The sequence below is a fragment of the Stenella coeruleoalba genome (assembly GCF_951394435.1).
Source record: "Stenella coeruleoalba genome assembly, chromosome: 1".
Classification (NCBI taxonomy): domain Eukaryota; kingdom Metazoa; phylum Chordata; class Mammalia; order Artiodactyla; family Delphinidae; genus Stenella; species Stenella coeruleoalba.
This window is the reverse complement of record NC_137169.1, coordinates 161,669,415-161,726,534: the sequence shown is the minus strand read 5'-3', so window position 1 is coordinate 161,726,534 and position 57,120 is coordinate 161,669,415. Positions and strand designations below refer to the sequence as shown.

The window sequence follows — 57,120 nt, the reverse complement described above, 5'->3', positions numbered from 1 at the left end:
GTTGTTCCTTCTGTAGAATGGGACAGCAATGCCTTCTCTGTGGGGCTGTTGAGCACACAGAAGTTTCAATAAACAGAAGCTCTTATTATTATTATACAATGTTGATTAAAACGAGAAGAGAAATACTCAGAATATAGAGTTTGGGATGATATGAAGGAACTAGTGAATTGAGAAGTTAATAGACCCGGACCCACCCTGGATTCTGCTCATTAGTGCCGTGGGTGCAGTTGAAGTTGGACAAAGTTGTGCAGTGTGGCAGACCAGCCAGGTTCATAGGTCTCTGTTGGGTAAGTGCACTGTGACCCTGACCCGGCTTCATCTTCAGTGGCCCGAAAACTCAATCCCATCCAGAAGTCATCTCAGGGAGGCTGACTTAGGCCCACAAACTCACAGAGGCCTGTGCATAAGACAAGATGGTCAGTGGGCCTGACACACATGTAAGCCTGACCAGCACATTCCCTCCCTGGAAGGAAACTACCCAGGAAAAAGGTGATCAGAAGGTACTCAGAGAGTTGGGAATCTTAACAGAGAAGTTTGTTTTATAACTTGAAAATATAATGGTGTCAGGCCTTGTTAGTCAGCTGCAGAGTCTCCACAATAGGGACACCTGACAGACAGCCAGATATTCCCTTAAGACTAAGGTGTCTGCCAGACAGAAGCCAGAGATGTGTAGCCACTCTTCTCCTCTCAATGTCTCCTTTCTTTACTTCTAAGACTGACCAACTTCCCTTCAGATCAACACATTTCTTCTTTAGATATGTTCATACTCCAATCAGTCTAGTCTTCTGCCTAGGAACCTCTCATTACATGTTGATTTTAGAGTTTAACACAGTATTTCCAAGTTCTTGGTGGAGGGGTGGGGGGTTGTCAGTGGGTAACTAAGGGTGGCCTATGGGTACAATAGTCTCTGGCTTGCTCCCCTCTTACAGAGTTGAAAGGTCATAGAAAATTAGAATCATCTGTGTTAGAAGGGAATGCCTTCATTATACAGATGCAACTTTCTCAGTGACACGTTGACAGTTGGGGCCACACACTCAGCTCTTTAAACCAAAAATTCTCCTCTACCCCTTTTCCTATCTTCTTTCCCTGGTTTTATTTGGGGTGGATGGGAGGGTATCCATGGAAGAAGGCAAATGTGGCAACAAAAGCAGTAAAAACTAGGTTATAATGTTTTCCCTGGATACTTCCAGGCTCAAAGCTAGCTGCAGACTCTTGGGTACAAGTCCGCAGAGGAGTGATTGACACGTTGCCCTTTGAGCCCACCAGCCTCTCTCCAGAGGGTTTCCTAGGGTACCTTGCTGCAGAAACTTCTGGCTGAATGCTTAGCTGGGTCACAGGCATTCCTGTGCTTCTGCTTCCTGTGCCCAAAGCAATCACCACAAAGTTATGATTACTTAAGTGAATCTGGAGTTTGGGGCTTAGGGACAGCTGCAGCCCCATGGCCTGACCCTTCTCTGGGTCCATCCCTCCCATCCGTGCTCCTGGGCCACTTGCTGTATCATTTCAGTCTCCATTTCATGTTACAAAGCATTTTTCCACTTTCTTCCTAGCACAGGGGTGGAGGCTATGGAGATTATATAAACTTTCTCTTCTTTTTTTTTTTTTTTTTTTTTGCCACACAGTGCAGCTTGCAGGATCTCTTAGTTCCCCAACCAGGGACTGAACACAGGCCACAGCAGTGAGAGTGCCAAGTCCTAACCACTGGATCACCAGGGAATTCCCTAAACTCTTTCTCTTCTATTTGAAGTCAAGCTCCCAAGTTCTTAGGCGATTTCCTAGTGCTGGGTCACTTCTTTAATAAATATTTATTGAAATCATATGGTAGTCATCACCAACCTGAAATTAGTGATGTAATAAGCTATACACCACCTCCTCTAGGTAGGGCTCTTGCCAAAAACGTTTTTCCAGAATCTAATCTTGAGAAAACAATCAGACAACCCAGAACATGGGTTGACAACCCAGACTCTCTACAATACAACTCTTTAAAAAGAAAGTCAGTGTTATGAAAAGCAAAAAAAATGGCAAGGGATTACTGTAGATTAAAGCTCTCCAATAGAACCGTCAGTGATAAGGAAAACAGTCCACGTCTGAGCTGTTCAATATAGTGGCCACTATTACATGTGGCAACTGAGCACTTGAAACGTGGCCAGTGTGACTGATGAGCCAATTTTAAATTTATTTAATTTCCATTAATTTGAATATAAATAACCACATATGGCTACTGGCTCCTGTATTGGACACAGCATAGTTCTACATTAAAAAAAGACTAAAGAAACAAAATGACCAAATGCAATGCATGAACTTTTATTGGATCCTGGATCAGAGGAAGGGAAGTGAGAAAAAAATATTTCAAGGGATATAGATAAATGTAAATTTTTTATGATATTATTGAGCTAAAGTTAATTTTTTTAGGTGTGATAAGGGTAACGGTATTGTTACCGAGTCCGAGCTCCTACTGCTTGCCGCACAACAGGCCAATAAATGGAGAGCTGAGTTCTTGGGGCACGGAATAGCGACTATATTTGGAAAGCCAGATGACCAAGAAGATGACGAACTAGTGTTCCAAAGAACCATCTTACCCTAGTTAGAATTCAGGCTTCTTTTATACTAACAGAGAAAGTGGTGTGGTTGGTTGTTGAAATGTCTTGGTGTTGGTGATGTAATCCTTTGTGCTTGCAGCTGTCCACATAGGTCAGATCACCATGTTTCTATAAACCTCCAACAGGACAAATGTTATTCTCTGTTCTGCAAATTTTTATCTCTATATGAACGGAAAAGTATTATACTTACTTTTAAAGGTCAGAGCCTGGACTTCCCTGGTGGCAGAAGTGGTTAAGAATCTGCCTGCCAATGCAGGGGACACGGGTTCAAGCTCTGGTCCGGGAAGATCCCACATGTCGCGGAGCAACTAAGCCCGTGCGCCACAACTACAGAGCCTGTGTGTGCTCTAGAGCCCGCGAGCCACAACTATTGAGCCCACGTGCCACAACTACTAAAGCCCATGTGCCTAGAGCCCGTGCCGTGCAACAAGAGAAGCCACTGCAATGAGAAGCCCACGTACCACAACTAGAGAAAGCCCGCGCACAGCAACGAAGACCCAATGCAGCCAAAAATAAATAAATAAATTTATTTTAAAAATAAATAAATAAAGGTCTGAGCCTTGAGAATGCACTATCCTGTATATTTCAGGTGATAGGCAACATTCTTAACTTACAGCAAAAGTAATAGAATACAAAGGTTAAAGTAAAAGAAACAGATCTAATATGGAGTCAGATTTGTTCTTCCTTATACAGTATTTTGGTTTTATAGGAGAATTTAATTATTAGGGCCTATGTACTAAAGTATTTAGGGATGAAGTGTGTGCTACTTACTTTCAAAAGGTTTGATATGTATACACAAAGAGACAAAGCAGATGAGGCAAAATGTCAGTAATTGAAAATCCAGCTTTAGGACATACCGATATACATTATACTCTTCTTTTAACATTTCTATGGGTTTGAAATTTAAAAAAAAAAAGTGGGAAGTAAAAAGGAGAGAGGCAGGCACCAATTGGAAGTGTGATAGTAACAGAGCAAGGCTGACCACTTCCCCAGCTTCCAAAAAGCTGTGTTCCAAACATGTACATGTAAATCTGCTGTTGGCACTCTGAATGTGCTTTCCCTCTCTCTTATTTATGACTGTCTATCTGGGAGACTGAAGCTTACTATCGAAGAAATACAATACCCCTACCCCCACCAAAGGAATTGTCACTCCTTTAATAGAAACTCTGTGACTTGGGGGGATACCAGGAACTTGCTAATCTTCCCTCTTAAATCCTCACTCTTCACACTTCTGATTTGGCAAACTTAAAGTAGCTCCTCTTACAGACAACCGGGGCCAAAGCCAAAATTTTGTATTTGAAATGCTTGTTTACTTTGCAATGTATTATTTTGCATATAAGTTAAATAATTTTAAATTGGTCACACAGTTAAAGGAACACAGATCAAACCGATTGTAAATGCTCCAGGGGATGAATAAGGGCTGCAATAATAAGGGAAATATTCCTAAATCGGTTGATGCATAAGTCAGGCTTTAAAGCAGCATTTCTCAAAGTGGAATCTGGTCTGGGTATCACCTCAGTACTCGACAAAAAGGCAGATTCCCCTGGGTTCTACCACAGCCCTGCAGAGTCAGAATGTTCATATTTAACAAGCATCCCCAAGTAATTCTTATGCACACTAAAGTTTGAGAACCCAAAGTATGGTAAGATTTAGGTGTGTGAAAAGAAGCCTGAAGGGTATTCTGATAGGTGAAGCACCCTGAGCGAAGATACAAAGTAAAAAATGAAATTGGGCTTTTAAAGAGCAGAAGGAACATCACCGTTTGGAGGGGGAAGATTCCCGTTTGAGATCAGGTGAGATAGAGTTGTTAGGTAGGGTGGGGCTTTGGACACCAATTCAGGAAGGTTGGACAATTTTTGGATAATTGGTAGACAATGAAGGAACAATGATGTTTTAGGAAAATCATCCTGGCTGGTTGTACAGGATGCACTGAAGATTTTAAAACACTAAAATCAGGGAGATCAATAAACAGGTTTCTGAAGATGATCCAGGTGCGAATAATGAAAGCTTGAACATGAAAGTGGCACTGGATACAAAGCATAAAGGATGGGTGGGAGAAATGTCTTTGAAGGAAGGATCAGTAGGATGTGGTGACTGACTTTTTAAAACGGAGGGGCTGTAGAGGAATGTGTGTAAGAGGAAATATTAATAATGCTCACTACTACACACTACTATATATAAAATAGATAACTAATAAGGACCTACTGTATAGCACAGGGAACTCTGCTCAATACTCTGTAATGACCTATATGGGAAAAGAATCTAAAAAAGAGTAGATATGTGTATATGTATAACTGATTCACTTTGCTGTGCACCTGAAACTAACACAACACTGTAAAGCAACCATACTCGAATAAAATTTTTTTTAAATGCTCAAGGTCTACAAGCAAAAACAAAAACCTAATAACATAGTTTTAAAATTGGCTAAGGAGTTGAATAGATTTTTCGCCAAAGAAGACATACAAATGGCCAAAAAATACATGAAAAATCGTTGAATGTCACTAATCATCAGGGAAATACAAATCAAAACCACAATGAGATATCACTTCACACCTATCAGGATGGCTATTATTAAAAAAAAAAAAAAGACAACAAGTGTTGGTGAGGATGTGGAGAAATTGGAACCCTTGTACACTGTTGGTTGGAGTGCAAAATGTTGCAGCCACTATGGAAAACAGTATGAAGTTTCCTCAAAAAACTAAAAATAGAACTATCATATGATCCAACAATCCTATTTCTGGGAATTTATCCAAGAGAATTGAAATCAGGATCTCAAAGAGATGTTGGCACTTCCATGTTCATTGCAGCACTATTTACAATAGCCAGGATAAGGAAGCAACCTAAATGTCTATCAAATGATGAGTTTAAAAAGTAGTATATGCATACAATAGAATATTATTCAGCCATTACAAAGAAGGAAATTCTGCAATAAGCGACAACATAGATGAACCTTAAAAACATTATGCTAAGTGTAATACCCAAGTCACAGAAAGACAACTACTGCATGATTCCACTCATACGAGGTATCTAAAATAGTCAAATTTATAGAGTCAAAGAGTGGAAGAAATAGTGGTTGCTAAGAGCTGGGGGGAGGGGGAAATGGGGAGTTACTAATCAGTGGGCTTAAGGTTCAGTTAAGCAAGATGAATAAATTCTAGAGATCTGCTGTACAACACTGTACCTCTCTTGCACACTTAAAATTTTGTATTTTTTGTATTGTATTGAATACTTTAAAACTTAAGAGGTAGATCTCATGTTAAGTGTTCCTACCACAATAAAATAAAAATGTTCAGGTCTGAAGCCTGAGTGAAAGGAAGAAATGATGAGGCCAGTGACAGAAATAGCTGTTTTTGTGGTGATGCAGTGAGAGGGAGGCTCTGGCACGACAGCCAAATGGAGGCACCTTTATAGCAGTTGAACAGAACTGACTGGAGATAAAGATATAAATAAAATTTAGACAAAGAGAAATTTGAAGCCAAGGCAATTCACTAAAGAAAAAAGTTTAAAGAATGATCAGCTCAAGGACCAAGACTGAAGCCTTAGGAAATTCTTAGGGAGTGATGGGATGGAAGGAAACCATGAAAGAAAAAGGCGATCATCACAGAAGTAGGAGGATAAACAAGAAAAAGTGTCACAGAAGCCGCGTGAGAAACAAATTTCAAGGAGTTGTCAACTATGTTAAAGCCAATGGGAATTGAGAAAAGACCATTGGAAAGGGAACTGAGACATTCGGAAAAGATGAGTAGCCTAGCCTGAACTTCCTTACCTGGGTAACAAATATTTTGGGCTAAATACATTCATTGTGAACCGTGCTGATGTTCTCTCCTCACAGAACGTAAGAGGTAGCCTATCAAGAGATCTAACCAGGGCTGTTTTCCCATTGCCCTGTTGCTTTTACTTCTATTCCTGGGAAAAGTATAGAAAATGGAACTTATTTTCTTTGCCGTGAAGCTCATGTCCCCTTAACTGCTACCTAAAGGGCAGGCAGGTCAGAAAAGTTACAGGCTAAAAAATTAAAAGTATTTGCAAAACTGTAGTTTAATCGTTATTCATGAGCAACAGCAACAACTGGAGGAGGGCTGCCAGTGTACTCCAATTAGCTTCCAGCCCAAATGATGTGATGACTAGAGATTGTGGAAGTGAGGATGAGGAACCGTCTGTTGTTTTCTGTCTTTACTGCAGTAGCTAGTTATTAAATATTAATAACTAACATTTAACGACACGGGTTTTCCTAAGAGTCAGCCTTTTAATCTGTCCTTGAATTTGACTGATATTGGGTCTTTGGGGAAAAATATAAGAGCTAGGCTTCATCATGTTCACAAGATCCTGGATATGTCCATTCAACTGAAAGAATAGGAAATAGATTTGGAGCATGAGGGATGAGGCTTGAGCTTTTATTAGTGGAATAATGTATGGCATCTATGGAATAATTTTTAATCTTAGCTCCATAAAACTTTTAAAGATAGTGAGAAATCTACCTGGGGACGGATTTAGGCAGGTGAAATCATGTCGAACAAATCGCTTCTGAAGGATCTTCTCTATTCCAGAATTATTTTAAAATAAGATTCCAAACGGTTGAAAGGATTTGAAACTTTGCGTACTTTTTTTAAAAAGAAAAATAGTGCATTAACTACACTTCCCAGGAGGCCAGGCGGGCGAGTCTCCTCACTCGCCTACTTCTCTTCACCGCGAGGTAAGATGGGAAATGTAGTGCCTCAAGCAACGCTGCACGTGACGCACGCGGAGGAAGGCGAGAGGGACTGCGCCGCCTGGTGCGGTATGGGGTCTGGGGAGTCTGGTTGTGAACGTCTTTTTCCCCGGAATTTGGTTTTTGCAGTGCGGGGAGGGCTCCCATCTTCTCCCTGACCGTGAAATGAGCTGGCCCGGGTTCATTTGCCCGCCGGAGCAACGCCGGGGAAGTCCCGGTGGGTGAGACACCGTGGTGCCTCATCCAGTTTCTCGGTAGCCGGGCGGGGAGGGGGAGAAGGTGAGAACAGCAGGGGGCTAGCAGCTTGCACCCTGCGCCCCACCCAGGCTGCGGCCGCCCGGGGAGGAAGCGCGTATAGGTTGAGTGCGAAGTTTCCTTTTTTGCTTTCTCGTCAGAGAAGCCCCAACGGGCGGTTCGGCGGGAATGCCAAACTTCAGTTTGAGCGGGGTCGCGAGCCAAAGGGTTTAAAATAAGTTACTCCCCCCACTTCCCGCCGCCGTATAACGTCCATCCCGCTAGCCATGGGCAGCCGCGATCACCTGTTCAAAGTGCTGGTGGTGGGTGACGCCGCAGTGGGCAAGACGTCCTTGGTGCAGCGATATTCCCAGGACAGCTTCAGCAAACACTACAAGTCCACGGTGGGAGGTGAGACGTCGCTGCGGGGGCGGGGTAGACGAGAGGCCGGGATCACGGGACTTGAGCCGCGGACTCAAGTGGGGTGGGGAACGGGGGATTTGGTGTCTTTGGGTCCTTCCCCGGGCCTGGAAATAGGTGTCTGGGATCCTGAAGGGAGGCATGCTGGTGTTTGATTTGCATGCCACTCTTGGGTTTCCCCCAATTAAGTTTTCCCAGCCTGAGCTGATTGTCTGGAAAGAGAGCAAAACTGTGACGATGGGAAATGAGGGCGGGTGGATGAGAAAATGAGCGATTGCTGCGTTTCGCTAGGGAACTCAAGTCTCCTCCTGCAGCCTTCCTAGCGGTCACAGGCACATCTCTGCGATCAGCAGAAGCAGCTGAGACCCTCTGGAGCGCCTGGTTAGGTACCAGTTGGGGCTGTTGTCCTGCCTCTCACGGGAGTTACAGACAGCTGTTGAAGGAACAGAAAGGTGTTTAACCTGGCCTCAAGGAGCCTAGTTTTGTTATGGAAATACCTGCATGGGAGGGCCCCTTGGCCACACAATCAGATGCTTATCAGGGCTGAAGAGCTGTGTGTTTTTTGTCCATCGATTGCTTAAATAAAGACTAGGAATTCTTCCTAGTGTAAAATATACCACTTTTCTGACCTATCTTCCCACACACACACACCTTTTTCTCTCAAACTGGGGAGATGAAGGAGGCAGGGAAGACAAAGAGTTAATTTCTTTCTTTCCAGTTTGGCCTTTGGACTCAACTGTCTTTTCAGAAGTAGAAAAATGCCTTCTAATTAGAAGTTTAGATGGGAAGAGCTGGTGAAGAAGGAAAGTAACAAACATTTATTTATCTCCATTAAAAGAACATTTTTTAAGGAAAAAAATTGCAGTAATGTAAGTTTTGAAATTGTGTGCTAGTGTTCATTCTGGAATTTTTTTAAATTAACATGCATTTACATTGCAGTTAAAACACCCTCCTTAAGAACATTCATGAAGGGCTTCCCTGGTGGCGCAGTGGTTGAAAGTCCGCCTGCCGATGCAGGGGACACGGGTTCGTGCCCCGGTCCGGGAAGATCCCACATGCCGCGGAGCGGCTGGGCCCCTGAGCCATGGCCGCTGGGCCTGCGCGTCTGGAGCCTGTGCTCCGCAATGGGAGAGCACAACAGTGAGAGGCCTGCGTACTGCAAAAAAAAAAAAAGAGCATTCATCAAAATTAAGTGTTTAAAGTTTCAAACAAACAAAAGTTTCAAAGATTGTTTCCTGACCATTCTGCCCCACACTGCTCAATAATATGAGCTTCCCAAAAAATAAAAAAAAAATAAAAAAATAAAAAAAAAAAATATGAGCTTCCCTATTTCATGAATTTGGTTTAAAAGTATCCCACTAACTTTTAGCAATTGTTGTAGTTTTCCTTTAGTAGAGAATATAATTGACTGGCTAATTTTTTGTTCAGTGTTTATTCTTAATTTTCCATAGCTTTTATTTCTGTCATAGACGTGGAGAAATGTATTTCCAAATCTCAGAAATTATCCTGTTGCTGTCCTTATCAAAAGCTCTCCCCCGCAGCCTTAACTCATGGACTCAGCATCTACAGATGTGGCAGTAGATTCCAGCACTGTTCTTAAGCGTCATCCATGGAGTATCTTCTTCCTGGTGAATCCTCTGGGACCTTTTCACTTTATCCCATTCCTGCCCAAGATAATTCCTACGGCCTTATGGAGAATGTAGAATTCCCTGAGGGTGTGTTTTTCTCATAATACAGTTGGACTAGAAACCAACACTGAAATGTGGAAGATGCAAAAGCCAACCCACTTACCTCATTTCCCTCTTCTACCCCATCATCCCTTCCCTGAGAAAACCCCCTAAATCTCCCAGAAACTGTTTAACCTGAGATTAGGAGTTGTTTTTATAATTACTCCCATCCTCCTATCCCCAGCCTTAGAGACAAGTAGGATCAAATACATTGATTTGATGAGAGAGTAAAAACTGGAGATGCCTTCAGAGATGCATGTGAATTACCTGTCCCACACTTAATACATGAGTGTGGGCTCATCTCAGTCCATTGAGGGCTTAAAAGTAACCAAACAAATAAATAATGAATGAATGAATGGGATTGGAGTTGTGTGTCTCTAGGGTTGTAATTGCATATTTGATATGACTTTGTGGATTTTTTAAGGTAAATTTAATTCAAGTATATTATACATAAATTTTCAGTGGATTTTGCTCTGAAGGTTCTCCAGTGGTCTGACTCAGAGATGGTGCGCCTCCAGCTGTGGGATATTGCAGGTAGGATGGATAAGACTGGACAAGAACAAGGAAGACAAGCTCTTCTGAGAGCTTGTTGGTTTAACCAACAAGCTCTCAGAGAAAGAATGGGACAGGGAAACCAGAAGTTTTTTCCTGAAGCTGGAATGATTGAACTGCTCTGAGGACATATAAGCTGAATAGATGTAGAGCTTTTGTAGATGTTTTCTGTAGATGTTTTGCCCTGAATAAATGTAGAGCAGTCTCTGTGTGGGTGAGGGTCTGGCAAAGTAGTGAACTGTCTAGACCGTAGGTAGATGCTCCCACAGCAGGGGGAGGGGGTGCTCTTTCTAGGTTTTCAGCTGACCTTGGTGAGAAACAAGAAAAGAGAAGACAATAATAATAATAGCTATCCTTATTTATTATGTGCCAAGCACTTTTCTGAGCATTTTAGATTCACTGACTCATTATTAATCCTTACAACTATCCTATGATAAAAAGCTACTGCTTGTTTCCCCACTTTACAGATGCTTAATCTGAAGCACCGAAAGCTTGACTTGTCTAAAGTCACATAGATAGTAAATGACAGAGCAGGGATTTGGAATTGGGTGATCTGGGCGCAGAATCTGGACTCACCCACTACGCATACTGCCCTCTTTCCCACAATGAAGATGGAAAGGGCAGGGTGTCAGGGAGGGTTCCAAGGCTGGCTCTCAGGATCCCTTCTCAAGAGCCGTCTCCTTACTTCCCAGGGCAGGAGCGCTTCACCTCTATGACCCGACTTTACTATCGGGATGCCTCTGCCTGTGTTATTATGTTTGATGTTACCAACGCCACTACCTTCAGCAACAGCCAAAGATGGAAACAGGACCTGGACAGCAAGCTCACACTGCCTAATGGAGAGCCGGTGCCCTGCCTGCTCTTAGCCAACAAGGTATGTGGTCGATCTTGGAAAATGGCCCCTGGCCTCAATCCGTGGGCAGAGAGTAAGCGTGTCTAAACTGCACTCTGATTGTGGGTATCCACTTGCCCTTCTCTACCTCCTTTCAAGAGATGTTGAGACTTTCTTTGGGAAGAATGTTGGCTGTAGATTTCAGATGCTGCTGTTCTAGCCATGGGTGGAACTGTTTTAAATCCACACGTATCTGAGCAATGTTTCTATTCCCAGGAAGTTTATGGTGTTGCCTTTTATTTATTTTCTTTGCCAGTGTGATCTGTCCCCTTGGGCAGTGAGCCGAGACCAGGTTGACCGGTTCAGTAAAGAGAATGGTTTCACAGGTTGGACAGAAACATCAGTCAAGGAGAACAAAAATATTAATGAGGCCATGAGGTGAGTAGCTCATGCTGTTCTAGGGATAGGCACGCAGATTTACCCATCTTCCACTGCAGCCCCTTGGACCTCCTTTCCTTGTTTCTGAGCAAACAAGAACAGACTGAGCCACTGGAATGCCAGCTCCTGAAGGTCAGGGATGCTGTCTTCTCTCCTGAGATAATTGGGGACAAAGGGGCATTTAAACCTTGTGGCTTTACTGAGTGCCATCTGGTGACAAGACAGATAATATCTGCCGTTTCTCCATCCAGCTTCTCAGGCTTGTTTTTTATTTGTTTTTTAGAGTCCTCATTGAGAAGATGATGAGCAATTCCAGGGAAGATATGTCTTTGTCCACCCAAGGGAACTACATCAACCTGCAGACCAAGCCCTCTTCCAGCTGGGCCTGCTGCTAGTAGCATTTGGCTTGTTTTCCTTCCCAGTTCTAGGAGATCCTTCTCTTCCCTTTGGTTGCCCACCCAGCAGTTTTACTAAGTACATTTGAACTGTCTGCTGCTGACGGTCCAGTAAGGAGGGCCATCATCACTAAGAAAAGACACGTGGGACCCATGGGCGTTTCTGCTGCCTCTGCTGCAAGTTGCCTGTCACTTGCTGCTGGCTCACGGGGCCCAGTCAGTGCCTTCTGTCCAAAAAAGATCATCTCATCTCTCAATTTGTGATCTGGGATTTTGTGGGAAGGATTAGAAGTCAGCATCTGTGTTTTACGGATCATAATTCTCACCTACTTTTGAGCATATTTTTCCATTTAATGTATATTGATATCTCAATCTGATAGGACTTCAGATTGCAAGGAAAATGAGATCAAAGGTCATTTCCCAAATTCCTTGTTGACCATTGCTTTCAGATTCTTTCTGTCTTGGACTTTGAATTTAAACACCTGATTCTGAGATACAGGAGAAATGGGGCTGGATATCTATGGGTTTAGGGCTACTGGAGGCAAACCAAAAGTCACTATTTCTTTAAGCTTCTCAAGTCATATTAGCTTTCTTTTGTCTTGGTTTTAAAAATAGTTAACCTTTTAAATGATCTGTCTTTGTTAGAGCGATTCTTTCCCAAAAAAATTAATTCTCACTTTAAGGTTTTCTAGTGTCTCTCTCCCAGTGGGATGGGGACAGGGTTTGCAGGTTGATGTCTTGCCACGTAATGCTGCAAGTGACATCAGTTGGCCGTGGTACCCTGAACTAGGTCTATTCCTCACAGCTCTGGGAGTCTGAATGGAAGAAGAGGGTCAGGTTAACAGAACAAAATCCTATGGGGCAACTTGCTTAGGAGCACTTTGGGTGTCTAGCACTTAACAGCCATAGAAAATAAATATTATGTGTAGACCTTTGCCTGGGGGTGGAGAGTAGATAGAAAATCATTAGGTAATTTAAGTGCTAAATTGGGTGGAGTTTTTAGTATCAAATCACTTCTAGACAGTTTAATTTGTTAAATTCTCACAGGATGGTGATTTATAACCTGCCCAACGTTATGAATATTCTTAGTGAGCTCAGGCTTAGAGCTCTTTGAGAGACACTTACCTAAATAAGTGTTCTAAGTCAGTGGTTCCCAAATCTGACTAATGAGAACCACCTGGGAAGTTTAACGATTTTAAAATAAAATGTTTTAAGATTTCTGTTTCCCAACCTCAAATCTGCTGAACCAAAATGTCCAGGGATGAAGCTTGGGGATTTGTTGTTGTTTTTCAGAGTTTCCCAGGCAATTCTGCTCAGCCCGGTTTGGAAACCCTTGCTGGAGAACGTGGTAAAGATGCAGAGACCCGGGCCTTCCCTGGGCTTCTGTAGGCTCCATTAATTGTCCAGGTGATTTTGACACACACCAGACTTTGAAAAGCACTGTCCTAAGAGAGCTCAGAGGCCAAATATCAGAGCCTTCGGTGGTTTGTTTGTTTTTAATGCCAGTTGTTATAAATTTTGCACAATCTTCTGAGACCTTCAGGTTCTCTTTTGTATTACTCTTTCCAGGTAGGGTTTTTATTACAATGATTCTGAAAATAATAGTGGAATAACAAGTTCTCTATGAAAATAAAATTGATTTTTATTCACTGGTTTGAACCCCTGAAAAATCACAAATAAATGGGAAATAAGTATTGTATTGATGGTAGTTATTGGCCTTCAATGTGACTTTGTTATTTTATACTGATAGAGTATTGTGGAAATGGAGACTTTATTTTTTAAATACCTTCTTTAAAAATGAAGGTAAGGGCTTCCCTGGTGGCGCAGTGGTTGAGAGTCCGCCTGCCGATGCAGGGGACACAGGTTCGTGCCCTGGTCCAGGAAGATCCCACATGCCGCAGAGCGGCTGGGCCTGCGCGTCCAGAGCTGTGCTCCGCAATGGGAGAGGCCACAACAGTGAGAGGCCTGCGTACCGCAAAAAAAAAAAAAAAGAAGGTAAGTGTTATTCTGTTTATCTGTTAATTTACCAGTACTGATTGCCTCATTCCAATTCAGAACTTGATGTAACTTCTCAAATACTGCAATGGTGACCATTTAAAAAACTTGAATATGCTTTCTTTTCCCACTTGCTGACTCAGGATATTCCTGCCTTTTCAAGCATTGCTAGAGGCTGGCCTGCCAGCCCTTCTGGATTTTCTGTCCCAGTTGGTCAACGTTATGGCCCTGAAACTAATTAAAGAAGAAAGTGAAATATTTCTCCTTATGTTCCTATCTATAAAGAAAAGGGAAAGCAATTAAGATAAGGAAGAAGAAAATATTTACGTGGTTAGAAATGTGATTATACTAAAAATAATTAGATCCTATCATTTGGATGCTACCTCTTGGGTAAAAATTGTTTGGAACATGGATATCATTGTAGCCCTTCCCTAGAGAAATTTCCATATTTGAGACAAGATACCCCTTCAACCATCCACCAGGTCTGTGGCCAAAGAGAAAACATAAGCATTCCCTGCAGACTGTTCTAAGAGACCCAAGGAAAGGCTGAGAACAGAGCTGTGGGACTGTGACTGCCCTGACTTTCAACTTTGAACAGAATAGCTGAGTGATCAAACAAGCCAGGAAAGGAACCCTAAGTCAAGGAAGGCCCCTAAGCATAAGTGATGGTTTGCTGTTTTGTACTGCTAATGAGCTGGAATTGCTCCAAGATGCTGTTACTCACTTTCCTTTCCTATTGCTAGGGAATATTTGGGTTCCTTATTTTTCCCTTTTATCTCCAGATTTAACTGTTTTCTTTAGATGGTCTTTCTTCTGTCCTCAGGACACTGTCCCATCTAACAGGAGGCTCTTCCTGCCTGTCGTCCTTTTGTAGGCAGTGGCCTGCTTTTGACATGATCTAAGGCCATGGTTAGAAGATGTAAAAATCTCCATGGTAGGTATTCTGTAAAATCTAGTGACTAGATTGCTCAGGGAAATAAACCTCAGTGCCCTTTTCTCCTTCACCCCGCTTGGTTCACTATGTATAGGAAGAGGCCTCAGCTGTGTACATGACTCATTTATTAAAACCAAATAACCCCCAAGTTGGAATGGATAGGAAGCCACTAGACAATGTGCATTGGGGACTTCCCTGGTGGTACAGTGGTTAAGAATCCGCCTGCCAGTGAAGGGGACACGGGTTCAATCCCTGGTCTGGGAAGATCCCACATGCCGCAGAGCAACTAAGCCCGTGTGCCACAACTACTGAGCCTGCGCTCTAGAGCCCACAAGCCACAACTACTGAAGCCCGCATGCCCTAGGGCCTGCGTGCCGCAACTACTGAGCCTGTGTGCTGCAACTACTGAAGCTTGTGTGCCTAGAGCCTGTGCTCTGCAACAAGAGAAGCCACCGCAATGAGAATTCCGTGCACCACAACGAAGAGTAGCCCCCACTCGCCGCAACTAGAGAAAGCCCACGCACAGCAATGAAGACCCAACGCAACCAAAAACAATGATAAAAAAAAATGTGCATTGGAAAGAACTTTACATGTATTTTTGATTCAGCCATAAATACCAGAGACTTGAGAATATATCTACATATGACCTTTGTTGTTGTTAGAAAACCCTGCCTTCTCTTTGGCTTTCAAGCATAATCTGAATTCTGTTCAGTTTTATCTGCAGGTTTCAGTATAATACTGGTATTGCTCTGTTTAGGGTTCTCCAGGGAAACAGAACTAATAAGATGTGTGTGTGTGTGTGTGTGTGTGTGTGTGTGTGTGTGTGTATGTAAAGGGATTTATTACAAGAATTTGGCTCATGTGATTATGGAGGCTGGCAAATCTAAAACTTATGGAGCTGATGTCCCAGTTAAAGTCCCAAGGCTGGCAGACTGGAAGAGCTGATATTCCAGTTCAAAGGCCACCAGGCAGGAGAATTCTCTCTTACTCAGGACAGGGCCTTCAACTGATTAGGTGAGGCCCACCCACGTTAGGGAGAGGAAACTACTTTACTACATCTACCAATTTAAGTGTTAATCTCATCCAAAAACACCCTCACAGAGACACCCAGAATAATGTTTGACCAAGTATCTGGGCACCCCATGGCCCAGTCCAATTGACACACAAAATTAACCATTACTTGCACTTAACGGTACTTTACTATGTGATGGTGCTGTTTTGATAACTTTTCTTCACACTGAACTTTAATTTGATTCACACTCATCTAATTAGGAACTAACTATATATTAATGGGAGTAAAGAAGAGAAAGCAGATAGGAAAGGAAAACGATAAGATAGACATTTTATGATTTATCATGATATGAGAAGGGCAGCCCAGTAGCACTGGATACCAATATCTGACTTGGTGTAAACTCTTCCCTCAGCTCTGTGAGTTGTGTATGCTTCTTACACTATCTCGGAAATAAGAAAGCAGATAGTTCTCATTTTATGTTTGAGGGAACAAATATCTCAAAATTTGACTAACTGAAAGGCAGCTGGTTGAATTCGTAATAAAGCCAAGACATAACTGCAAATCTTCAAATTCCCCATCTCCATTCTGTCATTTAGGTTTCTGTGAAGAATTTGACCTGAAACACCTATTTTAGAAAATAAGCCCAGACATTTAGAGAAACAGAACTGGCCCCTTTTGGGTTTGAAACTCTTAGTTTGTGTTATATAGACTTTGAGACCATGTTCGTGTGTTGAATAGACACGTGTGTAATTAAATTTGGAGCCAAATTAAGTGCAGGTTGAATAGCATGCAGCACCGATATGTCCTGAGATGTTTGACAAGTTCCGCTTACTAAGATATGTCACCCAAGTGCAGTGACTGTTATTTAAGTTTGAACACCAGCTTTCTTGTTTGCAAATACAGGGGTTAAAATGTTTTTATTCTTTTCCATTGTAGTTTATTACAAGATATTGAGTATAGCTCCCTGTGCTACACAGTAGAACCTTGTTTTTTATTTTTTATATACAAGTACAGGGATTTTAACAGCCATTTTATTTTCGACTGTTGTTGCCAGTAGTTGACATCTGAGTGTTTCTGTAAGCCAAATACATATTCTTCTAAGCACTTCACATGGATTATTTTTATTTTCACAATGACCCTATGATTCTACATATATAGACATTTAAGGCACAAAAATAAAAACTGCTCAAGGTTAGACAGCTAGGGAGTGGCGAACGGATTTTTTTTAATATTGCTTCTGGTTTTTTTTTTTAATATAAATGCGTTCATTTTTGGCTGCGTTGGGTCTTCGTTGCTGCGTGTGGGCTTTCTCTAGTTGCGGCGAGCAGGCACTGGCTACTCTTTGTTGGGGTGCGTGGGCTTCTCGTTGTGGTGGCTTCTCGTTGCAGAGCACGGGCTCTAGGCACGTGGGCTTCAGTAGTTGCAGCACACAGGCTCAGTAGTTGCGGCACACAGGCCCTAGGGTGGGCGGGCTTCAGTAGTTGTGTCTCGTGGGCCCTAGAGCGCAGGTTCAGTAGCTGTGGCGCACGGGCTTAGTTGCTTCATGGCATGTGGGATCTTCCCGGACCAGGGCATGAACCCGTGTCCCCTGCATTGGCAGGCGGATTCTTAACCACTGCGCCACCAGGGAAGTCCCTGGCAAACTGATTTTTAATCTTAAGCAGTGTGACTCCAGAAACTCCCTTTACTATAATACACTGCCTACCATTTTGTATGTGTATGTTTTGATGGTGGCATCCTTGAAGTTTTCCCACATAAATATTCAGTAAGGTGGGAACAAAGAGTAATTTATTAAATGGATATACAGGTTTTCAAATACTTTTATGATGAAAAATTTAAATCTACTCATTAAGGAAAATGGAGAAAAGAAGGAAAATCCAAACCACTATAGACCCAAAACCCAAACAAAACCTCTATTTACATTTTGATAAATTTGTGTTCAGTCCATTGTTTTTAATGCAAAGATTTTTTTGTCATATATTTGTATTTACACTTAAATCATTTCTGATTACATACCTTTTATGTATCCAGTATTGCAGTAGGAGTTGTGGGGGATATAGAGATCTATGCCATAGAACTTCAAAGAAGGAGGGCAAGAAAGGTTTCTTAAAGGGAAGTAGGACAGGAGATGGACACCAATTTAGAAAGAGGTGGGATAGGATTTCAGGTTGGGAAGAAAGGGGGTTTCAAATTTTTACACAGGTTTGAGAAGTAGCCAGTAGACCAAAGGGCTCATGTTGTAGAGCAGTGGGAAATAAGGTTAGAAAGACTGTGGACAGATTATATAGGTCATTAATTAAGCAATAGTGGCACACGTACCATGTGCCGGGTACTTTATTAGAAGCACGGGATGAGGCCTGGGGAAGAGCGTTCAGACTTTATCATGGGAGCTGTAAGGACGTATTGAAAATTTGAGTATAGGAATGCCATGAGTGCTGTGCTTTAGGAAGGTAGCATTGTCTGTTGTATCTACCACATATTCCAAAAAGAGAAGAGAAGCTGTCACAGTAGTTTAAGCACGAACTGGTGACAAGGGACATGGCGAGTGAAAAGTGAATTTGAGAAATGCAATGAAGAAAGAATCAAGAGGTCTCTATACTGAAGACAGTGAGGGCTTGGGGTGGAGTCAGTGGCACCAAGGGGTTGAGCTCAGGTGATTAAGAAGAAGGTGCTTCTGGCAGAGGTGCAAGAGTCAGGAAAAGAATGTGGGTAGGGGAGATAATTTGTTTGGCATAGATAAATTGAGCTTGTGGGTATTCAAGTGGAAATATCTGTTAGGCAGTCAGGATACTCGCTGGAACTCAGAAGCAGAGGGGCTGGCAGTAGTTGGTAGAATGATGCCCATACTGGGCATGGTCGGAATACATCAGTTCTCCTAGGAATGGTTAGGAGATAGTGGAGAAAGAGCGACAACGCCTTGGACATTCACCGTGGTCAAACATGACTGTCATCACTGTCACCTTTTCTCCATCTGTATGCTGTGGGCAGTGTTTGTTAACTCTGTTCCCAGGGCTCAGGGATTGTTATGTTCTAGTGGAGGAACAAACCAGCTGTTGGATTTGGGGTTTTTCCTTCAATGAAGACAGTGTGATCCATGCTGCCTCCCAGAGTGCTTCACAGTGTCCAAACTATTATACCTTCGCAAGGGAGCCCTTTTTGTTGTTATTGTTATGCCAATCATGTGAAGGCTGTAAGGACCAATATAATTATCCCCATTTTACAGGTGAAGAAGCAGAGGCACAGGAGTTTAAAATTTGCTGAAGGTCACCTAGGTAGTAAATCACAGTGCTCAAGGCCAGTAGTTTTCATTACAAGTTCAGTGCTCTTTTTTGTTATACCTTGGGGTCTCCGCTTTCAGCACTGTTCACTTAAAAGTATTTGTTGGTGGTTTAGATGGATAAGGCTCTGTCTTCTTCAGTGTTACAAGGGCAAGTTTTCTATGGATTTTATTGGTGGTGAGCAAAGCAACAAGTATTAGTCTTCTGGGGTTTCTTCTTCAATTTATACTGGATGTCAAGTTGTACATCCTTTTTATTTCAGTGGTAGAAACCCATCTAAACTTAGGTCTTAACATTCTAAAAGTAGAGAGGAAGATGGAAGTCTGGAGCAGAAGAAATACACACTTGAGAAAATGAATGTAAAAGTTAAAACTGGGGACTTCCCTGGTGGCGCAGTGGTTAAGACTCCGCGCTCCCAATGCAGGGGGCCCGGGTTTGATCCCTGTTCAGGGAACTAGATCCCACATGCATGCCGCAACTAAGAGTTCACATGCCACAACTAAGGAACCCATGTGCCACAACTGAGGAGCCTGCCTGCTACAACTAACAAGCCCGCCTGCCACAACTAAGATCCAGCAAACCAAATAAGTAAATAATTTTTTTTAATAAAATGAAAATAAATAAATAAAAGTGAAAATTGACTTTGGCCCAGTTTTTTTCTGGCTGTGACCTGAGGCAAGGGAGCATCCTCTTTAACCATGCACCTATCTCCAAGCAGGTTTTTGGCCTCTGGGGTTACAGAAAGACTAACCAGACACACAGCTCTTCTATCCCACCCTTTCCTGTGAGTATTGTGATGGGGCAGAGAGTCAGCAGGTTGGAAGTAGAAGAGTAAAAAAGAAAATAAAGCCTGGAGAATCTTTCTTTAACTTCCCGGCAGGGTCTTCAAAGACAGGTCCCTTTCTGAGCTCCTGTGGTCAGTAGAAGCAGTGTCTATCTTTAGACCTCGTTGGCTGTTTTTCATGAGGCCACAGAACTGGAAGTGCCCAGCACAGAGTAAGTGCTCGAAAATTTTTACGAAGCTCTCGGCAAATATAGCATAGCCTTGAAGGAAGTGGGTCTTTTTTTTTTTTTTTTTTTTCCTGCAGTACGCGGGCCTCTCACTGTTGTGGCCTCTCCCGTTGTGGAGCACAGGCTCCGGACGCGCAGGCTCAGCGGCCATGGCTCACGGGCCCAGCCGCTCCGCGGCATGTGGGATCTTCCTGGACCGGGGCACGAACCTGTGTCCCCTGCATCGGCAGGCGGACTCTCAACCACTGCGCCATCAGGGAAGCCCGGAAGTGGGTCTTTGATAGGGATAGGGAAGAGCCGTCAGGCCCATCACCCACACGCTGCCAGGTTTTTTGTTTGTTTTTTATTTATTTATTTGGTTGTGCCAGGTCTTATTTGCAGCAGGCGGGCTCCTTAGTTGCGGCATGAATGTAGGATCTAGCTCCCTAACCAGGGATTGAACCCGGCTCCCTGCACTGGGAGCTCAGAGTCTTAACCACTGCGCCACCAGGGAAGTTCCTGCCACTTCTTACTGTCTTTAACATATGCAGGGGAGAAGGAAAAGGCTACTTCTCAAAATATAACTAAAATCATAGGAGAAATTAAGCATTGGGTTTCAAAGCCCATTAAATCTCATTTCCAGGGAGAAAGAATAACTGTCTTTTCTGTCTCCTGAGCCTGTTTCGTTTTCACAGTTTCTCATAGTTTTATTACATGTATTGTCTCTTCAAGGTTAACCGACATGCATCTAAGATCTAACCTGTCATATGATCAGTGTCTTTCTTCAGTTTCCTACACACTGGCTGTGCTTGAGACGTGTCCAGGGAAGATTCTCTGGGGATGCACTGGAAGGATCTGACCTTGGAGGTTGCACTCCAGGTTCTCCTGACAGGCAGGGAAACAGTGCCAGGGCTCTTGTAGGCATAACTCTGTACTTGCCCACTAAAGAGTAAACTAGAAGTTCAAGTCTTACGTTACTTCCTTCTTAAGAGACAGTGTTTGTTGAAATACTGAGTGAATAAACAAGCACATAGAGAGAAGGCTTTAGCCAAAGCTGAGATGAGGAGAGATATAGGCTATGACCCTCACCTTGGAAGAGGAAGAGCCTTCATTCAGTGGCCATCTATATATAGGCCTTGAAGTAAACTACAATGCCAAGGCCTGGAAGACCTGTTCTGAACTTTCCACCTGCCTGGACATGTAGACTATGGCCAGTTCCTTTCATTACCTAATAAGTAAGTAACAAGAATTCCTCTGCCTCATCTCACGATAACAAATATTGGTATTTGCTAAATAATGGCAATCTGACCTAACAAAAGAGCCTCCAACAAAGTCACTCGTGATCACTGCACCACTCCAGCCTCTGCACTGGCATTTTGACAATAATATGGATGACAATACACTTAGTCAAAACAGATTCCAGCACCCATTATGCCCCATCAAAAAAAGCAAAATAAATGTTGACAAGATACGAAGAAACTGGAACCCTTGTGCACTGCTGGTGGGAATGTTAAATGGTGCACGTGCTATGGAAAATAGTATGGAGATTCCTCAAAAAATTAAAAATACAATTACTATATGATCTAGCAAATCCACTTCTGAGTATATGCTCCAAAGAATTGAAATCAGGGGCTGGAAGAGAGACTTATACACCATATTCATAGCTGAAATTATTCACAATAGCCAAAATCTGGAAATGACCCAAGTATCCACTGACAGTTGAATTGTTAAACCAAATGTGGTATATACATACAATGATATATTATTCAGCCTTTAAAAGGTAGAAAATTTTGATACCTACTACAACATGAATGAACCTGGAGGACGTTATGCTGAGTGAAATAAGCCAATCACAAAAGGACAAATACTGTATGATTCCACTTATATGTGGTTCCTTGAGTAGTCAAATTCATGTAGACAGGAAGTAGAATGGTGGGTACCAGGGGCTGAGGAGAGAGGGAATGGGGAATTAGTGTTTAATGAGTATAGAGTTCAGCTGGGGAAGACGAAAAAGTTCTGGAGATGTGAATGTACTTAATGCCACTGAACTACCCATGTAAAAATGGTGAATTCTATGTTATGCATTCCTTTTTTGCTATCAACAATAGCATTCAGGGGTGAAAGGGTGGAGTGACATGGAAGAGGAGATATTTATATAACTTTTTTAATGCTTTACTGGTGGACTGTGCTATTCTCTTCCCTTAGGGAAGCCAGATTTTACAAGGGGAGACTTTCAGGAGGCAATAGTGATGGGTTGGTTTGTTTGTTTATAGAGTAGCTTCAGTTGGTTATTAACAGGCTGCCTGTGATAGGGATTGAAGTCTATTTTACAATGGTCAGGTAAACCTTGGCCGTTCCCATAGGGATCCTGAGCTCTGCCTCTGAGAGTTTTATGCATCCAACAAATGTTCATGGATTTAAATGGAATGATCTGAGTTACCCTCAGTTATTTGACTTGAGTCTTGAGGCAGCCCCTCCCCCATCCCCACCCAGGGATAAGGGACTGAATTTAACAAATACTTAACATTGCACTCACTGTCTGCCAGAGACTGTCCAAAAGCCTTTTCATATATCAACTCATTTAATCCTAATAATCCTATGAATTAAGTACGATTGTTCCCCATTTTACACATGAGAAAACTGAGGCAGGCACAGAGAGGTAAAGCTATACAACTGTTAAGTGGTGGACCTAAGGTTCAAACTGAAAAACCTTCTGGCCCAGCGCTCATGCTCCTAATCATTAGGCCCCGAAGGTCCACGTCTGGGACTTTAATGACCCTGAAGTGATCTCAAGGTCCAGAATAGAGAATGGAAATTGGTGGTTAAATGATTCCTTGCCTGTGATCCTGCCTCCCTGCTCCAGCAGCGGTTGGGCTCCTGAGGTCTAATGCTTAAGCAAGGAGAAGGGGCTTGTGGGTTTAAGGTCAAAATTTTTGAACCTATGGAATTTCCCTCCAATTCAGAAGCAGCCCCTTGCTGACGAATCAGCTGCCTATCCCACGGGTTTTGCTATCAGTGGAGTTTCTAGATGATCAAGGCAGGCGAAATGATACATCATTAAGCTAACATTAAATGATATGAAACTCTTAATAAATCTTTTTTCCTAGTCATCCTAAGACGCAAGCCAAGACGAATCTGCAACTCTGGAGTGGAAACCAGGGGGCGGGCCGAGCAGCGACCATTTTTGTTTTGCGGCCGTGCGCTCTCAGAGCACCTTGACTAACAGGACCTCACGGAGGAGGCGGAGCCTATCAGTGAGTGGGGCGGAACCTGGGAGACGTGATGATTCAAACGGACGAATGAGCTCTGCGCATCTGGCAGAAGCCGCCAATGACCGGTCGTGTTGGGGCGGAGCCCACAGGCCCTAGTGGCTTTGGTTGTACGGCGGCTTTGGCGCATTTTCGGCTGGTTTGATTCATCCATTTTGAAGAGACAGGGGAGCGGGGGGCTCGTCTGATTAAGGGGCCCTGAACCAAGGAGCGGCGGAGTTTGAGAAGCCAGCAGCTCGGGGTTCGGCGGCAGCGGCCCCCTCGGCCGAAGTTGGGGGGGGTGGGGCGCCGAGCGCGCGGGGTGGGGGGGGTCCTGGTCTTTGGCTTCTCGACTCGGTCCTGTTTCGACAGCGAACATGTCTCGGCCTGTCAGGTCAGTGCGGAGTCCGAGGCCTGGAACGGGTTGGAGGGGGTTGGGGTGAGTGGTGAAGGAGTGGGGGACAGAAGCCTAGAGTCGGCCCTCTCCTGTGCCACGCGCGGCCTCCTCCTTTTCGGGGCCCGCGCGCGCCCTTGAGCGTAGGGGGCCTTGCTGGCCCGCGGGGCTGCGTGGGGGTAGCGGCCGCGCGCCCATGCGCGCGCTCCTCCCCGCCCCGCGCCGTTGCAGGGCTCTGGGCTGCTTTGCTGCCTCCCCCACTCGCCGCACTGGAGCGGGCGGGGTGTTCCCTGAACCTCCGTCGGTCGGAGGGGGAGGGGTGTGAAGTCAGGCCCCCACCCAGGCCCCACCTCCTCCGGCCCGGCCCCTTGGAGCCGGCCGCGGGGACCAGCGGACTGGGTCTCGGACCCCACCTTAATGGGGGGGGGGGTGGAGACGCCGTATTGTCCCTTCCCCCCTCGGCTTGCGTGGGGGTGGGGGGGGACTCAGCCCTTTTTCTCTAGCGGACGGGGGTGTTCCATGCAAAGCAGGAGGGGCAGCTCTGCCGCCGGGCCCCGCCTCCGTCCTCCGGGTCGCTGCAGAGCCCCGCCTCTCGGATCAGGCCGGGCGTGGGCGGGACGCGTTCTTTTTCCCTCCGCAGCCGAGAGAGTTCGGGACTAGGCCCTGGAAAATGACTGCTGTGTCCCCCCCCCAACTCGGAGTTTTGAGCTGGTTAACCCCCGCTCCCCCGCATCGAGTTCGGTCTTTGCCTCCGACTAGAAATGTCCTTCCTCGGAAATGTCCCTACTCAGGGAGGTGTGGGTTAACTGCACGACCTAAATCCCGTGTGGTTCTCGTTCCCGCTACCTCTCTTCCTCGGCGTACACGTCTCGGATGTTTTTGTAATCTTATCTTTACCTCGAATAACTTTAATAATAAACGGGCTAGATTCGGTTAATCGTTAGACTTTATTCTGAGAATTTCAACAAGTTTGCTGTTCCCCAGCGGACGGTGGAATCGCCCTTGGCCGTCCTCCCGGCTATCGTATGGAATGTGCCATTTATGGAGGGGTGTGGCTTAATCCAATCTGTTGAGGCCTTACGAAGGAGAGCTGTTGCAAATAAATATTACTTTTAATATAATGTCCTTGGCGCTTTCAATGTAAGGAATTGGCTGCTTTGCATAGTGCTTTGTGGATAAATAGGTTTAGTTTCTAAATGTTTTAATAGTTGTTGCTTCCCCTTCTTCATTCCAAGTTGTGAGGAACGGAAGTATTTTGAGCTAGAGCTCTAAAGGGAGGTTTGGAACCCCGGAAAGGGTTTTGTGCTACACCGTTCTGTCTGCAGACTAGAACAGCAGTCTCCGGCTGGTGGGGGTATGGGGCTGCATGCTCCTACGCTCGGGGTGGGCGTGAGGAGAGTGCTAACTAACTACCTGACAGCTTTTCTGCCTAATTTAAACCCACATCTCCGATAACTCACCATCGCCACCGGGAAGAGTTTTGCCTACTTTTTGGCACGGAGTCTGAATAGATATTGCAAATTATAGTTTGCATACTTTTTTTGGCATAATAAATGACCAGTGTATCCCATCAGTTTATGAATAAATGACCAGTGTATCCCATCAGTTTATGTAGAGTATTTTCTTTAGGATCAGGAGAAATAGACAATATCATAATAAAGATTTGTTTCATCTGGATTGGATCTTCTGTCTTCTGGGAGTAAATTATTGTGTGGTGAAGTTGGACTATTACTTTTCTTTACCTTTTAACTGCAGTTCACTAGGTTTTGATGACTTTTAATTTTATTGTTGTAATTTTACTCATTTGCCTGAGTTTGTGCTCCCAAATTTAGACGCTGGAACACGAACAGAACTTCTTTTTCTTGAAAACTTGGATTTTTAATGTCACCGGGTAGGAGTAAATATATTAAGCACGTTCTAATCAGTTTTTTGAAGGCATTGGGATTTGTGCACAACTTTTTTCTTGCTCAGTCTGTTAAAAGTAATTTTAACTGTATATTTGTCCCTAATTGAAGAATGGAGTTAATATATTGTGGGCATTTTTGGGTCACTTTCAAGTTATTAATTTTAAAGCAACTTGGTTTTTGATTATATATTTTAGTGAAGAAGTCTCTTTGTAACTTTTTTGAAAGCCTTTAACATACTCTTGACCAATAATAAAGCAGAAATAATTAAACTTGACTTTGGTGGTTTGTTAAATTTTGCAATAAAAAAAGTTCTGTCTTAGGGAAGTGCTTTTGTAATTGAAGAGTCTGTGTACTTGAGGGAATGTAACAAAAAAAAAATAGATGTTGACCCAATATCAGAATGATCAACCTTGTTGAAAAACAAACCAAAAACAAGAAAAGCATGTGTTGGAAAATGTGTCCCTGCAGCTTCTTTTGGGATATGTTTCTGCCCTTAGGCCTGTATATAATTTTGAGGATTTTCTGCTTTTCATTTTTTACTGTGACTATTATTTTCATTTTAATATTAACCTAAGCATTTAAGGAAGATTTAGAAATGTACTAATGGCTGCTTGACACCAGTTTCCAAATGAATGGAATGATGAACTGACCGGCTACAGCAGGGTTTTCCGTAGACGTGTGCAACACATATCTAAGTAGTTTTGTTCACACTGTATTGCTTTCACCTTTTACAGTATCTGACTCATATATAAATGAGAGCTGAAATATTTTAGGCCTTGGATTCAAATTTATAGCGTAAAATTGCAGTCTTAGAGCCAGAAAAAAAATTAGGCAAATTCATTTTACGAGTGACTTAATGTGGGGACCTGGACAAGTGAAGTGCCTTGCATCACACACTAGTAGATGCCAAGATTGGGCCTAGAACCTAGATTCTTAATTTACAGCCCTGCTTATCCTCATCCTCCCCCCTTTCCACATAACCGCTTGTTTCTTCTACCAGATAAGTGTTGATGTTATTTTAGTGTATGGTACTTTTAACTTTTCAAAATGCTTTCATGACTCTTACCCTTGTGAGGTAGGGAAGAAAATGCTGTTACTTTTGAAAGAAAGCTCAGAGATTTACTAACTTGCCCAGCCTAGAAACCAGGTTTTTGAAATTTACCTTCGTATATTCTTCAGAGATCTTCCTCCCTTATTGAAAATGGTCCAAATCACTCAGATCAGTCTGTTTGCTCCTTTCTTTATAATGTAAGTGTACCTGATGTCTTGTCTTCTTTTGTTTAGTACTTGAGACTGCAAGGAACCTTTAACATTGAAAGTTTAGATGTGAAAGCATAGGCTTTTACAGATTGATAAAAAATTTTTTTGGTCATTTTTTATTTATGTTGAGAATCAGCTTCCCCAAGATTCCAGATTGCTTTCTTTTCAAAGAGAATTCGGTTGGAATGTGTGTGGATTTCTGAAAAAAAATTGATATTTTCTCTTACCAGAAAATTAGTTTCAAAAAGCCCTCGGTTAAAGGGAAAAACTTGGAAACCTGAAAATTCAAGGTAGCTTGGAATTAATGATACACAGGAAGACACTTAAGAGTTTAGTATACTAGTAAATGTGGTTTTAGATGAGCCTGGTTCCTTGTATCTGATCTTATTCTCTATGTCCAGGTCGTGTGTGTGTTTGTGTGTGAAAGAAGTGTGATTTTATTAACCTTTGATCTGTACATTTATTATTACTTTCATGTCACTTTCTTCTAAAAAGACATAAACTCTTCTGTAGACTTTACCTTCAAAGATATCTCGCATAATAACTTGGAAAGCCTGAATAATGGGGGAGTTAATTTTGTAACAACACTTAAGTATTCAACATTTCCCAACATATATGTCTTTAATCTGAAAATTACAAGAAGACAATGTTGGGAATTCCCTGGCGGACCAGTGTTTAGGACTCAGCACTTTCACTGCCGGGGCCCAGGGTTCAATCCCTGGTTGGGAAACTAAGATCCAGTGTGCGGCGAGGCCAAAAAATAAATAAAATGCCAAAAAAAAAAAGACTTTAAAGTTTGATTTTTTTTTTTTTTTTTGGAGTAATTACCAAATAAACATTTACTAAGAGTAAGTGCAGAGTCAGGTACAGAGGATTTCACTTTATCTTGTTTTATCCTTACTACAACCCTGTAATAGAGGATTTTTTTAAAATTCCCATATAGTAGATGATGAAATAAGCTTAAATAATATGTTACTCAAGGTCACAGAACTGTGAAACAGCCAAGATTTGAACCTAGATTTTCTGAATACAATGCTGGCATTCTTTCTGTGGTAACACTCTTCCCTTCCTAGTGTTTGGCATGAAGATGGTCAAATGCTATTTTATTTTGTAATCTCCAAATAATGGTGAGTGCATTCTGTATGCACTGGTTTTTAAGCTCTATGTAGAAAATACTTGAGGGGAAATATATGGCCAAAATATTTTAAATAGCAGTTTTTTCAACTTACTCTTCAAAACAATTCTCAGAATAAGTTTTAATTAAAAGCATTTTTTTTTTTAACTAGAACTGAGATTAAGTCCAGTTCCTTCAATTTACTACTGATGACTTTTAAGTCTAGGAGCTAAGGTGTAGAAATGACAGTAAAGCTGGATTTAGACTGCATGAGTCTTACCTATTTAACTCTCCATTAGATTTACATTTATTACATACATTTGATTCACGTAGAATGTTTTACAGGTTCACAATCCTTAGTTTGAAACCATTGGGGACTATATGTGTTCAGAAGTTCAAATTTTTTCAAAAATTTAAAAAATGGGGGCTTCCCTGGTGGCGCAGTGGTTGAGAGTCCGCCTGCCGATGCAGGGGACACGGTCATGCCCCGGTCCGGGAAGATCCCACATGCAGCGGAGCGGCTAGGCCCGTGAGCCATGGCCCCTGAGCCTGCGCGTCCGGAGGCTGTGCTCAGAAACGGGAGAGGCCACAACAGTGAGAGGCCCGTGTACCATTTAAAAAAAAAAATTTAAAAGATAACAGGGCGCCTATACTGTATATATAATGTACCATCACCAGGTCTGGGGTAGTGCTCCTGTAATCAAACACATTAATCTCTGTGGTAAAACCTAGGAATTTTCACACTAAAAGAAAATCCTAAAAAGCCCCTCTTGTTTGCCCCACATATGTTTACCACCATATAAATTATGAAAAGACTTGGTTGTCAGAACTTTTTGAATTTCTAAATTGTAGATAAGAAGACTAGACCTTTAACAGCACAGTTCCTTTCTCAACCTTCAATTTTAGAAAAAATAAAATTACTCGAAACTCAATAGAGCCATCACTTAATGAGCAACACTTTTTGTGTCAATTCTGCCGGATACTCCTCGTGTTTTTCAAAATCTTGAACAACTCTGAGCAAGGTATATATTATCCCTTGTTTCATATGTGAGAGGGCTGAGGCTTAAATTAAGTAACTGATCCAGTTCACCTAACCATTAAAAAGGAAGCAGGAATTCAAATAGAAGTTGTGGCCAGTGTGGTCTTTCCAATCAGACACTGCCACGGGGTGTTAACTCTTTCTTGTGGTAGTAGCACATTTGGGGGTTATGGTTCATAGCAGGACTTTGGTGGGGAAGACCAACTTTAAAGTGAGCGGGGGAGGGGCGGGGTGGGTGGAGGAAACGAAAATTTTTTCGAAGGAATAAGAATATGAGAAGGGGTTAATTAAAGGAAAAGACACCTGAACGTAGAGGAAAAAGCACTGAAGTAGTGTGAGGCTTTAAAAGTGGGAGGAAACATGAATGTTAGATAAGTGGCATTTAAGTGTATACATAATCAGGGACATTTCCCCCTGACCAAAGTAAGTGAATAGATTCCAAAGCCACCTAAAGGACACCACAGAAAATTAATGGGCTCATTTTACGTACATGTATAGATGCAAGAATGCCAAACAGTATTAGCTAACTGAATCCAGTATGTATTAAAAATACATATGATCAAGTAGCATTTGTGCCGGGAATAAAACTTAAAATCTGTCACTGATTCATATTAAAAGACCAAAGGAGAAAAACCATAGCATTTGAAAAGATTCAGCACCTATTATAAAACTCGTCAGTATATTACAATTAGAAGGAAATTAAGATTAATAAATTGGGGTTGATTTAACTTGACAAAAGTTACCAAGATAAGTGGTTGAGTTTTAGTGTTTGAAATCATTGCAATACGACTAGTTAATAAGGAGAAAGTAGTTTTGAATAAAGAAAGGGAGATTGATTTTATTTATGTTTTTGATCTGTTTTCCCCAGAAATATAAAAAGGCCACCATTCTGTGTAACTCTGGGACACCATCTGTGTTACATCCACATTATAGTCCATGTGAATAGTGCCCCTTTGGCACTTAGAGACTGCGGTGTTGTGGTCAATAAGAGAAAACATTTGATTTAGTATATGACCACTTTGGTCAAAATGGGGCATCCCTGTGTTTTGTTTAAAAAATATTACTATCTAGGTTCTAGGAAGTGGAACTGATTGTTACAGAATTACATTGCCATATTTTAAAATAGTATCTAAATAGCCATAATTATAGGTCTTTAAAATATTTTTGGTGAAGAGACCACAGGTTGCCAAAGTGTTTCAACTGGCTATAGCATGTTTTCAGGTGCTTCTTAGTGCCTATCTACTTATTGAACTGTGCACCTGTTCAGTTACCTGCAAAGCAGGGTGATCTTCAGGGAGATTTCATGTGTCAAGATAAAATGGCCCAGAAGATGAATTACTTGAGAAACTAAAACTTAGCTCCACTGAGAAGTAAAAATCCAGCCGGCTATTCATTGGGCTGGGATAACAGACTATCTTCCACAGATATGCTACAACTGGCAAGATTTATAACAATGCTGCTTTGACTACTGCTTTCCTGCTACGAAAAGATTCTCTAAAATCAGACTGTCAGAAACTTACGCTATTTGAAATTATATCAGAGTGAAACATCACACTTTTGTCAGGAAAAGCTAACTCCTTCTGACACAGAGAGCTATCTTGATTTAACATTTTTAGAGCTTCAAATGAGGGGTTGCTGGGCACAAAATTCACATCTACCTAAACTTCTTTGCCAAGAAATAGGACCCAAGGTCCACTTCACTGTCTAGACCTGATGTAGACCCCTTTTCACACAGTCTGCTGTGCTTTGAACCTATCAAGGCACTGCTTCATTTAAGTTTCACCTAAATTGTACCCTTCCCCAAATCCTTTTTAAGTTTTCCTCTGTTTGGTGAGATGCTCCACACTTCTGATGTTCCATCACCTTTATTGTAATGAGTCAGTAAATCTTTTTCAGGCTACAGATTTGTCCCTGGTAGTTGGGTTAAGACAATTGGAAGAGTTCACTGAGAGTCCCAAGACTCTTGCTGCAGACAGGACTACTTGGTAATGTGCTCATCTGAGACCCCTTTAATCTCACCTGCTTGAGGTTTACTCTGTTCCTAATTGCATAGTTTTTGCACTAAACTTCCTGTTGGGAAAAACCTAGCCCATTTTATTTACACAATACTTTGTTATACTCAGAAATTTGTGTGTGACTTTTAAATAAAATAGCATACTATATGGAGAGAATATGGTGGAACTGAATGTATTTTGGGAATAAGGAGTGCCATATAAGAGTTCATATTTATTCATCTGGACTGAAATATTAGCAAGTTGATAAATTTAGGAGGGCATTGTGACAGCTATCTCAAACATATACCTGGCTCGTCATTCAGAACTCCTTTATTCCCCTTTTGTGCAGAAATTTACTTTTTCCATTTGAAAAACTTTAAAGAGCTATTTCCTGTAATGTTCTTGATTTTAAATATTTACTTTAAAATTTTTGCTTTCTTGTATCTTGTGACTGTTTTTGAATTCTGTTTAATTGTAGAAAGCAGAATGATACAAGATGCAGTCAAAGCAATATATCTTAGCCAAAAGGAACGTGAAGCTCAAAATAAGCAACTGTGAGAAATTAACCTGAATTGAGTTTAGGTATCCCGGCTTCTATGAACTAATTTTCTTATATCCTGAGAAAACTTGGCATATGAAGAATCTTGAGGGATAGAAGAATGGAGAGAGGTAAATGTCCTAAGTTTTAAGGACATTTGATATGCAGAAACTTTAGTATTTAGCCTTGAAGAAAAAAGTGGAAACTGTCGCACAAATTTTAAGGGCTGCTCTATGCAAGAGGGTTTAGATTTAGACCATGGTGATCCCAGGAGCTAGACAAGACAGAATTGGTCAGTGGACTTTAGAGGCAGATTTCACCTTGCTGAGAAGAACTGTCTCATTATCCAGTTTTCTTGGAATTATTTGCCTTGGGAGATCATGAAAGGTTCTCAGTCATGCCCTTCCAGGGACATTTGTTGATAGAATAACACGTTTTGGGTAAGATTGGATTAGATTGTCTAAGGTCCAGTAGCTGTAATACACCTGGTGGTGTATCACCCTTCCCTCTGTCCCCCACGGGCCACCAAACTTTGATAAGTGTTATGAGTGCTTAAGTTTAAAAAAAGTGGTTTTCTTTTTTTTTTTTTTAATATTTATTTATTTATTTTTGGCTGTGTTGGGTCTTCGTTTCTGGGCGAGGGCTTTGTCTAGTTGCGGCGAGCGGGGGCCACTCTTCATCGCGGTGCGCGGGCCTCTCACTATCGCGGCCTCTCTAGTTGCCGAGCACGGGCTCCAGACGCGCAGGCTCAGTAGTTGTGGCTCACGGGCCTAGTTGCTCCGCGGCATGTGGGATCTTCCCAGACCAGAGCTCGAACCCGTGTCCCCTGCATTAGCAGGCAGATTCTCAACCACTGCACCACCAGGGAAGCCCCAAAAAAGTGGTTTTCTTAAAACAATGAATTAAAATAGGAAGAGATGTTATATTTTTGTGACCGTGGATTAATAACAAATCGTTTTTTGTAAAGGTGAAACTAAAAACTACTTTGGAAATCATTTTATTCTATAGCAGTGGCTCAGACTTTTTTGATGAAGTTCCTATAAGATATACATTTTGCATTACAATTTGCTACACACAAGAATACAAATACCTGAAACAAGTTTCAGGAACTTGCCAGTTATTTAGGTGTAATTTTCTCTGATATTTTCTATTTGCTTCTTTTTCTTTTAAAATGCTGGTTATAGGGAATTCCCTGGCAGTCCAGTGGTTAGGGTTCAGTGCCCTCATTACCAGGGGCCTGGGTTCGATCCATGGTCAGGAAGTAAGATCCCACGCGAGCCGCAGCCAAGAAAATAAAGTGCTGGTTATACATCAGTAAATTGATTTCAGGACCCAATAGTGGGTTGTGACCAATAGACTGAGAAACATTGTTCTAGATGTTTATCACTTAGGTGATTAGTGAAAAGAGCTATGTTAGCTATTTTGGGTTTCTCAAAACTTAGATTTCAAGTGCACTTTAAGTGCCTAATGAGAAAATTGCTGAATTCTAGAAAATTAGCTAGGTGTTTCTTCTTCCCTGCATTGGTCAGAACAATAGGACTTCTTCAGGGTAAAAATGGAAGATAGCTTGATTGAGCTAAATAATGTAGTAAATTGTCAAAAAGTCTCTCTGATTTGCCTTGAGAAAATGATTTTGTGTTCTTTAATACAAAGCTTAGGGTGTCAATAATTAAATGTGGGTTTCTATTTTAAAGTTCTGCTTCCTCACCTGGAACTTAATTGTTTCTCCATATTTTGATGTGCAGGTTTGTTAAAGAGTAGCACTTAATTTTGTGGTTTTAAGTTGTTTTCTCATGTTTAAGGTTCAAAGGGTTAGATGAGATCATCTCAAAAAATGTGGTAGTTTCCATCTCTGAAATACTGTTGATCCTTGATTCTTTAGAATGTTAGTTTTACATACCTCACATTTCAGGAATATTATTGATTTGGTCTTGGATGGTTGCTGCTGTAAGAAAGAAAAGGCATTTTGGGGGGTAGACTTACCAGTATTTAGTAAAAAGAAGTTGATGATTAAGAGAATGGAAGAAAAAAAATCCTATTGCTTGAGTTATCCACATTTGGTGCCAAAAATGGATCTTTTAGTGTTCTTTGTCTAGCTTCCAACTTTACCTTTCATTTTTGCACTTTGATGCAAAAGTAAGGGCTTAATCTCAAAGCCCTCTGGTGATCATCCAGGAATTGGTTCATTTGTGACCAAGGTACCTTTAGGATCTAAATATAGCGATTATATCAGCTTTTAAAAAGAGCAGGCACATAATTGAAGTTTTTCTTTTTCTTTTTTTTAAACTTATTTATTTATTTATTTATTTTTGGCTGCGTTGGGTTTTCATTGCTGCGTGCGGGCTTTCAGTGAGTGGGGGCTACTCTTCGTTGTTGTGCGTGTGTGGGCTTCTCATTGCGGTAGCTTCTCTTGTTGCAGAGCACGGGCTCTTAGGTGCACGGGCTTCAGTAGTTGTGGCGCACAGGCTTAGTTGCTCCGTGGCACGTGGGATCTTTCCGGACCAGGGATCGAACCTGTTTCCCCTACATTGGCAGGCAGATTCTCATCCACTGTGCCACGAGGAAAGCCCCTTAATTGAAGTTTTTGTGTTCTTATAGTTTCTATTTTAAACATTTGTTTTCCTTACTGGGTTACAGTTCTCTTTTCTAGTGCAAACTTTTAGACTTACTTAGATGGAACTCCAGTTGATCTGAGTGATAGAAATCGATCTAACTTAAATGGTGGACTTAAAATAGCTACTGTTGCTACTTTCTCTGGCCTAAATGGCAACTGAAAACTTTATCATAAAGTTGGAAATAATATAAAAATAGGGGGGTATTTTGATATTGCATTTTAATGAAATGAGCAACAAACTCTTAAAGACAATCTTTCTAAATAGCACTAGAATCAGTACTCTAAGACATAACGTTTTTATTTTATTTTATTTTTTAAGACAATGGTTTTAAAAGGAGCAGCTTAATCGTGCTGTTCTAATAAATAAGAGTGTTACTTGTGTATTTACATGGGTTCAAGATTGCAGTAGTAGTCTGCGTGGAACAAGTAAGTGCTTACAAGAAATAATGGCTGCTATTTATTGGATAATTGTGTACCTGGCCCTCGAAACAATCTTGAGAGATAGGTATTGTTATTCCTATTTTACAGGTGAGGAAACTGAAGTTCAGTGAGGGCAAGTAACTGGCAGAGCCAGGATTTCAACCCAGTTTTAAAAATCTGTGTTTTTAACTTTTATGCTATATTGAAATTTTGTGTTGTCCTCCCAGTTCCAGTTTTTGATGCTCATTTTACACTGAAGAGTTGGTTTAGCTTTGGCATTTAATTTAAGTAATAAAAATGAGAATGTTTCTTTGTTTTTAGCTAGAGGTAGGACTTCCTATGACTTTAGACTTAAATATTGACTTCTTAATTTCAACTTTGCATAGGAATAAGTTCATCAAAAATGTATATCAACCCTGAATAAGGTAAATCTCTAAGTAGTGGAAAACAATATGTTTTGAATAAGCATCTTTAGAAAGCAAAAAATGAACCAAACTATTATTATAAATCATTATAATGAGTTTTTGTGAATGACCCTTGTTATCATAGATCTTTTATTTAAATTATTTATTTTTGGCTGTGTTGGGTCTTCGTTTCTGTTTGAGGGCTTTCTCTAGTTGTGGCAAGCGGGGGCCACTCTTCATCGCGGTGCGCGGGCCTCTCACTGTTGTGGCCTCTCTTGTTGCGGAGCACAAGCTCCAGATGCGCAGGCTCAGTAGTTGTGGCTCATGGGCCTAGTTGCTCCGTGGCATGTGGGATCTTCCCAGACCAGGGCTCGAACCCGTGTCCCCTGCATTGGCAGTCAGATTCTCAACCACTGCGCCAAGGGAAGCCCCTTTCATTTAAATTATTTTTTCTTTTCCCCTCTTTAGCATTTATAGATGGATTTTTTTTTGACTAGTTACCCTTAAGGCAAGAGTGCTTCTATATTCATATTTTGCTTTACTCAGGTTTTAGTTTTTGTGATAAATAATATTTATTATGTAAGATAATTCTGGCCATTTTCACATAATTGAAAGTTAAAATATTTTGTGTTTCAAGGGAAGCAGTAGTCTTTCAATTTAGTTTTGAAATTTTTTAATTTAATTACTTATATAATGTCAGTATAGTCTGTGTGACATTTCTGTAGTTTTCCTGTGTTGAAAACTAGGATAGAAAAAAATGTACTAAATAATTGCCTTTTAAATCTTTCTTCTTATTTTTGGCCGCACTGTGCAGCTTGCAGGATCGTAGTTCCCTAACCAGGGATTAAACCAGGCCACCGCGGTGGAAGCGCCGAGTCCTGACAACTGGACCTCCAGGGAATTCCCCTTTAAAATCTCTTAGATTTTAAATAACAAGTTTTTCAGTTTGGAGAAAACTAAATTTTCTTTTGTCGTTGGCAGTGGGATTAAATGTCTGATAAGTTGAAAACTCCAGTGGTACATGCATCCCCTCTACTGATTCCCTTTCCCACACTAATCCTCTGCAGATGCCAAGTCCAAGTCCATTCACTCATCAAGCCTTCCTTGAATTTGGTGTTCCAGATGAAGGAGAGACAACCCCTGTCCTCAAGATGTTCATATTTAATAGGGAAGACAGACATTTAGTAGTTTATGTAGTATCAATAAGGGAGTAAAGTTGTTGAGAGGTGAGGTTATATCTGATATGAGTGAGAGTGATATGAATAGCATTCTAAGCAAGGGAGCTGCATGACCAAGTGGTAAAATAACAACCTGATTGGTGGAATTAAGCCTCCTGGGGTTGCTTGCTTGTTAAGTGGCAAGAGATGAGATCTTAAAAATCTTTAAGGAGATTGGATATTATCCTCTAGAGTATTTTCTAAAATTAGGTTTCTAACAGAGCTCTTAAAATTCGGTCCTAAGAGCAAAAAGTTCAGAAAACATTTGAGTGCCTACTTTTTACCTTGTTCTGTACCAGAAATGTGGATATAAGACATGATTGTTACTTTCAAGAAGCTTAGATTAGTGAAGAAAACAAATGGTACAGTGGTACATGTTAAGATGTATGGTGTGCAAAAGGATAGTTGACCATTTACAATTGAAAAAGTCGTCTTTTTCATTAAACTTTGATAATTTTATTTAATTTTATAGAGCAGCTTTTTAGATCTGTCAAGCAACGTAGGTCATCAGTTCCAACAGATGAGGAACTGAGGCCCAGAGAAGTAAGTGATTTGCTTGAAATTCTAGAACCCAGGATTCCTACTAACAGATTCTTTATCTTGTACTATATAATTCCTTTTTGGAGTGTTTCTAGTGATAGACTAAGGAAGTAACTATATCATTAGTAAACTGTTAGGAAGTTCTTTATATTGAACCCACACTTAATCTGATCACCAAAGCTAACATGTTTTCCCTTTTGCAGGTTAAAAATCCCAGTTTATTCAGTAGTTCTTCATATGATCCTTTGCCATATGGTTACCCTCCTTTATATAGTCTCGTAGGATGTATCTATTGATATCAGAAATTGATACCGGAAATTGTACCAGTATTTTAGCTGCAATTCCACCAGCTAACCTAAAATTATTATGCCCGCGATTTCAGAACCTGTACATAATTGTTAGAGATAAAGGTTTAAAACTCCCTCTTCTGGATCCTTTCTCCCTAGTTCCGTGTCCCATTTTCCTTGATCCTAAGTAATGCAGAAAATGGTCATCTTTGCACTGTGTTCATAATACTGTTTTTCATGGCATCTGTCATTAAAAATCCCTATTTCCTGGAACATGATAAGCATTTGGTTACTAGCGGCCCCCAAATAGGGTTTTTTTTAAGAAAAAATATTTTTATTTTATTCTTTTTTTTTAAATTGTGGTAAAATAACATATTTACCATTTTAACCATTTTTAAATGTACAGTTCAGTAGCGTTAAATACATTCACATTTTTGGGCACTCAATTTCCAGAACTCTTCCTCTTGCAAAACTGAAACTGTACATACCATTGACTCCCCATCCTCTACTACCCCACCCCTGGCAACCACCATTTTTCTTCCTATCTCTATGAATTTGATTAGGTAACTCATGTAAGTGGAACTAATAGCAATATTTTTGAAATTAACTTTACTAATAGAATGGTATCTTTAATACATAAACTCAGTTTCTTATAACAAAATATAGTTACAACATATTTTATAGTTTTGCATCTTGACTCATTGAGGCAGTAAAGTCAGAAGATAATTCATTGTTGGTAGACTAAAGAAAAACAGAATACAAAATTCCTTAAGAGCCTTTCTTTTTTCTTTCTTTCTTTCTCTTAAATCAAGGATGTGGCTATACCTTCCTCCACATCTAAGCCCCAAACATGTGTTCAGAATTCACCCCACCCTATCATTTTTTGCATATTATATAGAAGTTCTGCCTGCACTTGAATTCTGACTCTCCTGTTCTTGCATTTAAATGGTGTCTTAATCTATAAAACCAGGAATAGTCCTCGACTTAGGTTTAAGTGTAGTTAGTGGCATGTTTCCCTTATAGTTCTTTCGGTTCACTTGTTCAGTTTCCATTTAGTTACAGTACATCTAAGGCTCTTTTAAGTTCCAGGCTGTTTGGATACTAACATGGAAGCTCTTATATCTCTCTAAGAGAGGAATTTTAAACTTTTAAGTTTAGAATATGAAGTAGGAAAATGGAAATCAAATTTGTTTGAGATATTAAAGATGCCTTACCTAGTAAGAAGTACTTAAAAATCACTGAGTCAAAAAAAATCACTCAGTCAAGTAAATACATAAATTTGTATCTTTAATAAATGCTCTTTAGGGAGTTCCATGTAGCCTAGTAGTTAGGATTCCAGGTTTTTCACTGCTGTGGCCCGGGTTCAATCCCTGGTCAGGGAACTAAGATCCTGCAAGCTGCGCGGCATGGCCAGAAAAAAAAAAAAAAAGGTCTTTAATAACGAGCATCTTTTGAATGAATCCATTTTTTTCCATCCCTTCCTATGTAAGGCTTAACTTACCATCACCATAGTGACGGTAAGTTAATTAAATATAATTAACTATTATAATTAAAAGTCACTTTGCCGTGAAAAAAACTCAGTACTAACCTTATTTATCAGGTGTACACGTGTGTATATCAGTAAGAATAAAGTAACATTTACAGTTTTGGTTTGTGTGCATATGATACCATCTCTGTATAATGAATATTTATGGTAGTTTGGCTTATTTTGCTGTTTTATGTACTTGTGGGAGGTGGGAGGTTGTTTTGTAGGAAAGGATAGTATTTGGGCTATGCCTCAGATGAGCAATATGAGAATTGTCATTTGAAATACTTTGGGTTTAAGCTATACTTTCCTGTAACAAAATGTGACATTTTTTGGCTGAGTTAGGGGCTTGTTGAAAAATAAATTTCAGAGAGCTAGTTCTAATTCTGTTTGTGAAGTAGAAATGTGGGTTCTGATATCTTAGAAAAGTCCTACATTTTTGTGATCTTAATTAGAGTCTCTTCTTTCTACAGAAATAGGAAGGTCGTTGATTATTCACAATTTCAGGAATCTGATGATGCTGGTAAGTTTTGTGATTTCAATAAGTTGTAAATTCGACTGACTAGTGGAAGAATACCCAGTTTGTGTACATTCTTATTATTCTTTTGAAATAGGTTTCATTTTTTATTTTTAGACTGTTGGTGTATATAAATTATGTCAATCTGTGTCACTCAAAACAGACGTTGAACTTGCGTGGATTTTAACTTTTCCTTAGTAAATCATTGAAAATAAACACTTGAATAATTTTTTTCTTACCTGGTTTTGGAGTCCAAAGTTTAAATGTGCGATAATTCTGATGCAGTGTTTATTAGTTTAATATATCTCCTGCTATAATCACGGTAAAACTCATACATTTTAATAGGGAGTATGTAAATTTTTTGCATAATAAAGGACGATGAGAGTATTTTGTGAAATACCTTTGATTTGTGAACTAACTCAGAGTGAGTAGTGCATCTTAAATTGTAGCCATAAAAGGTCTTTTTAGAGTATGTCCTTACTCTCATTTTCCAGATGTGTTTACTATTCTTTTTCCTTTATTTTTTTAAAATCTAATTTTACTTTATAAACGTAATATTATGTACCTTGGGAAAACCTAGAAAATGCAGCAATGTATAAAGAAGAATAAAAACATAATCCACCCTCCCAGAGGTAATACTAATATTTATTAAATGCTTACTAAATGTTTGCACATACTCATTTAATCCTTAGATCATTCCTGTTAAAATGGGATTATACTATTTTTATTTCCATTTTACAGATAAGGAAACTGAGGCAGAAATATTATTCAAAGTCCTTTAGCCAACAGATGGCCATTTTAACTTTTTTGTCCTTTTTTTCCTTTTAAAAATATAGTTGACATCTTGCTATAGAATTTTGAGTTCTGTGCCCCTCCCACCCCACCCCTACTTATCTTTCTTGTGTTACTAAAAGTTTACGTTGGTTAATGGTTGTATGGTATTCCATAATTTATAATTATCCAACCATTTAATAATTGCTGAAGCTTCCGACTATTCTAGATACTCACGATTATATATGATGGTGTAGTAAATAGTTTTGGAGTAGTCACTTTTTAAGGTTTTATAGGACTTTTTAAATTGGAGGTATTTTCCTCAAGTGCCAGAGTGTGCTATATATAATACTTTAGTTTAAAAGTAATTTACTTGATAACAGTAATTGTGTTAGGATTGTAGAATTGTGGGTTCTTTACAGTCTAAAATGCTTGTAATATAACCAAATTACTATAATAGTTTCCAAATAAATATGAAGATGTGGAAACATGTAAAAGTCTTTAACAAATTAAAAGGCTAGAATATAAAGTAAGATATTTGACTGTGGGTATATTAAAATATACACATGAGGACTAGAGAGTAATATGCAAAAATGGAAATGATTGAGTTAAGGTGGAACTGGAGTAGAAAAGATTTTTTTTTTAATGAAAGAAAATTATTTAGGAAATTCTGCCCTCTCACCTTTTAAATAGCATGAGAGAATTATCAGTAAATAGAGTGGTAATTTTGACATGTAAAAATCATAATATAGTTCATTGAATTTGAAAAATACTTTGTTTAGATGAAGATTATGGAAGAGATTCGGGCCCTCCAGCTAAGAAAATTCGATCATCTCCCCGAGAAGCTAAAAATAAGAGGCGATCTGGAAAGAATTCACAGGAAGATAGGTAAGAGGCATAAGTCTGATTCTTCTTACACTGTCACCACTCAGATGAGGATAGTGTCTGGTCTCTAAATTGGTAGAATCTTCAGTTACTTTGGGAAAGTGCTTATTGTTCACTTAATGTTGTTTTGCATGTTTCATGTTAGACAGTGCTTCTGAGTCTAGAGGTTAGCCTCTTTAAGGTCATGGAATCCAAGATGAGCTGCAAGTATGCCAGAATGACTTTGGTGCTACTTCAAACCTCTGAACACAGGCAGAAAGATTGTTTAAGTATATAATTTGTTGCCCAAGGTTAGTATTGGCATTTTCATTGTAGAAATGGCAAAGAATAAGTGGCCTTTCCTATTCCGTCACAAATCATTGGCAGAATCATAACTAAAGCTTATAGAATGTTGCATTGCCTGCCGGGTTTTACTATCTATAGTCAATTCTACTTTGTTTAAATAATTTAATCATTTTGGGCTGTTTCCTTTCCCTTAGTTTTAGAAACGAATTCAGATGAGTTGTATTTTTAACTGTAATTGCCTCATGAGACGAGGGTATTGTAGCTTTCATCTCTGCTCTTACAGCTATACACATGGATTCACTCTCGTACTCAGTGTAGCATAACTTTAAGACCTCCTTGATGGTTGTGGTGGTGATGATGATAGTTACCGTTTATGATTATTATGTGCCAGTATCTATTATATGCTAATTTATATTCATTATCATTTAATTCTCACAAAACCTTTATTAGGGTAAGTAATATTAACTTAGAGGGGTCAGTGATTTATCCAAGGACCAGCAAATAGACCAGTAGGTTTTGAAACCATGTCTGTTGGACTCCAAAGTCCATTTTTTTAACCATTAGGCTATACCACTTCCAAACAATACTATTAAGTATGAGCAGTTCAAAGAAATGAAATAATAATTCTCACTAGTTCTTCTAAGTTATTTACTTTTGAGCACTAAAACCACTATAATTCCTAGGCAGAAATCTTTCCATTCTGAATTCACAGAACGCTAAGTTTGTAAAAATAATACTAATTAATAAATGTACCTAAGTATTTTCTGTTTGCTTGAATTGCTAACATCTAGTATTTTCTTTCCTGGAGAATTTCAGAAATCTGGAGAAATTTTGAGGAAAAATAAGACAAAATTATACTGTAGGGAGACACATTTTTCATAGTTTCATAATATATCTCTCTAATCCAGTTTTATATAGCAGCCCAACTTAGAACTATCTTTCATTATATTTATTTTATTTCTCCTAGGAATGAGCATCTTCATGGCCTCTTGTAATGTCTCATCAATATAATTGATATCTAGCCTAAATTTTTCCTTGTTGCAGTCATCTGGCTTTATTACTCTCTGCTAAGTGTCCAGGAATGGTTGAAATAAATATAGCTTTTGTTGCCATTTGTATTAAGTGCCTTGTACGTTTATTCCCTTAGACCAATATTATGTTGCTTTTTGTGTTGGTCTCTACTTAAACATTTAGCTTTTACTTGACTTCACTGTAATGGTGCTCAAGGATTAATGGTCTCTATAAACTCAATAATAAAAGAACTAGAGGAAATGATACCGTTCTTCATCATTGTAATAGACTTGTGAATTAAATGCTTACTTTGCATAAGATATTTATATAGAACAGTCATAGGTTTCAGAATTATAGTATATTTGGATCAGATTACTTAGTAAAGAAATGTGTTCGGTTTTTTCTTTTTGCTTAGGAATCTTGGGTTCAATAGGTGGTCATTTGAGTGTGGTCTAAATTACAGGAATACCAAAAGAGATTTACAGGATCTGCTGTTTGAGAAAAGAAAGCTATCAACTTTTATGTGACTTTCTTTTTTTGTTTGTCAGGATTTCTCATGGAATCATAAAATTTTAGCGCTGAAGAGTACAAGTGATTTGCCTAAGATCATACAACTAAATAATTCATGACAAAGACAGAACTCTAGAACCCAGATTTCCAATTTAAGATTTGTGAAGATATAAAATGTGCATCTTTGTGACCTAAAAAGTTATTTTATAAAACTTTTCATTGAAGCTCGTTAACTTCTTATTTTACTCTGCAGTGACCTTTAGCTAGCTTTTATTTTCTCCATGATACAAGGCAGGCCTATGTGTTGAGGTTTCTGATGTATAGAAATATTGGGTCCTAAATATTAATATTAGGAGGTAATTAATTGATTTGTTTTCATTTTGTTTTAGATAATTTTTTTAGGCATATTGTAATTTATATAACCAAACTCCAGTTTCCTTTAATAATTATAAAGGTGTTTTCTACATCTATATTTGGGGCTATCCATTTACTTGCCTACTTTACCACCATTGATACATTATATAATTTATTTTCAGTATATTCATACTTTGCCTCTGACAACAAAAAATTTTTCTTAGTAAATGTTCTCCTGAACCAGGTCTTATCCATAGGTGAAAAGTTTTTAGCCTGTGTTGAGATACCTTCTTTTTTTCCTTTGGGTCTTCAGAGGGAGCAGTGTTTTCTAAAAGTAGATAAAATTGTTCTTAATCACCAGCATTCCTATGAAGTAGGGAAATAATGCAAGCAAGCAGTTCCACTCCTCAGCATCTGTTTGAATATTTTATGTATAAAAGAGGTTTTCTTCGGCGTTCTTCTCCAGTCAGATACCAGAGATTTACGTTCACTTGGATTTTGATCTAAGATTTTTAATCTTTTCCCCCTTCCGCTTACAGTGAGGACTCAGAAGAAAAAGATGTGAAGACCAAGAAGGATGATTCTCACTCAGCAGGTAGTAAAGAATTTTTAATGTAATAGGTGTAATTCTATTTATATATTTATTTATTGGGCATTTTAATAAGTGGTTTTATTATAATGCCAGGCTCTGTGGTAAATGCTGCATTACAAACATTATGTGTTTTCATCTTCAAAGAGCTCACAGTGGTTCTCAATCCTGGTGGCTTATTGCAGTTTCCTATGAAGGAGGTTTGTTTTGTTTTATTTTGTTTGTAGGTTTTGTTTTTAGTTTTTTTTTTTGCGGTATGCGGGCCTCTCACTGCTGTGGCCTCTCCCGTTGCGGAGCACAGGCTCAGCGGCCTAGCCGCTCTGCGGCATGTGGGATCTTCCCGGACCGGGGCACGAACCCGTGTCCCCTGCATCGGCAGGCGGACTCTCAACCACTGTGCCACCAGGGAAGCCCTGTTTGTAGGTTTCAAAAAAAAAAAAAAATTTTTATTTATTTGGCTGCGCCAGGTCTTAGTTGTATTGCCGCGTGCAGGATCTTCATTGCAGCGTGTGGGATCTAGTTCCCTGACTAGGGATCAAACCCGGGCCCCCTGGATTGGGAGTGCAGAGTCTTAAGCGCTGGACCACCAGGGAAGTCCCTATGAAGGTTTCTTTGTTTTTTTGGTTTTTCTAATTTATTTATTTATTTATTTTTGGCTGCATTGGGCCTTCATTGCTGCACGCGGGCTTTCTCTAGTTGTGGCGAGCGGGGGCATCTCTTCGCTGCCGAGTGCGGGCTTCTCACTGCGGTGGCTTCTCCTGTTGCGGAGCACAGGCTGTAGGCGCGCAAGCCTCAGTAGTTGTGGCACACAGGCTCAGTAGTTGTGGCACACCGGCTTAGTTGCTCCGTGGCGTGTGGGATTTTCCCGGACCAGGGCTTGAACCCGTGTCCCCTGCATTGGCAGGCGGATTCTTAACCACTGCGCCACCAGGGAAGTCTGATATGAAAGTTTTTATAATGTACTTAATATCCATCCCATCCCAGGACTTCTCATTCAGTAAGGTCTAGGTGGGATGTTGGGGCTTTGTTTTGTATAAGTATTTACAGATTATTCTCATGCATAGTCAAAATTGAAAACCATTTACATGAACAAATAAAAGATATCAAACTAAATAGAATAATAAGAATAAGGGGGAGTGATGACTCCAGGTTGGAAAGCAAACAACGATTAGTTTCAATCTGACTCTTTTTAGCTGGGAAGTAGACCTTTGAAACAGTAGCCACAGAGAAAGTTTTTTTATAAGAATTCTAAATTAAAAGAATTAATGAGGGGCTTCTCTGATGGCGCAGTGGTTGGGAGTCCGCCTGCCAATGCAGGGGACACAGGTTCGTGCCCCAGTCCGGGAAGATCCCACATACCGCGGAGCGGCTGGGCCCGTGAGCCATGGCTGCTGAGCCTGTGCGTCTAGAGCCTGTGCTCCGCAACGGGAGAGGCCACAACAGTGAGAGGCCTGCGTACCGCAAAAAAAAAAAAGAATTAATGAGGAACTGACTAAATTAAATGTTAAATCCTGATTACTCATTGGTATTTATTTTTTAAAATGTAACTCTTAAAAGAATTGAGAGTTTATCCATCTTGCTCCCAACCATTTTAGTTGTGGTCTATATTCCCCTGCTTTTGCCTTCCTGGATCCCCCTTTAAATGAGACTGCTGGGCTTCCCTGGTGGCGCAGTGCTTGAGAACCTGCCTGCTGATGCAGGGGACACGGGTTCGAGCCCTCGTCTGGGAAGATCCCACATGCCGCAGAGTGGCTAGGCCCGTGAGCCACAACTACTGAGCCTGCGTGTCTGGAGCCTATGCTCCGCAACAAGAGAGGCCGCAACAGTGAGAGGTCCGCGCACCGTGATGAAGAGTGGCCCCCGCTTGCCACAACTGGAGAAAGCCCTCGCACAGAAATGGGGACCCAACACAGCCAAAAATAAATAAATAAACAAACCAATGAACCGACATTTTAAAAAAAAAAATGAGACTGCTATTTAGCTAATATGTAGAGAGGGTAGACAGAGTTCCACTGGATTCACTCCACTGAGCTATTTTGCGTTCGTTTTTTTCTCAAGTCTGCTAATTGTCTGAAAATAAATTATATTAACCTTTTGCACTAGTGCTGTTGTGATAATGTAACGTACACTTTTATTCATCTGCCTTGTGAATCCTAATTTGAATCTCTTACATTTGTAAGCATTTGAGCAATTCAAGATGAATAACTCTGTACTAGTGTTAAGCTACTGTGAGGTGCGTTTAGTTTTGAGTCTACCAAAGTCAGTTCCGTTCCGTGTGTCTATTTGTCTTCAGGTGAGGTTTTGGGTAGTGAAAGTGATGACTTGAACACTGACCATGGCAAAGCTTATAAGACTCGAGTGTTTCTGGAAGAGTAACAGCTAAACCTTAACAGAATAAGGGAGCCTCAGAGTCCAGGAGAAGGGCTGTAGGTAGAGACTAATAAAAATATAACTTGGTCTAGAGCCAGTAGGCTGGCATCCTGTTGTTTAACCAGATTTATGCACAACCACAACTGTGTGTTGAAAAGAACTTTTAATTAATAAACTATAGTATATGAAAGTAATTTTTTTATAAAATTGTATTGAGATCTAATTGATTTTAATATGTGTTTTAAAGATTTCCCTCAATCTCCTCTAAACTGAAATGGCCACACCTCATTCATTGAAAAGGGATAGTAGTTTGGCATTATTTTAGATTCTGTATGTTTTATATCTTAGAATAGATATCATTGGAAGACAATCTTCCCCTGTTCTACTATTTAAAAATATTTTTCTAACTAGTTTCTAAAAACTGTGTAGATAGGTTTGAATGTGATTGCGAATTTCAGGGCAAAGCAATGATACAAGTTTAAAGTATGTTATAGGAAACATGTGCTCACACCTTAATTCAGCTTTATTATTACTTAGAACTACATGCCTAGGTTATTTCATATGTGCTAGTGGGTGCACAGTCTTATTCAAGCTCATTCTTTGAATTTTAGCTCTTTTGTGTATTTTGTAGAAATTTTTAGGGATAAAATTTACCCTTTTTGAATGAAATAAAGCTGCAGGTTATATCTCATGTCGGCTTTTCTAGTCAGCTGTCAAACCCATAACTCTTTGATCATTGCATTATTACTTGGATATTGCAGAGGACAGTGAAGATGAAAAAGAAGATCATAAAAATGTGCGCCAGCAACGGCAGGCAGCCTCTAAAGCAGCCTCTAAACAGAGGGAGATGCTCATGGAAGATGTGGGCAGTGAAGAAGAACAAGAAGAAGAGGATGAGGTGCCATTCCAGGAGAGTACGTAAAGCTGCCTTGTTACTTTGGTCATGGTTGTAGTTTGTGACCTCGATTACTTCCACATTTTTGTGGATGCTCAGTGTTAAAATCAGTTGCTTAAATTAGATACTAACTATTAAAAGAGATGACTGTTTTGATATCTGTGTATATTTTAAAAGGTTCAGAGATTCTCATAATCGTTATGTCCATCATTTCTAGTCAGATACTGAGTGAACAGTTGTTAGACTAACAGTTACATGGCGGGTGTTGTGATTAAGATTTGTATTTTGGCTTGGTGGAGAAGGGTGTAGACCTCTCCTTGCAAAAAAAGGTGTTAACTAAATTTAGATGTTTCACAGGTTACTCAGATTAATTAATTACATGTATATCTGCTTTGTATGTAGTTTTCTTACTTCATTTGTTTATACTTGGGCCAAACACACCAAATCAGTTGTTTCATTTCCCTGGTCTCATCAGGACTATATAGGAGTGATGGAACTACCAAAAGTTACTTGATGGCTTCAGTTTTTATCCAGATTAAGTCTTATCTTTTCCTGTTTTCAACGTACTCTTCAAACAAGCCAGTCATGTAACCCTCATGGTGCGTGCTAAACCATTTTACAGGTGGGGCCAGTGACAGCTCCAACCAGATTGGTAGTATCTGCAAATAGAATCCAAGAGTGTTTGACTTCCAAATCCATTCTCCATTCTTAGCACTCTCTCCCTTTGTTCACTTGGAAGGCTGTATACATTAAGTTGGACGTTGAAATTCTTCTTTCCTCTCAGAAGATTCCGGCAGTGATGAGGATTTCCTAATGGAAGACGATGATGATAGTGACTATGGCAGTTCAAAAAAGAAAAACAAAAAGATGGTTAAGAAGTCCAAACCTGAGAGAAAAGAAAAGAAAATGCCCAAACCCAGGCTAAAGGCCACAGGTGAGCTCTGCAGAAGTCAGATTAAATTACTGCTTTGAAAAATGTGAAGAACCAATAAACCTCTACAGAAGTTCTTCATTAGGGCTTGGCATTGGCCACGTACTTAACAAAAATAAAAGGATCCTGTGTTCTATACCTGGAAGTATCACTTATTTATTAATTAGGACTCCAGCCCCTCTGAAATTCTGGTGGCTTAGCCCTGTTCTTCAACTACTGCCATACGAGAGGCAAGATTTGGGAATGACCTATTAGTGTCAGGTACAGTGGTAGAAACACCCCACCAGCATAGCTGTTACTGCCCTTTTCCCCCACTGATATCACAATCCCAGCAGCTAGTAAAGACTTGAAATTGTGAAAATACACACCTACAGTAATACATTTAAGTTCTGTGTTCTGTTTCCTACACCATCCTCTGTGCTAGCAAAATAAAACCACACTTGACAGCAAAGATTCATTTTCTTTAGGCCCTTGTGGTTCCTACCAGGTATTCTCCTATTTGAAGCTAGTTTGTGATTAAATCAGAAAGCTGGATTTGCTTTTTCTTTATTCTAGCAAATAGAACTTTTACTCATCATGTCTTACTGTTAGTAATGATGGAACTGTTAAAAGTTATTTGATGGCTTTAGTTTCTATTCAGGTTAAGTTGCATCCCCTCTTCTTCACCCAAGTTTTAAACATAAACAATTTTTAGTTTCACAAGCCGCTAAGGATGATGTGCAGTTTCTATAGCATCCTGTTTCTCTATTGTAAACATTACTGCTAACATAACATTACAGTGTTGGTTAAAAGGGTTGGGAAACCTGTACCCACCTTCATTTTTAGTAAGTTAGGGTGTTGTCTTTATAGATTTTTTTTCTTACAGATTATTTTCTTTAGTAGCTGATTTTGTTAAAGATGCTTTCTTCCCTTCCCCAAATTGGTATTTTTCTTCTTTCAGTGACGCCAAGCCCTGTGAAAGGCAAAGGGAAAGTGGGTCGCCCCACAGCTTCAAAGGCATCAAAGGAAAAGACTCCTTCTCCCAAAGAAGAAGACGAGGAACCAGAAAGCCCTCCTGAAAAGAAAACATCTGCAAGCCCTCCACCTGAGAAATCTGGGGATGAAGGGTCTGAAGATGAAGCCCAGTCTGGGGAGGATTAAAAGTGATGATGGTTTGGGGAGAGATTTTATTAAAAAAAAAGAGAAAAAAAAGAGAAAAAAGAAAAAAAGAGGGAAAAAAAAAGAAAACCTACTTAAGATAGAATATGGTTTTGGCTATGGCTTGACTCATGGGCTTTCAATGCTTTTTTTTTTTCCTTTTGTTGAAAATAACATTTTCTTTTTCTTTCCTTTTTTTTTTTTTTTTTTTAAGAAAACCATTGTATGTTTAATTTACCTTTTTTGTCTATGGGTCTCTTTGTCACGACCCCCTCTTTTCCCTCCCCCTCTTTCCCAATGAAAGCCATGTTAAATTAATCACTGGATTGACTGCTTCATCTTTTTATTTTTAATGGAGGGTATGCCACAGTTGTAAAGCAATAAGATCTGAGGTGAACACTATGGAAATTTTGCTTTTTGCTAAATGGTAGCAAGTTAAACAGTAATCAGAAAACATAGAAGGTTTTAGTTAAAAATGATTGTTTCTCTACCTGAACTTTTTAAGAAAACAGTTGTCATCTAATACAAGTTTATATTCTATATACAAAAATATGGATGTCTAGAAAAATCATGACTTTAAACTTCCACTGATGGGGTAGGTAGGAGATAAAGATGAATTCAGAATTGTTACTAAAAGTATTCATGTTTTTTTATCTTGGGGCAGCACAGGGAATTGAGGTTACCTGACCTTGTTTGAGGGTGTGGGTTATTTTTTTTTTTTAATTTCATCACTTGTTATCTCTAAGAGACTCGGAGCCAGTGATCCTTTATCCTGCTACAGTCTTTAAGGAACTTTAAAAAAAAAAAAAAAAAAAGCAAGGGCCGCCAAAACTTAAATCTTTCTTGATTTTCTATTTCATTCTCTAATGGTTCATGTTTTAAAATATATATATGTATCTATTCTGTTTCTTGGATAAAATTTTACCAAGGATCAAAAGAAGAAACCCTAGAATTTAAATGGGGAGATCTATATATCACAGTGGATTTCTTCTCAAACTGACAATGTTTAGGTTTTAAGCAAATAAAGTACCAGTTAATGTGAAACTCAATCACAAAGACTTGACATTTTTGCTTTATGAAAACAGAGAATTGAAATTCTTGTATGCCATAAATGTGCATTCAGATCCCATGAACCATACTCTCTTTTTATCTGGGGATAGAGCGTTTTCCTTTTCATACCCCTGTCTTCCCATTTCTTCGTAGAAACATGGTATGAAGTCATCTCTTGGATTCCTGCTAGGACATAGGACACTACTGCACAGCCCCACCACTAATGTCTACCAGCCCTGCTCTAGGACATGAGTTCTCCTGGCTCTGTTCTTCACTTACATTACATCCTGTGCTTGACGGGAGTGTGTTAAATGCTGCTCCAACACTATTCAGTCAGCAGTTATCTTTTTACTGGTGCCCTTGCTCACTGCTCATGTTGCTTAAAGCAGGAGTTTAAGGGGCTCTGAGGGGCTGGAGAAACCATGTATTCAGGAGGTCTGTGTGTAGTTGATAACAGCCTTGTTACATGCCTTATGAAGGCAGTCACAAGACAGATCTGTAGGTTTGCTCCTCCACATTCTGGTACCATGAGCTAATGGGAACAAGGTTTAGGGGGTCTTAGTGTGCTAATAAGTCGAAAAATTAGTGAAATTTAACCTCTGCCTTTTTATCTAGATTTGCTTCCTCAATATTTACTACGCAGTTTTCTTTTACCTATTGAGTTACAGCATAGTTTTCTCTCATACAACCTGGTTCTTACAGATGTTCATAGAACAAAGGTTATTTAAGGAATATTTTTACTCTGATTTTTAAGACAGTGTAAGGAATATCCTTATTCTGTGATTTTTTTTTTTTTTTTTTTTTTTAGGAAAGCTCCCAGTGGCAGAGAGTCATTTCACTGTTGCACTGTGCGTGTTAAAGAATGAATTTGGAGATTTTAGTACTCGGCCAAAAATGTAAAACTTGAACATTAAGTAGCAATTGGATTATTATCTTTCATGAAGGTTAACTTTATAGTTGTGAACTTTGTAATGAGGTGTTAAAGATTATTCTATTTGCTATATGGGTTTGTTCAGGTATTTTAACAAGAAGGTTTGTGTTCACGTACTGAGAAAACCTATCAGTGTTTCCACCATGCACTTCTATTTGTAGGGGCTTATAACTTTGAGTCTTACATTCCTAGTAACATTTGTGCTTTCCTTAGATTATATTTCGTGAAGATTGGGGGCAAGTGTCTTTTAAAACTTTAGCCTTGGTATTTTATGTAACACAGTCTCTGTAATATATTAATCTGCACTAACATCTCTGTGATATATGCACATCCTTTAGGGGTAATCACATCTTCTAGGTTATTTGTGTGCGTTTGGTTGGGCTTTTTGTTTGGGATCCCTTTTTTAAAGATTAATTCATGAGATTGAAAAATGTATTATATATTTCTAATAGACTGGACAAAGGATCTGTGTCCCCAAGAAAGACAGGCTCTGAATGACCTTTGTTTTCTCCACTTTTTGCTAATGATTTAAAACACTCTGGTCTTCCCCTCAAATCATGCATGCCAATAGGACAGTTGTGGTGTCTCAACTGGAAACAGGTGCTCAGTAGTCAGGCTTGATAGTGATGTCAGAACAGGTTACAAGCGATAAGCTGATAGCGACTGGCCATTGGCACCACCCTTGACTAAATGCCCTCTTTCTCTAGTGTGCCTATGGTGAGGTGGCAGTAGCATTCACTGTCTTGCAGTGCTCAGGAAGTGGGACATTCACTTTGAACGTGCTTGTTTGTATTATCTCAATTCTCTATGTTAGCTCTGTTAGGTTTACCTCTGGAACATGGATTTCGGCAGCTATGCTAACTGACACTACGTTCTAGTTCTTAAGATTCTTTTTTTCAGACCTCCCCAACACACACGCACACGCGCACACACACACACACACACACACACACCACACACACACCACACACCCCCAGAAATGGGTAGCTTCCATCTTATTAAATCTGTTTGTAGCCTGCTGCTGCTTTTAGCCTTCCCCACCTCAGATTATAATCAATGGAGTGGGCCCAAAAGATACATTTTAATTTCAGTAATGGTATATCTGTCCTGCTTTCTAACACATCTCTCCCTTTCATCTCTCCATGCCCTGTTGAGTCCATGTAGGAAAATTAATGGCTGTGTCCTCCTTTATGGAGGTAGTGAGTGAAAAATCTTTAAATCTGGAAGAATAGTAGTTGATTTCCCATGTTGGAGCTTTGATACTTTTTTTTTTTTCTCACAATAACTGGTTTCCTCCAGGTTCAACCCTCAGTTCAATACTTACTCTTGGTACTGGTTCACATAGCATTTTCTTACAGGTAACTAATCAAGAGTGGAATTTGAGGTTACAATCCAGTAGTTTTTGACATTCTTATGGATATGATCAACTAAACTGAACTTGACACTTTTTTTTTAACGTTTTATTTTTTTTTAATCCATGAACATTCAATAACAAGTGGCTTTTAGAGTAGTGGTTGAGGAAAGGGAATAGTGCTTTTTTCCCTTTCCCTAGGAGATGTTTTGAGAGTGTTAGAAAGGCAGGAGCAACAGGGAAAGCTTTATTAAAGGTCATGTGGCCGTTGTGGCTTTTATGAAGAAAGGGAGTTTTGATTTGAGCAGTTCTTTCTGTGCCTGCATTGCCAGGAGCTATGCTGAGGAGAAGAAACTATCACTTTAGGAGTTTGGAAAGGAAGAAACCTGGCCTGTGGTTTTTATGGCATAGAGACAGATACTTAGAAGGAGTGACGCTTTCTGTCACGGGATAGCTCTTGAGGTTGGAGAGTTGTCCTTTTCTCTGCATGGAGCTGGATTTATTTGAAAAGGGAGTTAGTTTATTTGAATATTGGGATATCAAACTACCCAGAGCCAAATTTCAATGTGCAACTCATTTTCCCTTTTTCTTGAGATAAGCTTGATACAAAATGAGTCTTTTTGAGTCCCAAATCCCTAAATTACACTTTTTTTCAAAGCCTAATTCACAGAATTCACAGTGGTGCTGTGTATTAACCACTATTGGGAAAAAGCTTGTAAACCTGCCTGTTGCCATGCCAATGGAGTGACTGAACTGGTGACATCTGTTTGAGCATGCTTTGTGGCTGGTGGAATGCCACCATTGTGCATACACTTTGTACATCAGGGGTGAAGGGAGGGTTTTCTAGATTATGGGGGGAGGGTAAAATTGGGATTTTTTTTGTTGTTCTTTTTTGGTGGGGTGTAGGGGTATAGTACTCAGCTTATGCCCTATAAAAACTTGTATAAAAACCCCTGAAGTATTGTGTGGGTGTGTGTGTGAGTGTGTGTTTGTTACATGTCTGGCAGTTAAACCTTTGTCTTCTGGAAATTAGTGAATTCTTCTTTTCCTCCAGAATTATTTGTTACAAGATTTGTAAATAAGAGCTCTACTTAGTTTGTTTACCAAGAACATGTTGCAGCAAACCTACACCTGATTCCCTCAAGGTTGAAGGAAAGACTTAAGACTTGCCAGGTTAAGCAGCAGCCAGGTTCTCAGTAATTGTTCACCTTAATTCATCTTTCAGACTTCATTTTGCCAGCTCTAAAATTCCCAGTCTTCCTTAATTGTAGTCCTTAACCTTTTACGTTCTGAGCAGGAAGGGTAAAAGAGAAAAACCTGCTTAAATGTATTTAATTGTCCCTGGGCTGAGACCAGGGCATCCCTTAATACTGCAGTGTTGCTGGGTACATGTGATCAGACACCGAGGGTTGGGCATTCTTGCAATACCTTAACAGTGCTGAAATCTGCAGCATGGTACTAAGGAAGTTAAAGTTTGAATGTAACCACTTTATTTAAAAAAAAATTTTTTTTAATTTAAATGAAAAGGGGTTGAAGTGAACATGATTTTGTTGACCATGTTCGTGAATTATAGATGCAACATGCATTGGTAGACTTGTGTGATGGTCTTTTGTGATACTTAATTTTTACATATCCCAGTCTCTGTATGTATCTACATAGACAAAGAAAAAAACAAATTCCTGCTTTCTCTTATTGAAGGGTTTCCAGGACTGCGTGTCTGTTCCTGAGCTCTGTTTTAAGTATGTGTATCCTTTGCTTGTATTTTGTATTAAAAAATAAGAAAAAGAACCCTTTATTGTTGAGCATGTTGGCATTGTCCCTTTTATTTTTTTCTCTTTTTGGGACACATGAAGCAAGTTATTCTTTTTCTGTATCTTTTTTTCTTTTGTAAACTTTTTTTTTGTTTTGTTTAAAAATGGCTTTATAAAAGGGCTTTTGTAACCCAGATGCGTGCTCTGTGTACTTCTTGTAATACTCTGAAGCAAATACACTGACTTACTATACAGCTGATCACCTTGGTCTGTCAGCTCCCAGTCCAGCCTGACTTTAGGGGGAACCCACCATCTGAATGAATTCTTTAGAAATTAGCAGTGACCGTCACTGGTGCTGGTAACAAAAGTATGCCTTGTCTTAATTAGTACTTCGGAGTAAGGAATGAAGAGAGGCAGTATATTCGTTAACTTGATTAATCAAGGGAGCACTGGGCTTGGTGCATGAGGATCCCTAGTTAGCGTTGCTTCTTGTGTTCATGTCCAGGTTATGAAGTCTTATGGAGGGAAAAATTCTTCAAATAATCACATATAATAAAGGATAGTATTTAGACTCATAAAACAGACATCTGCGTTCAATTTCAAATACCTATAAAAACTACACTATCTTGCAATTTATAGTTAAGTATTATCTCTTAGATGGAGAATATAGTACAAGATACTGTAGCTATTAGGGATTTTATCCTTTTCAACCCTTCCCCTTGTTTACATTCTTGCCTTGTCATCTGAATATTGTAATTAACATACAAACTCACCTTGGCTTTGAAATTGAGTGCTTTTTGCATGCTGTTACCCTTTAGTGACTAGCTAACTTGGCATTTATTTCTTACATTGTTGTTTGTCCCAGGTCAAAGTTTACTTCAGAAGAACGTTAACCAGCCACTTTTCCTCATAATCTTCAGGTGTTTTATGATTAACATTATCAAATTTCTGTTTCAGTACAATGCTGAAGAAATAGAGTCTGGTTTAAAGGACTTCAAAAACCATCAGGTAGGGCTTCCCTGGTGGCGCAGTGGTTAAGAATCCGCCTGCCAATGCAGGAGACATGGGTTCAAGCCCTGGTACGGGAAGATCCCACATGCTGTGGAGCAGCTAAGCCCATGTACCACAACTACTGAGCCTGCGCTCTAGAGCTCGCGAGCCACAACTACTGAAACCGTGCCTAGAGCCCGTGCTCCGCAACAAGAGAAGCCACCGCAATGAGAGGCCGGTGCACTGCAACGAAGAGTAGCCCCTGCTCGCTGCAACTAGAGAAAGCCCGCGCTCAGCAACAAAGACCGAACTCAGCCAAAAATAAAGTAAAAAGTAAATAAATTTAAAAAAAGAAAAAAACCATCAGGTAGACAAACAGACTCATAGAGGTTGGGTTTGGTAAAAACCATTCAGAACTCCCTCACTCGACTCCTATCCATGAGCATTACTCTACAGTAACTTAACACTGTAGCTGTACAGCACTTTGCAGTTTATGAAGCTTTTTTATTTACATAGTACCTTATTCAGTTTTCCCAGCAACTGTGACTGCTCAGGTGTTGTTCCTCCAATTCTGTAGAAAATAAACTGGCTCAGGATGTGATTTGACGTGGCTAGTATGTGGTACAAGGCTTGAATCAGGTCGTTCTTTAAATTGTCACAGCTGTTCTAAAACCAGCTCCCATTATCTTATGTAAATGCGTCCCTTGGGGCTTCCTACTGATAATAAACTTTTGAACATATTGCTGTTGTTCAGTATCACTAAGTAACAGTGATACTTGAACCAGTCCAATGAGTTACATCAAAGATTTAATGGGAAAAATGTCTTTTCAATGAGATACGAAAATTTCTCATTAAATACTTAAATTTACTTGAAAATCCCTGTGGTCCCTGCATACGAAGCTTCAACTTATGTAAAAGCTTTCATTTCTTTTTATTTTTGATTATGTTTTAAGGTAATGGCTATACAGAGGAAAATATGTCATCTTGACTGCACCGCCCTTATCCTTTGCCAGTAGAGGGCGGTATTTGTCCTCCATATACTTAGCTACTGGGACCATTGCTTACCCCATCTCATCTTTAGATACCGACTCCTGGGCTCAGCGACCACAGGTTATCGGGACACTCTACCACCTGCTTGGGTTAGAGATGTTCTGTGATCAGTGTGCCCACTTATCATCCTAGTGTATGCAGCAGCAATATTTTCTGATTTCAAGTGCAAAAATAGGATCTCGATTCGTGCACATCTGTCTGCTTGTGTTGTTCCCTTTTAACAGTTCTAAAAGATGAAAGTGTATGTTGAGATTTCAAAAATGCATCTGTGGACGAAGTGAGAGAGTGGCATTGACAATATATACACTACAAAACGTAAAATAGATAGCTGGTGGGAAGTAGCTGCATAGCACAGGGAGATCAGCTCTGTGTTTTGTGACCACCTAGAGGGGTGGGATAGGGAGGGTGGGAGGGAGACGCAAGAGGGAGGAGATATGGGGATATATGTATACGTATAGCTGATTTCACTTTGTTATAAAGCAGAAACTAACACAACATTGTAAAGCAATTATACTCCAATAAAGATGTTTAAAAAAAGATGCATCTGTGAACTCTTGGCCCCGTTTGGAAACAGGTGTTGCCTTTTGGAATTGCCCTCCAGCTCAAAAGCCTCATTTCTTGCACAGGCAGCACTGGTAACATGTTCGTGTACAGCAATACTGAGACTTCTTTTCAAGGTAACATGGTACCTTGTGTTCCTTTATCTGGCTGGCATGCTTCTCTTTCCCTCCATTATTTTAGTAGAATGGACAGATACCCATTCGAGATGCTTTGGCTGGGCCACCGTGAGGAGAAATCAGCATTGCTCGTGGGTGTAACCCCTGTTTCAATATTAAAGTCCTGGACAAATATAGTGAAATAAATGCTGTGTTGATCCTGAGGTCAGAGAATGAGAGTGCAGCCAGAGTTTACATCCTAGTAAAGAAAATAATTACTTTAAAATATGATAATATAAAATGTTAAAAGTAATAGTTTGCCTTGATTTAGCTCTAAGTTGGCACCCAGAAGTGATTTGTTTAAAAATCTAACTTTGGGGGCTTCCCTCGTGGCACAGTGGTTAAGAATCCACCTGCCCATGCAGGGGACATGGGTTCGAGCCCTGGCCTGGGAAGATCCCACATGCCTT

General features: G+C 40.1%; 2 protein-coding genes across 10 annotated transcripts; both read left to right on the top strand.

The window, feature by feature from the left end:
• Positions 1-6,772: 6,772 nt before the first annotated feature.
• Positions 6,773-14,024, top strand: RAB29 (RAB29, member RAS oncogene family). Of its 8 annotated transcripts, none has more exons than XM_079936998.1 (6): positions 6,773-7,293; positions 7,828-7,953; positions 10,152-10,223; positions 10,934-11,115; positions 11,390-11,511; positions 11,795-14,024. In XM_079936998.1, exons 2-6 carry the CDS (start codon positions 7,830-7,832, stop codon positions 11,904-11,906), a joined length of 612 nt encoding a protein of 203 aa, XP_079793124.1. In that variant the 5' UTR covers positions 6,773-7,293; positions 7,828-7,829; the 3' UTR covers positions 11,907-14,024. The 8 variants fall into 8 exon arrangements, with proteins under 8 accessions (XP_079793124.1, XP_079793125.1, XP_079793122.1 ...); XM_079936996.1 differs by lacking the exon at positions 6,773-7,293 and adding an exon at positions 7,318-7,372 and having other exon boundaries at positions 7,704-7,953; XM_079936995.1 differs by lacking the exon at positions 6,773-7,293 and adding an exon at positions 7,336-7,377 and having other exon boundaries at positions 7,704-7,953.
• A 9,638-nt stretch (positions 14,025-23,662) lies between these two features.
• NUCKS1 (nuclear casein kinase and cyclin dependent kinase substrate 1) lies at positions 23,663-49,185 on the top strand. Of its 2 annotated transcripts, none has more exons than XM_079935256.1 (7): positions 23,663-23,757; positions 39,090-39,139; positions 40,687-40,792; positions 43,489-43,544; positions 46,670-46,822; positions 47,591-47,737; positions 48,675-49,185. In XM_079935256.1, the coding sequence occupies exons 1-7, from the start codon at positions 23,741-23,743 to the stop codon at positions 48,872-48,874; spliced, it is 729 nt and encodes a 242-aa protein (XP_079791382.1). In that variant the 5' UTR covers positions 23,663-23,740; the 3' UTR covers positions 48,875-49,185. The 2 variants fall into 2 exon arrangements, with proteins under 2 accessions (XP_079791382.1, XP_079791381.1); XM_079935255.1 differs by having other exon boundaries at positions 47,588-47,737.
• The last annotated feature ends 7,935 nt before the right edge of the window (positions 49,186-57,120 follow it).

What these genes read in the sequence shown, in the direction of transcription:
- RAB29 (XM_079936998.1), top strand. Translation starts at nt 7,830, where the DNA reads ATGGGCAGCCGCGATCACCTGTTCAAAGTGCTGGTGGTGGGTGACGCC. An exon ending in GCCTGCTCTTAGCCAACAAG is followed by an intron (nt 11,116 to 11,389) that starts GTATGTGGTCGA and finishes TTTCTTTGCCAG; the next exon opens with TGTGATCTGTCCCCTTGGGC. An exon ending in AATATTAATGAGGCCATGAG is followed by an intron (nt 11,512 to 11,794) that starts GTGAGTAGCTCA and finishes TTTGTTTTTTAG; the next exon opens with AGTCCTCATTGAGAAGATGA.
- NUCKS1 (XM_079935255.1), top strand. An exon ending in AAGAATTCACAGGAAGATAG is followed by an intron (nt 40,793 to 43,488) that starts GTAAGAGGCATA and finishes TTCCGCTTACAG; the next exon opens with TGAGGACTCAGAAGAAAAAG. An exon ending in GGATGATTCTCACTCAGCAG is followed by an intron (nt 43,545 to 46,669) that starts GTAGTAAAGAAT and finishes TGGATATTGCAG; the next exon opens with AGGACAGTGAAGATGAAAAA.